Below are 61904 nucleotides of genomic sequence, written 5' to 3' on the forward strand. Positions count from 1 at the left end.
AGAGGATCCGAAAAGTTATAAGGAATATTTATCCCTATGTGTTCTAAATTTTGTTTCACCTATAATGTTCTATGAATACAAATCCTGGAGAGAAGACGACAATAAATTCTTAATGATTTAGCCAATAATCAAAGGTAATTATACACTATTTGGAATGATAAAGCGAACAACTAGATGTGACGATTTTTTTTAAAACTCCTGGATATCCAAAAATCATGGAAAGATGTAACCAAAGATCATTTGGCTTACAGCAAGTTTTCGAATCAGGAGGATAAAATAAGGAATTCGTAAAAACAGAGCTCACTGAAGTGCGTTTACAAAGATTTTGTTTTTTAAGAAAAGGCTAAGAGGAAACCCACTGCTAAGCAGGAAACTTGGATGCGATTGTTAAATAAAATTATAAGTATTGAGGAGTGGTCTACGATTTATAGCCGTACGAAACTTTGTAATAATGATACAAAGCTGGTCTCTTTTAAAGCAATTGTCACTAATAAATTTGGAAATGAATTAACATGTTAGACACCGAAAGTGTATTGGATGCCCGTTCTATGAACACACTATTTCCTCAACGTTTTGATACCGTTTTACTAAACTTTGTTCTCCGAATATTATACATTTGTCCAAAAAGAAAAATATTTTAGGAAGTGAATAATTGGACATATTACACAATTTCTTGCACATTTTGCCTAATTATTATATTTACACTTGCAGATCCAATATGCAAAATTCTTCAATTTAATTTTAAAGCAATTAGTTGAAAATACACTGCCAAGTAAAACAAAAAGAGGACAACTTTCTTCAAAAATGGGCCTCAGTCATGAACATGTAGCTTGTGCAATTCATTTTATTTTTTTGGGGTCAGATTTTGATGGTAAACAGGAACAAATCTTGTAATATCCAAAAGTTTTTGTCAACTAGACACTTGTGTCAGTCTATCTAATTGTATAATTGTGTCAGTCTATATAAAGAGAATGTGTGCTATATGCACGTGTGTACACGTTTACATTTCTTTTTCTGTTGATTATGTTTATTGTTCTTTGATTATCTGAAAACCAGAAATTTTTAACTATAAGGTGACCATGGGATGGTGTTCTTTAACCCAGTGGTCAGCCTATTACGGAGATAATGAAAAAGGAAATTAAAAAAGGAAGCCAAGAGGAGAAAGTCAAATCAATATCAGTCTAAGTGGTTTCTATGGCAACTAGTCCTGTTCGTTTTTATGGGAACCAGTCCTAATCTGTCACGTAACTAAGCAACAAAGGATATGAATTATGGACCAACATCCTTTATTAGCAACATAATAAAGTAATTAATATATATATATATATATATATATATATATATATATATATATATATATATATATATATATATAATGTGTGTATACCATATACGTTAAAAATAACATGGCTTTTAAAGTGTTCGTATAAAGCAATATGATATACCATTACTACTGGTATATCGAATTGTGATCCACCTATGACGCAATAATACGCATCTATGTAAACCTTGTTGTGTACTGTCGATTCTAGGCCTATAGATAAATAAAGAATTTCCACTCATTATTGATTAGTGACGCATAAAAATAACAATAAAATGTATTAATAATTTAATATGGTACACAATTTCATCGCAATCCTTTCTGCTTTCCGTTCCCCCTTCCCCTCTTATGCACAAGGGACAAACTGCGCAGAAATCTGGGATGAGAGAGAAAGATAATTTTCGGCTGGGTGAAAACCTTGAAATTGGATTTACAGGACACACGGTACTAATCATATGTAAAAATGGAAACCAGCCTGGAAATGGGTGAACATAAAATAAAGTGTATATGGGTTTCACTGACCAGGATTGTTTAATAACACTGGACAACAAATTTTTACAAAAGTCATGTTACTGAAATAAAATTAGTCAATTCTAATCAATTTTTATGTGCTGAACACGAATATGACAGTCAAATTGCAAAATTGGCTCTAGTTTTTTTGTAATCTGCAAGAAATTAATGTTTACATAACGAAATGCATTCCAATAGTAAAAGGTCAACTGTAATAGCCTACCTATAAAAAATCAAGTCATTGACTACATCTTAGATTTCTTCGCCTGTCTCTTGTACAGCTGTTCGGGAGCATCTCTGAGGAGTGTCCAGCAGTAGTCAGCCAGCATTGTAGTGGACCATTTTCCCTGGTATCTTTGTTCCATTGTTGCGATATCTTGATGAAAACGTTCGCCGTGTTCATCACTAACAATACCACAGTTGCTAGGAAAGAAATCCAAATGGGAATGAAGGAAGTGAATCTTTAGAGACATATTGCAGCCAAGTTTCTTATACTTCATCAACATGTCTTCTACTAGTTCCTTATAGTTTTCTGCCTTAACATTTCCGAGGAAGTTTGTAGAAACTAGGCGAAAAGCATTCCATGCTTGTTTCGCGTCACCTTCCAGCAAGTTGTTGAACCGGTCATCTTTGAAAAGCTCTCGAATCTGAGGACCCACAAAAACTCCCTCTTTAATCTTTGCTTCGCTGAGTCGAGGGAATTTTTCATGCAGGTATCGGAATGCTGGCAAAGTCCGGTCAATGGCTTTCACGAAGTTCTTCATCAAACCTAGTTTGATGTGAAGGGGTGGTAGCAAGATTTTCTGAGCCTCAACCAGAGCTGGGTGTTGGATATTCTTCTCTCCAATGGCTACATTCTGCCTGTGAGTCCATTCCTTCCTCATGTAGTGCATTTCCCTTGCTCGGCTATCCCACTCGCATAAGAAACACATGTATTTTGTATATCCTTGCTGCAGTCCCATTAAAAGGGCAACTACCTTCAAATCACCACAGAGGTGCCAGCTGTACTTGTTATACTCAATGGAATTCAGTAGCTGCCTTAAGTTATCGTATGTCTCTTTCATGTGGACAGCATACGCTACTGGAATAGATGGAAGAATGTTTCCATTGTGCAAAAGCACAGCTTTGAGACTCAGTTTCGAAGAGTCCACAAATAGTCTCCATTCTTGTGGGTCATGAGTGATTTTTAAAGTATTCATGAGGCCCTCAATATCGGAACAGAATATCAGATTACTTTCCTTTCTGAAGAAAGGCTCCAATTGCTGGTGGCGCTTTCGATATGCAATAATTGTGACATCTTCTTCTAGAAGATTCCATTGTTGGAGTCTTGATCCTAGCAATTCTGCCTTGTTCTTTGATAAGTCCAAATCACGAATCAAGTCATTTAGTTCTTCCTGTGTTATTCTGTGTGGGGTTGATGATGCACCACAGTGAAAATCTGGATCACTGCATGCTGATGGACCAGGAGAAGAACAGGTCGACTCACCTTTGTCTTCGTCAGATGAATCAAGAGAATATTCTGCTGGAGGTTCTGGAATAGGAAGTCCCTCACCATGTGGAACTGGTCTCAATGCAGACGGAATGTTTGGGTAGACTATTCTCGACTTCTTTCGCTTCGTTATTCCGCCGGAAAGAGGAGGAACCAAGCAGAAGTAACAGTCATTTAGGTGGTTGCTTGGCTCTCTCCACACCATTGGGACTGCAAACGGCATTGATGACCTTTTGCAATTCAACCACTGTGAAAGCTGTGTTGTACATGTAGCACAGCATATATGCGGAGCCCAAGGCTTGTCTTGGTCACCAACCTTGCATCCGAAGTAAAGATGATATGCCTTCTTCACTTGAGAATTGATACTTTTCTTCTGGTTGGCAAATGTCACTTCCCCACAAATATAGCAAAAATTGTCCGTGGTATTAACACACTTTCGAGGCATTACTGTTCTTTATTGTACGTAAATGGATAAAATAATAAGTTTTATGTAACAGTAGCTTGAACTGTCTCGCACAACGTCTAAAATATTTTAAATGCTGAACCTATCTGATTGGGCTTTATATAGTACACTGCTTACGTCAGCTTCAGCAGCCGCCTGGCATTAGTATAATAGGCCTACACATGTATAGTACACTGCTGACGTCAACTTACTTCAGCAGCCGCATGGCATTAGTATTGCATTGCATCAGAAAATGATGCAATCAACTGTGGATGATGTGAGCATGATGGTATTATGCAATGTTACATCATTATTCCGGATGTTGCTGCAGTCCTACTGGAGAAATTTACACAGTGAAACATAGAAAATGAGGTATATGAATATCTTCAAAACGAGAGCCAATACAAATTTTTCACGGTTATATTCGTGTTCGGCACACCAAAATACTACAGATTAGGGCCTTTTCAAGTCAGTAATGATTTCACTGTTGACCAGTGTAATGTAAGTTATGTTTCAGGAAAATGAATTTCTTGAGAGCTTGTCCTAGTTGTACATGAAAAAATAGTGACATTGTTTTATTAATGGAATTTCAATCCTTTAACAGTCTTGAGTTTGGAACACTCGTTACTAAAATTATCACCTGACTCTTTGGTGCAGAATTGAAAGCACATGGCTCAAAGACATGCAGTGCTAGAAACTGTCGTGGCTCATATCCTTTCCTATGCACAGAAGCTGACATCCAGGTTTCATCTATACTGACTAATATAGGTTTAATCCTGAGCACTCAAAAATTTGAAGTTATTGAATTTTTAATAACATGGTGTTTGTATAGGTTTACTATGGGAACTGAATTAGTACCGTGAGTCCTACACCAAGTAACCTACAACATTATAATTTGTCATAACGATATGTGTAAACTTTAAACGGGATTTATCTATAGTATTTATATAATTAATGATACAAAGTTTTAATAGCCTGTCGAAACTATACGGTAAATTTATCGGTTACGAGGCACAAATACTATAATTTATTGCTTCGTCGTTGTCGTCGTTATTGTTGCTGTTTCTTAAACCTATTATAATGTTCTAAACATCGATCTAAACATCGATTATTATTAATTGAATATTACAATTTCCAATCTCTCTCTATCTCTCTCTCTCTCTCTCTCTCTGGACCATCGTAGCAAGATACGGGTGAAAATCTATGAAAAGACGAGCGTAGAGGATTTCGCGTGCGTCATATGACGATGTCTCTGGACCTTTGAATGATGGTAAAGTTAGGTCAAACCGACCAAAGGAAGAGAGAGAGAGAGAGAGTTACTTCGACAGACAATATCCAACATTTTTTCAGGTGCATTGAAATTTAAATTTGCGAGAAAGACATACAAAAAAATCTATGGCCGGTGTTAATGTTAATTAATGTAGAATAGTGACTTAAATCAACTGTAAATATATTACAGTATTTTAATTAACTCTTGTTGGTTCGTCATTTTGCTTCGTTTCTATTCCACACTAATTTCCATGCACAGGTACGTGAATGGCTGAGTGTTCAGTGTTCAGAAAGCTAATCGTGTGTTTTGTAGTGCTCTGTATCATTAAAACCACCTTTCATGTTTAAATCAAAAGTGTGCCTTATATCGATTTAATTAATGTGAATAAAATTAGAAACTCAAAAATAAAACTATCAGCTTGTCAATATGCAAAATGGTGATTGTGAGTAGCTACAAGAGGCAGAGAACCACATTTTGTAGCGTACACACTCGGCAGGGATGCGAGGAGTTCATTCACTCGGTCAATACACAGTTGCCTGTAGTCAGTCTTAACTCCATTCGAATGACAAATGAATGTATTTGTATGTTATATAAATAAAATATATGTATTGTGTATCAATGATATACCACTCGTTGTATAAATGTATGCATCTCGTGGTATATCATTGATACAGCATACATACATACTATATATATATATATATATATATATATATATATATATATATATATATATATATATATATATATATATATATAATTTTCTTTAAATGTATACGATTCTGAACTTGACATTAAAGACAAACAGATATGCACGGTTTTAAACCAATTAAAAACCAAAACTTAATCAAGCTTATTTAATATTAATAATACTACCTGACTGTTGCATATAGAAATCATATTTATCTAAGACTATTTTTGGAGACCAATGCCCTCATTCACTGAGTGACAAATACTTAGAAGACATTTATGCTGTGATGAGGTCAAGTGAAACTGCGCAATATCAGCCGGCAACTAATATATAATCACCGCCATATAGGCTTGACCGTAACAGCTTGAAAGCGAACACTTAAAAACAAAGCCAGAAATGAAGGTTCTAAATAGGCTGCGGGGGACGGAGGAGGCACTCGTGTTAGAAATAATTACTCCCCGTGGGTACGTTTTATCCGTTGCTGAAACATCCTTTATTCTTGCAGTTGTCAGTTTATCCACCCTACACTGTCAGATGACTTGTAACACTACCTCTTCCCTAATAGTATATGCTATCATTATGGTAACTTGTATCAAAGACTTTAATGAAATGCTTTAGAAAGAAAAATGTCCATGAATCATTGATTTTTGTCTCGAATCTTATAGAAAAGTCAATATTTAGGCATTCGTTTTAGATGTTGCAGTTGATTTTTTAATAAACAAAATTCTGTACAATCACATGTTCCATGGCTGTAAACGGATAGTTTTGTGGTAGGATTGTATAATTTTCAAACACTGGTCAACGGAAGGGTTCTTAAACGCGCAGAATACTACAAATACTTTTCTATAATCATCTAATGACAGCACATCAAGAAATCTAAGTTTTTACTTGCACGGTTTTTTCTTATTTCACGTTTGTAACACTTATCAGTAGGCATTTCCAGGCCAAATGTTAGTACTTCACGCCATGCAATAAAAAGCACGACCCAAATACCCAATACAAAAAGTTATTCCTATCTCAGATTACTAAACGCGTATACCCCATAGAATGACGTACGTTAAGAAATTAAGGAAGGTCCATTTTACGGACCTAATCCATGGTGTCATAAGTCTCGTGAATTCTGTACATTATGACTTCTGCTTCTAGAAATTGACTAATTACTCATGTTGAGAAATATCTACCCAACAAAGACTCCCCGTCAAATAATTACAAGAATGTAACAAACCTAAAGGAGAAGTACTTACACGTAGCGCATATACTAGATTTATAACATTACCCTCGCTTCCTAACATCACACTTCCCCGAGTGATCACAAAGGTTATATTTGTGATCATGAATCACAAATGAATATCCGCCTAGAATCAGCTGCTTACTAGATTCAGAATTTCAAAATATGATTACAAATATATAAACAATGAAAAAGCTACATAAAGTTCGATCAAGCATCACACTACTTCGACGGGGTATCAATGCTTCAAACAGGTTTCTGACAGGTCAAAAACGCTTTCTCACACTGCTTACTACGGCAAAATCTCGGGTAGAGAGATTGCGCTTCCTAAAGAAAAGGCATCTCTCCCAAAACCACAAGTTCTTAACACCTCAGCGCCCATTCTAAACGGTGCATAATCTATTGACGCCACTAGACCATACTACCTGACTCTGCGTCTCACATGTACGTAACCTCTACGACACGATGTCGTCTTACAGCGACAGAAAACCGTTAACTAGCATCTAACCAATCACAGCTTAAAATGTCAGATTTCACTCTTACAGCTAACTTCAAAGGTGGAATTTTACGCCAAAAGTAATCCATGCGAATAATTCGAACTGGCTCTTTGAATACCCACGGTGTTATTTAGGGCTGCTTTTTTTAAGTCACATAAACCAGTTGTAATTGAGATTAATCATGCTCAACGCAGTAAAGATACGATTTCCAAGCAATGCTTCTGAAAGTTAATATTGAACATGATGAATCCCAAACAATTCCCCCTCCCCAAAAAAGTAAGATTTCGATCACGTCTTTTCTAAATCAAAAGCAATACAACTGATCTTGTGTTTGGTCCAGAGAGAAACAAGATTTCTCAATGACCCATGTTTAGGTAGAAGAATCGTCCTCTATTAGCAACATACCCAATTAACAACTTAACAACATACCCAATTAACAACTTAACAACATAGCCAATTAACAACTTAACAACATACCCAATTAACAACTTAACAACATACCCAATTAACAACTTAACAACATACCCAATTAACAACTTAACAATATACCCAATTAACAGCTTAACAACATACCCAATTAACAACTTAACAACATACCCAATTAACAACTTAACAACATACCCAATTAACAACTTAACAACATACCCAATTAACAACTTAACAACATACCCAATTAACAACTTAACAACATACCCAATTAACAGCTTAACAACATACCCAATTATCAACTTAACAATATACCCAATTAACAACTTAACAACATACCCAGTTAACAACTTAACAACATACCCAATTAACAACTTAACAACATACCCAATTAACAACTTGACAACATACCAAATTAACAACTTAATAATATACCCAATTAACAATTTAACAACATACCCAATTAACAACTTAACAACATACCCAATTAACAACTTAACAATATACCCAATTAACAACTTAACAACATACCCAATTAACAACTTAACAATATACCCAATTAACAACTTAACAACATACCCAATTAACAACTTAACAACATACTCAATTAACAACTTAACAATATACCCAATTAACATCTTAACATCATACCCAATTAACAACTTAACAACATACCCAATTAACAACTTAACAACATACCCAATTAACAACATACCCAATACTACCGCAAAGTTATATTCTACAGGTAACATCATCGATTCGTAAAGCAACTATATCCACTCACTTTCAAATGAAAATTAAAATGAATAAAATGATCCTCTCTCGTGCGATAAATGTTGCAATACGCGAAGCGAACTTCCAGTGAAGCTTTTATCTTCCTAGAATATATTTTTTCATTCCAGTTGCCATCTCGAATAGCCTGTCTCTAGTTTTTTATATAAAAATAAAACAGCATAATCTAAATATAGATATCACAAAATGATCAAAAATAGTGTCGGTTGCATCGGAAATTATTTCTTGCAACACGTAAGTGGACATATACCCAACGAATCAAACACCTGAGTGAGCGTAGCTTAATAATCCACGTTCCTTTATTTCTAGGGACCTTATTATAAAGTTGTTTGTCCACTAAAGGGTTCTTAAATGCGCAAATAATACAAATATTTCTTCTAATCATCTAATGTCCGTACATCAGGAAAATCCAATTTCACACTTAGTAAACTTTTCCAATCCTGGCAAGAACAACCGACACACGAAAAGCTACTGTCAAGCTTCCAACATAATTATGTTGAATGAACCTGAGACTCGAAGCCACGCGGACATGGGTGAGATATCAGTTATCTGTAAAGACCACTCGGGTACCCGGGACTACCAGCACTTGGTTTGAGGTAAGTTATTAAATGTATATTTACAAAGACAGTATGGAGCTAAGCCCATAGTATGGTCATATTTAATAATATTAATTCAATAACGTACTAGTCTGTCTATTGATCTCAATACCGATTTTACACAAATGACACCACACCGCCGGACACCTGTGGAAAGCATTTTCATTTTTCCAATCTTGGAAACCTTGTTATTACCGAAATCACAAGTCAAAAGATTTTGTTCCGAAATGGTTCCCGGTTTCGAAGCACACACACACACACACACACACACACACACACACACATATATATATTGAAGATCACGTACATACATACATACATACATACATACATACATACATACATACTAAATTACTTAATTACTTACTTACTTACATTCAGAGATACTCTTGAAAAACAATATAGATCTTGCCTTACGTGTGTGAACATTTTCAATATTTATCCTTGTGTTTGAAGAAGTTGTATTGCAAAAGGAAAAACCGGCTTTTTTATTTTTTTGTCGGCAATTACAATTCTCCGGAGTCAAGTTTTCTATAACAGAGCGCTATTGTATCCAGTGCATATCACATGTATTGTGTTGCACGTGCAACATGCACCTATCGGTTCACAAAGGACTACACGATGTTTAGTGCACGTACAAGGTGTTTCTAACGATTAAGAAAGTGGAGGTCTCAGCCGCTTGACTGATGGTGAGTAGTTTGGGCTGTGTTATTGATTTTATATGAATATAATTGACGATTCTTACTTTGAAATATTCTATATTGTATTGTTGAGACGTTATAATCACCTTTCAGATTTGAGTAGGCTCATAATTAACGGTACATAGCTCAGCGACGGATACGTTCGTATACATGCAGCTGTTCAGATAACTAAACTACAAGCGGGAAAGAGTGTATGGTTTATCACGCCCAAATAATTAGTACTGTTTATTTAACTGCAATATGAGAGATGGGATTTTTGTGCAAATTTTAATATTTAAACTTCTCAATTTTACCATTAGATGGTACCAAAAAAACCACTATTATGCTGGGGTGTTTTTAAATGCATTCGCGCCCTCATGATCCGAAGACAGATGCAACCATTAAAAAACTTGCAACTGCTATAAAACAGCGGATCAACACCATTCCTGGGGAAATACACACTGTGAATTAAAACTCTATCATCCCATCATGGTACTTAAAACTAGTTTTTATTACTGCATAAATCAGCAAGACTCTATCTCTTTTATGCATCACATGACCATAGCTCTATTTCATTTTTATAAACGGATAAGCCACTACGTACCTTTCACAACTTCAAGGTCAATTCTACAAATTATTTTTTTTAAATTCGCAAACGTCTAGATCAATCCTACGGCCATTAGTATCGTACAAATAGAATAAGCTGAGTTTTCGTGTTTTTGCAAACAAATTTCCGGCGAACCATTTGTATGGTTTTTCTTCAAATGCGACATACATCCGAAGCATATTTAAGTCTAGCAGAAATAGCAGAGGTGCAGAGGTGCTCCGAATACCCGACATACGTCTTTACTTGACTTTTACTATACGAGATATTTAGCATTCTTGCATTAAACACAATCTACACAATTTTCTACATTTTAATTAAACATAAAAACAAATTTAACTGTAATTTAAGCAAATTTCAAGAATAGCTGCTAACAATAATAATGAAACTGAACACAAATCTGTTTTGAGACAACTCTTTTACGTCCAATGTATTTGCACAGACTTTTAAAATCTATGCCCGACTTGAGATAGATGTCTAGGGGGCAAATTGATCAAGTTATCTGAAGCAGTTTATTAGTCTTAGTTTCCCTTTCGGAGAATGCATTTTGCTGTAAAACGGGTGCTTTTTTTACACACACCCTTCTTCTCATTGAGTTTGCACATCAAGCGGAAATGACGTGTGATATCGTTGATAAAAATATGTTCTTGCTGTGTATATTGCTTATTTCTCTTTTACATCATGCCAGCCAGGTACACCATTATCCTACTACAATATAGTTTTGTCTTGCATCGAACTGGGAGCGACTGTCTAATATTGTCGATCATGCCATCGTATGTACATCGAATAACATTTTGCTCTTAAGGTAAACTGTTCTCTGTGACGTAGAGAAAGACAGTCTAACAAAGAAGCATTATTCTATTTCAAGAAATAAAAACACCTGTAAAGACCAGTATGTTTAAAACCAACTTAATACGAAGGGCGCTTTAGCATTTGAAATGTTTTCAGTTTGGGAAAAAAATTGTATTATTTATTTTCTAGAAATTACGGTATTTCAATTTTCTTACCCTAAAACAGAATGCCAGCAAGATTATACCCACATGAATAAACTCTTGTAGCGAATATTGTACAATAGGATTTACTTGACTTGGCCTAACCAGTCATACACTTATTTAACATGTTTCCAATTCTTCTCAGCCAGAAACCTTTCAGACCGGTACAAATGCTATCACCTTTGAATGACGTAATTAACGATTATTTACAGATACAAATGCTAACAAATATAAACGATATAATCAACGATTCCTGACATGTAAAAATGCTAACAATTATAAACGATATAATCAACGATTCCTGACAGGTACAAATGCTAACAAATATTAGCGATATAATCAACAATTCCTAACAAGTACGCATGCTAACAAATATAAACCCAAATAATCAGTAATTCTTGATGGGTACAAATAATAAAATAAACCCAACCACTCTATTCTTCTTGACAAATGCAAATGATAACAAATACAAATCTAAATAATCCATGATTCTATTTTGAAGATATGCAGTCATAATCTGAGTCCAGAGTCAGTTAACGTAAAGCCATTTGTTGGAAACGTAAATATATGGTCTACAAACGATGTACATTCTCTGCATCATTTGTTATCTAGAGGAAAAAGAAAAAAACATACAAACAAAATACAAACTTTGTGCATTAAATGCATTTCACTTCTGTATGAATTAGATTTAATTACTGTAAAATGCATGCAAACTATATATAAAAAATTGAACTCTTTAGGTATTCTCGATTTCAAACATAAATTAGTAGAGTCAAGTAGATGAAATTTAAATTAGGAAGGTCAATTAAAACAATGGGTGGGTGGTCAGCTTTAGATAACGACGGTGTATGAATAATAGAGCTAATACTACCGAATGAACCTAATAAAGATTTTGAGCTACATGTTGCCGTTATGTTTTATACTGCAGGTTTTCAAATAATTTGAGACGAACCTCCTACCCTACGAATTTAAAATGGAAAAATCACGCCAATTAATATTCAACAAACAATTCTTGATACACGTTTGTATTTCTGTACGCATCTCCACTCAAGATGATGTTTGGTTTAGCTGCAAAATCTGGTAGTTGATTAGTCAGTTAATGTCGTGTATTGGAAAATGTTTATAATGATGTCGAAACATACATCATTTATAGTAATTCATTCTAATGTGTATATACAAACAATGCTTTTTAACGTATCTAGATATCAGTGGTGTTTACATCATATTTGTATATGTTACCTCAGTTTAAAGCGAGTGAAGGAAAGAACGCAGATGATTTATTTGTTTACACTTTTGCTTATATACGTCTTAATTTTCTTTCTGAAAGGTTATTCTAGGTTTTTTCTAATCTTGTTCTCGACTGTTACACTAATAGTGCTTTAAGTATTGAATGACACATTTGGACTATTTAACCTAAACCATTTTAATATATATTTAACTATTTTGCATGTGTTTTACGTCAACCCTGTATGTGTGAAACGATGTCATTGTATGTGTACAACCAGGTCGCTTCGTCACTTGGGCGTTATATCCGTCTTTAGTGATATAGGGAGCAAATAAAGATCATTGTCTGATTTGAACTTTTACATTACAGCACGCTTTCTGGGTACTGTGATGAGTCAAATGTAAGCATTCAGCAAAGGGCCATGTTTTTTTCGGTTTTATTTTCTTCGCCAGAGTGACATTGGCAATACAACACAACTTCCTAATGTGTAGAAACTTTCACGCTGAAAGTTACAGAATTATTCCTTTCGATGTAAAACTACAATTCCAAACTGCGTTCATGCTTAAGTCCAGATACGTTTTCCTCCAGTCCATTCTATTCGTGTACAGATGATAACCTAATAATCAATATTCAAAGTTTTTTGCCTCACCAGTCCATTCTGTCATACAGCCTCATTATCAACATTAAAAGTTACTTGTCCCACAAGTCCATTCTTGTAAATATGACAACCACATTGTGGATGTTAAAGGTATTAGTCCCAACAGTCCATTCTTATATATATGACAACCTCATTGTGGATATTAAAAATTACTTGTCCCACAAGTCCATTCTTGTAAAGATGATAACCAAATTATCCACATTTAAAAGTATTTGTTACACCAGTCCATTCGTGTAAATATGACAACCTCATTGTGGATGTTAAAAGGTATTAGTCCCAACAGTCCATTCTTGTAAAGATGATAACCAAATTATCCACATTAAAAAGTATTTGTTGCACCAGTCCATTCTTATATATATGACAACCTCATTGTGGATATTAAAAGTTACTTGTCCCACAAGTCCATTCTTGTAAAGATGATAACCAAATTATCCACATTAAAAAGTATTTGTTACACCAGTCCATTCTTATATATATGACAACCTCATTGTGGATATTAAAAGTTACTTGTCCCACAAGTCCATTCTTGTAAAGATGATAACCAAATTATCCACATTTAAAAGTATTTGTTACACCAGTCCATTCGTGTAAATATGACAACCGCATTGTGGATGTTAAAAGGTATTAGTCCCAACAGTCCATTCTTGTAAAGATGATAACCAAATTATCCACATTAAAAAGTATTTGTTACACCAGTCCATTCTTATATATATGACAACCTCATTGTGGATATTAAAAGTTACTTGTCCCACAAGTCCATTCTTGTAAAGATGATAACCAAATTATCCACATTAAAAAGTATTCGTCCCACCAGTCCATTCTTATATATATGACAACCTCATTGTGGATATTAAAAGTTACTTGTCCCACAAGTCCATTCTTGTAAAGATGATAACCAAATTATCCACATTAGAAAGTATTTGTTACACCAGTCCATTCTTATATATATGACAACCTCATTGTGGATATTAAAAGTTACTTGTCCCACAAGTCCATTCTTGTAAAGATGATAACCAAATGATCCACATTAAAAAGTATTTGTTACACCAGTCCATTCGTGTAAAGATTAAAACCTCATTGTGGATGTTAAAAGGTATTAGTCCCAACAGTTGTAAAGATGATAACCAAATTATCCACATTCAAAAGTATTTGTTACACCAGTCCATTCTTATATATATATGACAACCTCATTGTGGATATTAAAAGTTACTTGTCCCACAAGTCCATTCTTGTAAAGATGATAACCTCACTGTGGATGTTAAAAGGCATTAGTCCCAACAGTCCATTCTTGTAAAGATTAAAACCTCATTGTGGATGTTAAAAGGTATTAGTCCCAACAGTCCATTCTTGTAAATATGACAACCACATTGTAGATGTTAAAGGTATTAGTCCCAACAGTCCATTCTTATATATATGACAACCTCATTGTGGATATTAAAAATTACTTGTCCCACAAGTCCATTCTTGTAAAGATGATAACCAAATTATCCACATTTAAAAGTATTTGTTACACCAGTCCATTCGTGTAAATATGACAACCTCATTGTGGATGTTAAAAAGTATTAGTCCCAACAGTCCATTCTTGTAAAGATGATAACCTCATTGTGGATGTTAAAAGGTATTAGTCCCAACAGTCCATTCTTGTAAATATGACAACCACATTGTGGATGTTAAAGGTATTAGTCCCAACAGTCCATTCTTGTAAAGATGATAACCTCATTGTGGATGTTAAAAGGTATTAGTCCCAACAGTCCATCCTTGTAAAGATGACAACCTCATTGTGGATGTTAAAAGGTATTAGTCCCAACAGTCCATTATTGTAAATATGACAAACTCCTTATCCACATTGACGGTTACTTGTCACACCAGTCCATTTTTCAAAAGATGATGACTTTTTTTTATCCACATTCAAAGTAACTTGCCTCACAAGTCCATTCTTGTAAAGATGATGCACATCATTATCCACAAAGTTGCTTGCGCCAGTAGTCCATGTTTAATTCAATGCATGAAGTCTTCAACTTTATATTATTGAATTAATAATCCAGCTTTGTAGAATCATTATTGTGCGTCTGTTCAGGACACACATATGTATAATGCCATTTTGAAAGTAAAAACCAAACATCATAGACATTTCATTTTTTTATCAATTATTAGCGTGAAGGAGGATGAAATTCTTTAATCTTTGATTTCGTGGATGTGAAATACAGTACAATATGTCATGCAATTTTACTAACGTCCTCTCTTGGTAACCTCCTAAAGTACAAATGTTATTCGTTATTTGTAATTTTCGACCGGTTTAGTTGTATTTCTTTTTTCTTCAAGACACTACCATCTTTTCCTATATTTCTCAAGTCCGTAATTGTGATTACTGAATACTTATTTTGAATTAAATATGGGCTCTGTAGTAAAAAGTTTATTCCGTCCCTTCGCATGCATTTCTAAGTGTACTGATCAGCACTCCGTTATTGCTGACTGTGTACTGAAGAGATAAACAGGTGAACATCGTTTATCGCTTTCTTCCAAAAATCGTCTGTATTCGCTATGATTATTATTACTATTATTATTATTATTATTATTTCGTACGAAACTAGTCGAAACGAAACGATTAAAAAATAGACAAATAAAACTTCATACTAAATGTTCATAAGTTTGTGATGTTTCTACGTAACTTTCAAATGTCAGTGCTCGTTTCGAAAAAACGCATAAAACACTAAAACTTGATCATGCATTAGATATCGTTGCATATTTTATCGTCATGGATGGGTATGTCGAACATCAAACAAATGATACGCCTGAGTTGCAGGTATGCGTTAGGAGTCGGTAAATTCGAGAGTATAAGCACAAGACGTACAACTTCCAGTGGCAGAGGAGGTGAACAGACCTTTTGCTGCAACGTCATTTTTGAAAAAAGGAAACCTCGGGCGAAAAAAAAAAAAATAGGTCAATGACGCCAAACAGAAGCCTCTAACATACCGAGAATTTCTCTAATTGGGTTAGTTTTTTTGTTACTTTATCTTTGTCGTTCGTGTTTTTCTAAATTTGTATGTGCGTTCGTTTATTCACCTGACGTTTTATTAAGGTCGCATCTCCTCTGCTGCTATAATTAAATGAAAATTGTATTGATCCCTCACTCAAATATTTTATCGAGACTTATACGATATCGTGATCGAAGATCGTGTAAATTTATTGTTATAAATCCGCGTGGAGCAGATTGTGCTTTTGAAAAGAAGTTTTTGAACTTAATCATGTCCATATCCCCTGAACACCAGGTCAGACGAATATTTGGCAGAGTATGTGTATCAACTCCATTAAACACAACTAAAATATTAGTTATCTCTGATCAATTTAGGTATTTGTGTATATCGCTGAGCAACATAAATCAAGTCTGTGTCTTTTGTGTCTGCCTCGAGAAAATATTCTTCCTGGATTTGATTGATTGTCCAGCATTATGTCGTCATATACTACTAAATTATTAATAAACCCATCAAGGTCATCTACATATGAGGCTTCATTAATATCGGTGATAAAATCAATAATATCATTGCCATCTTCGTCAAACAATTTTGCATTTTCATTAAAAAGCACGTCATCACATTTCTGATCATCAACTGACGGAGCTACTAAATATAACTTATCCCACTTGAGCCATCTCATTATCAAATTAAGCAGAAATTGTATTTTACCCGATCCGGATGGACCTACTATTATCATTCTGATGAAATTCGGTAATGCTGAAATATGTTTGACTTGTTCTTGTTTTCGTGTCGCTGAGAAATCAATGACATTCATGTTATACAAATATGATAACTAATATGGATTCATATTGTGTTGATGTAGAGCATCCACCCCACAAATGAACTAACAACAATAATGACAAAAAGTAAAAGGCGTGCTGGTGATGTCATTATTAGTGTTGATACTCATGTTTGAAAATTTCAGACCTACGAAAATAACTATCAGATGCAACACGAGAAAAATATTCTCTTTACTGTTTTATTTAAGTTCTTCAATAACACTTTCTTTGAATTTTTTAATCAATTCAACATTTTCTTTTCTTACTTTAGGTTTAGGTGCAAGATCTTTTTTCACATCGGCCATTTCAGAACGAACTTTGCTAATACCTTCAAGTATTTCTTCCTCCATGGGGGGGGGGGGTAGGTTGAGCAGAAGCTATTTCAGTTGGAAGATCTTTTAAAATCTTTCTTGTTTGTTTAGTTCTTTCGCTATTTTTTCAGTTTGCTCAGCAGATTGTTTTAACGTTTGAAGAAGATCTTCAGTAGCTTTTACAACTAGTTAAGTAACCTTTGTAACAGGTTTAAATAATTATTCTGTACCTTCTGCATATTCAACTTGTGCTTCCTGGTGTTCTTGCAGTTTTTGTTTGACAGCATTACGAAGAAGAATATATTTTCTAATTGCTTCTAATCTTTCTCTAGCTAATCTACTAGTGTAATATTCCATTATTGATATAATAATGATTTAATTACTCATATTTATAGCAGCAGAGGAGGTACGACCTCAAAAAAACGTGCAGTGAGTAAACGAACGCACATCCAAATTTAGAAAAACACGAACAACAAAGATAGAGTAACAAAAATAACTAACACAATTAGAGAAACTCTCGGTAAGTTAGAGGCTTCGGTTTGTCGTTATTTAAGTATGTTTTTGTTGCTTTTTTTCGTATGAGGTTTTATTTTTTAAAAAAAATGACGTTTTAGCAAAAGGTCTGGTCACCTTGTCTGCTGCTCTTCCATCCTCCCTCCCATCCCTCACGTTTTCGAATTAGAACCTTCGCTGACCTTAAACTATACCATTTATCAGTGCCATATTGGTCATGCTTGCTACGTGTACTTCTCTGCAACGTTTTTGCCATCGAAAAATCTAGGTAGGTCAACTGGAATTATTTCCAGCTGATAGTCCTCTCACTTGAACCTACTGCTATTTAGAGACGGAAATTTCTGTTGTCATCAGTGTTCAACGATTACATGAAAGTGATACCTATATTTAATATTAACATAAAAACAGTGTATGACTGCTAGCAGTTTTGTTTTACCTATATTCTATGTTTTACACACAACCTCGAATTGATTCTTGGAGTCATGTGAAGGCGCACATAAAATCCAGGAAAAATCAACGGATTGATAATTCAATGATTGCAAGCACAGTTGAAGAAAAGAACTGTTTTATAATGGAATGTAAACCTCGCCCAATATGCGACAACTATGGAACAAACGAGAATGGGGATGTGAAGCATATTAAAAAACAAACTGTTGACAAGCAGCCTAGCAATGGCTATATTTTTATTAACGTTTCACGTCATGGCGTTTCAATGAAGACAACGAATCGGTTCTTTCTGGATGCTACTGCAGAATTATTTCAGATGCCCAGTATACAGACCCGCGTAATGGCCACAATACCGATGACAGAATTGTCAACCTAAATAGCAAACAGGACATGTTTGTGATGCTAGTAGTTACTGCAACAAAATAACACGAGAACAAGAGATATTGCCATCAGTATAAAAACCCGGAAAACGCTTTGCATAAAAAGGACTATATTGCTGTTGATGTACTGGTCAAATAAAAACATCGCATTTACCAGTGTATAACGTTGGGTAGCCGATGAAGTACACTTTTGCTCTAAGACTATCCGATTCCGCTCTAAGAGCAAAGAAAGTCTCGTCTTTAAACTTACCAATAGATCGTTTTTAATTTAGTCATTATATAATTTGATATATTCAGGATAGTCAGAAAATAATCTAAACGCTATTTTACGGCAAATATGTTTTCGTCAAAGTCATCTGTCTGGTAACTTGGTGAATCTGTATCGGTAAACTGTAACTTTTATTGTCACCTTATTTATGATTGACTGTTGTGACCAGTACTGAAGTTTTGAGTTTTTGAGTTCTATGTTAATTTTTCTTCAGATAATTTGGACTCTAAAAAATTAATTCGTTTTTCTGGAAATATTATTGTATTCATACGAAAGTCTTGAACAAGTACATTTCTTGAAAATTGTATTTGGATTCCAAGCCCAAAGGATTAATTATTGTGTTACTACAAGGAACTGTAGACTTCAACACACTACATGCTACAGCATACGTCATCGCCTTCCATCTTGGATTCTTCCTCTGGACTCGAACTTGAAATCATTGAAAGATTTCAATATTAGGACTTTTAAAAAAATTATTCATTTATTCTTCGATTCTTTTTGGATTTGATTCTTAAAACCGTAAGTTTATATTTTTGTATTGTTACAATATTTTTCCAGGGAAATAGTTTTATTTTTCAAAGCTTGTTGTTTTCACTCTTTCTTGTGTTACTGTTTATTCAAGCCTAAATACTTAACATAAGATATTAATGCAAGTTGAACCTGGCTACATGGATGAATTTTATCACGCGTTGAATTATCAGATGAAAATAGTGTTTCAAATTATTGCAGTGAAACACTTACTTGGACATGTCCATTAGATTTTTAAATCTAGCCTGCTCTGTTTTTCTTTTAACATCAGTGTGTGTAGACATCACTGTCCGCTGTCATATTTTCTGGCGTGAGTAGGTAGTTATGCGAGTCATGAATTCCGTCAGGATACTAAAGAATAACTCTAAAGTATAACTGGTATAGTCCTCGCTCAGTAACATTTTTCCATAAACAGTTTTGGCCGCATCTAAGAAAAAACTATCCACCGGTAAATTGTAAGACGTTACCCAACCATAACGTATTATTAAAGTCTAAGTAGACAATGTCCTTTGATGACTGCTTGGACTCGTAATTGCACATTCATTTATTGTTGGCAACACAAGCCAATCACCGAAATTCCGCCGCGGAGTCCTTCATCGATAGAATGATGCATATAGATGTCTGTAATCAATTCCTGTTGTACCTTACACGTTATTACTCAGTCTCATATAATACCGAACATAATCTAGCTAGTAGATGGATATGGAGACATCACCAAAATCTTCCATAACTTCAGCGAGCAACAATAGCTTGATTTCTGATTCAGAGCCTTGATATTCAGCAAGTATTTTTAAGTTCAGTTTGTTCCAGACGGTGCAGACGTGTTGTTAGTCGGCGTCAGAAACATCTGATCTGCGTTGTTAAGCCGACTAAAGAATTTTTTTTTTCTGTGGCAGACTGTTTCAATCAAATCTGTCCCAGCACGACATATAGTCATGCGGATTAATTCCTTTGGAAGTCACCAAGTCACATGGTATCTAAGTGCCTTTGCGGTGTGTCGAAACGCTTTTGTGTTTTTGACTAGTTCATGTAGTGAGGCTTCCCAAAAACTAAAAACTGTTTATAAAACGCAGACAACAAGTGAACATGACATGTAGCGTTCCAAGATTTTGGAACGCGAGTGATTTCCTGGTTACATTTCTTTGGCAATTTGTAAACATTCTGGAGCTTGGAGAATGTTGAGTACTCTGTTGTGGTCATTCTTTAAATAAAATTTCGCCTGGTCTGTGTGCCCAAAGCAAAAAGAAAATCCCTTCTGGTAGATTTCCTGATTGTTAAGACTATCTACTAGCAATGTTGGTATGCAGCCTAAATTAGGTTTCAACCGATTGGTGTCTAAGTACAGTTTTAGTTTGGAACATCATCACTGCTTATTACTGCTGACCATTTTTTGATGCCTTTAGTAGCTTGGCTAGTTAACCTTTAATTAAAACGACATCGAAATAGATCCTTTTAACCCAACCAAGTTTCGGTACATAGATTTTATTGCACATAGGCACATCTTCCTTATCCCGAATTATCGCGTTTTTCAAATTTTCGTACTTGATCATATTTAGCTTATTTATATATGTTTGAGATTGTTAAAATAACCAAGGAACTTGACAAACTTAGATGGAAAGTATGACGATACATATCAGAAAGAGCATATTATAAAAACTTTGCTTCAATGAAATAGTTAGGATTGGATTTTAAGGCTGTCCACTTGATGAAACGACGAAAGATTAGTATTCAGTTGCTGCCAATATGCCAGCCGAATAGATAAAATCAGAAAATGACAAGTATAAAGCAGTCAAAACGTTTTGCAACGATAAGGCTCAGATGCACTTTACAACAAAACATACAGGCATTACTAAACAATATCATCTATAAATTGCATTCGTCTACTGTCGCTGCAATTATAAGAACAAGAAAAGTCGAACGAAGACAATTTAAGACATCCGAAGAAAGTATGGACCACAAAACTGAAAAAAGAAACGAGCGGACACTGAAAGAAAAGATCGATAAACATGATTACCACAGATCAGTTTTGCCAACATTTTGACGACGTAGACACGATATTGCAGTTGATTGCACTTCCTGAATCCTATTAATGGGTCACCGCAACTGCAACCAGAGAAGCCACGAGCTCAAGCTCAGCCACAGCAGCGTAACCTCAGCCACAACAGCGCAAAAGCAACCAGTGGAGCTCGAAGCAGATGAAATAACATACATGATTAACTGAGGCATATTATCGTATATACAAATAGGAGGATCACAAGCTGTATCTTAAAAAACAAGCTTGCAGCTGCTCTTGCACACTTTGAGACGATGGGAGACAAAGAAAAATATCTTTGCTGAGTTTATCGTTAAGCTAGATAAAATGCTTGATGACTGCTATGATAATGCAACAATTAAAGATAATACGGCTAGTCATATTAGCAACCGCCATTTTTATATGACGCCTTATGTGGACAATGCATAATAATGCAAACTTGCTGGATAACCTGATTTTAAAAAATATTTCAGGAAATGCCAACTGAGGCATTTTACCATACTGTTAAGCGTGTTAAGACATAAATTTTTTTTACGCCAGTGTTATTTTGGCAGATATCGTTTCTAAAGAAAAGGTTGTAGATGATAAAGTAGAACTTTTAACAATTGACGTTTCAGAAATACCGGACTTCTACTTTGCTTACGCACCAGGGCTTGTGAAAGAGCAGCTGGGAGAACTTAGAAAAATTACATTATATGAGGTATTTAACCACAGCTTTTTCTGCAGACACTCCGCAGCTGTGTAAGAAATAATCGATGAAATTGCAGAGGATGAAGCAGAGCATCCAAAGGAAGAGGACGTAGATCATGTCTAAATCATGCCTAAATCATGTCAATGTATACAATGTAAGAAAGTCAACGATGACAATGACATTAACCAAGACCTGCATCCAAAAGAGCCTGGAAAGCTCTTTTCATTTTACGTGCATTATCATAAACCAGCCTATTATTTCAAGGCTTATAGATCGCTTATTGTCGCCGAGTGTTATTGTTTTCTGGCATTAGTTCCATTTTTGCTGAAAACAACTGATGCAAATTCTTTCGGCGTCATGTTCAATCCGTCTTTTGCTAATTACTTCTGGCGTTGAAATTGCAGTGCAAGCCTGTTTGCAAACCATAACCACAAATTCGAAACAAAGAGGCGACGAACCACGCCTTACATTGGCGACCTAGTTAAGGATCTGTACGTGATAGAAATACTAAACGGATCTTAGCCCGATGTTGGATTCCCTACATAACAAAATTTATGCAGAAAACATCGGATGAAAACTATGAAGATATCCGATGTTGCTCATCTTAATGTATAGTTCAGTTAAAATAAGCCTCGCCACCAAGTCTGTCACTCTTCTTCGATAAAAATAGAGCTCGCTTTTCTCGATATATATTTCAGCTTAACAGTTAAGTGCTACTAATCAGCTTCTGAAAGCACATCAGGTCATCAAATATACCGGTACGTTACATAATTCAGGTTACGACGCACCAGACAAAGCTGCCATTGAATCTGGTTTTGACGAAATCGAAGAGGGATTTCTTGTGAAAACGTTTCTTGTATTCTACTCATAGCATGTGGTGGCTGAGTTTTATGGCGATATCTGCATAAAAATCAGTGGTCAGGATTTTCTTGAACAACGGGTCAACGGCAATGCGGCGTGTTCTCAGTACAAACTCCATCAGATGCCCTTCGTGGCCGAAATAATCTACAATCAAAAGCACAACAGAAAACAACACGACGAAAGATTATACAATGATTTTATAATTCGTCAGCAATTTACGTCTAAGTTGACTAACGTCCCCTATTTAAACATAAGCATCTCCTCTCATGTTTCCATAGAATTATCATCCAGAGAGCATATTTCCCACATAATAAACGATATATTGTGTCTAAGCTCCAATGAATATTAATGTTTAAATACATTCGTATATGCATGTAAAATTAGCATTGTTTCGTAATCTGTTTGTTGTATTTTGTGTGATTGTTCCTGTGTTATTTTTTGCTTTTTGTTGCTTTGATTGCTTTACTTTTGTTGCAAGGATGATTTTGATATACAGAAGTATTTGTCTGTTGATAAGACTAGTATAAAAGTTTACCACTCAAAATCGTGATCCCATCAATAAAGATTTATGTTCAGAGATGCTGTTGATGCTGTTGTAGTGTTTAACGCCATTTATGTTCAGAGATAATGCCTCTATTAATAATTAATGTGGTATAAAAAATGTCTTTCTTCTATGTCAGAACTGTCCTTAAATCCAAGATGAGGCGTGTTCTAGTGTTCCTGCTGCTTTTCCAGGCTGTTTCGTCTACATTTGGCCAGATGAAAAGTTAGTAGACATTTCTTGTCTGCCTGTCCGTCTGTCTATCTAATCTGTCTATACATGGTCATTAATTGCAATTTTTCGCAATGTGTTAAATTGACGGAATAAATGCTAAAATAATCCAGACGTGGGGCTTGTGCATTGTTTTAAATTTGAAACAAACACTTAACTTTCAGTCATTGTAATTTTTTAAAACATAATACACAACAAAAAAAGGCGTGCAAGATAATACTTTCTGAAAATTATGTAAGAGAAAACAATGTGACATCACTTTAAATCTATTGACACATAGGACCAGAAGTGTGCACCAATTTAAGTTGCAATGAAGATCGAAGTTCTAAAGAGAAGAACAACTAAACCGTGAGAAAAACTAATATCTCCTAATAGCTATTATATCACTATTGCTTACTTTGAAGATTACACCGTTCTCAAAGATCCTTAGCACAAACATAAGATACCGTCACACTCACTTATTAGCCTATTAAAACTGCACACAACAAACATACTGTCTGGCGTAGCATAATGCGCCTATAGATCAGTGTATGTGGTCTGTTCTATTTATGACTTCTAACGAACTACACAGGCCCAGATCTGAGCTGTCAGTGCTTTTATGAGACGACATATATGGGTCTATCCACTGTGTGGTTGCATTCGGCTTATAATTGAGTATATACGGTATATTACTATACCCATCTACAACCACCTTTAAAATAGCATACTAAATTAATTTCGACCGACCATATTTTATTCTCAGTCCGTGTAGTAATAAACCTTTTATGCTATTAATATGATTTATAACGATTAACTGGTCATACAAGTTCAGCTTATTTGTTCCGCCATGTAATGATATGCATTTTCAATTGTATATGCTATGAAGAGACGATACTCATCGAAGGTCAGTTGTGTGCGGTTTTCTTTGTTATTTACAGGTATATTTTGTTGGTCACCGTACCTTGTGTAATGTCGAGGCATTCTCTGTAATTCGTGCGATGTTGAAGTTTGCACAGACGTTCGAACGATTATTTGCCAGTGCTTTTTTCGGTGTTTACTCCAACTTGCAGATATTTTGACACAAAGTGCGCAAGGATTTTCTATTTTTCAGAATGCCTGGGAACTGGAGATGTCGCTTTTGCAATAGACGGTTCTGAAAGTGTCGGCGAAAACAATTTCGAGCTAGTGAAAAACTTCACAATTGAAACGATAGACAATATGGTTATTGGCCCTGATGGCTTTAACATTGCTGCGATGATTTTTAGCAGTTCACTGACACTCGAGGACCAGTTTGATTTCCACGAATATCAAGAGAAGCAGCATCTCGAAGAGCTGATCAGAAACTTCTTTTATATTCGAGAGGGAACTCGAACAGACCTTGCCATCAAACGAATGCAAGAAATGCTGGATGCAGCGCCTCGGCAGACCGTACCCAAAATTATGATCTTGATAACTGATGGAAAATCAGCCAGTCCAGTAAAGACGATAGCTGAGGCGAAGTTGTCAAAGTCTAAATTAACCCACATCATCGTCCTTGGTGTTAACATTGACAGTAGTGACATATCTGCCATCTATGAAATACATGCAGTCGCATCAGATCCTGACATGATTCTCTGGATCTCCTTCGACCGTTTGAGGTTCAATTCACCAGAACATTTGCTGGATATTGTCTGCCAAAGTAAGTTTCTCTCTGTCTCTCTCTGTCTGTCTCTCTCTCTGTCTCTCTCTCTCTCTATCTCTCTCTCGTTTGATGTTGCTTTTTACACCAGCTTTATGTGAGAACTCATTGTAAAACATTCTGTTCAAGATATTGCTGTCCACTTCACTTATACATTTTCTGCCTAGATACTGTGAAATGTACATTAATTGCATGTCGTTGTCTACAGTACTTCCCAATTATCCCCAATGCAAAAGAGTCCATTTTTACCAAATATGGCTGCATTTCTTAAAATTACAAACGTCTTTTTGCATTGTTTTAAATAATTTAAAATGTATTGAAATAAATCACTCTGGATATTTTATAAGTTGACTAAAATTTAACATTTCAACTTCTTAAAATAGTTCCAGATAGTGTATGCGAAATGGAAATTTTAGGTGAGCGTAACGGAATGTGCCATACAAAATTAGATTGAACAACAGTAACGAACACCAGATCAGACATGTATGATTAAACGGATATGTAAATAATAGATGTTTAGTGACTGCAAATTTACAAGACAAAGAAAAAAAGCAAAAATTAAAAAAACATTTATTATCATTGTAATCGTCATTATTATTATTATTATTATTATTATTATTATTATTTCCACATACTGCTGATTGTTCGACACTAAATGCATTTTTTTCTTTCTATTATGATCCGTGTATATGTTTTTAGTAAGAGCTGTCTAAAACTTTGCCATGTTTGATGATGCGAAAATGCTTTAAAAAATTCTAAAGTGTGCAAATGGTCTTGTGGTACATATAACCTTGGAACGAATATTACATTATGGAAGAGATTTTAAAAGAAAAAACGAAAGATGATTCTTGTTTCCTTATAAAATGTTACTCGGGCTCTTCTCATAGCTTTTTACAAATGACCTTTTCTCCCCAAAGTAACAAAATGGAGTTGCAGAGAAAAGTAGCTCACGTAATTGATCTCAATTACTTCCGAATTTGGTTTATTCAATTCAAACACTGCATGTCAAATTAATGGAATAATTGATTTTTGATTGAACCCATTAGGAAATCACAATGTTAGTCCTTATAGAATCCCTAGATTCTTAAAGAAAAGTGATTTTCGACGAAACTATCCTTAAATTTTTTTACTATGGTCTGGTTGCCTAACAATGACTCGTTTTTGTCACGAAATGAATAGTAATGGTCCAAAAATGACGAGTACTAGTCGAATACATGAACTGTAATAGTCCAAACAATAAGCACTAGTCATAAGCATGAATGTTAATAGTCCAAACAATGATAAGCAATAGCCAAATACATGAACTGTAATAGTCCACGTACTAGTCAAATACATGAACTGTAATAGTCCAAACATTGATAAGCACTAGTCATAAGCATGCATGTTAATAGTCTAAACAATAAGTAATAGCCAAATACATGAACTGTAATAGTCCACGTACTAGTCAAATACATGAACTGTAATAGTCTACGTACTAGTCAAATACATGAACTGTAATAGTCCACACAATGGATACGTACTAGTCAAATACATGAAATTTAATTGTCCAAACAATAAGTAATAATCAAATACATGAAGTTTAATGGCTTAAAAAACTGATGAGTAACATAACAGATATACGAAGTATAATAGTCTGGCAAATGGAAAGTAATAGTCATATATATATATATATATATATATATATATATATATATATATATATATATATATATATATATATATATATATAACGTTTAATAGTCCAACTAATGACTAGTAATAGTCGTATAACTGAAGTTTAATAGTCCAACCAATGATGAGTAATAGTCGTATACATGATGTTTAATAGTCCAACCAATGACGAGTAATAGTCATATACATGACGTTTAATAGTCCAACCAGTGACGAATAATAGTAAATTAATGAACTCTGATAAACTAAACAATGAGCAATACTTAAATACCTGAAGATTAATAGTCCAGTAAATTAAGAGCAATAGTCAAATACGTAAGTTTTAATTGTCCAAACAGTTATGAATAGTAGTGAAATACATGAACTGTAATAGTCCAAACGATGAAGAGTAATAATGAAATACATGAAGTTTTATAGTCAAAGAAATGAACTTTAATAGTACAAATAATGTTGATTAATAATTAAATCCATGAAGTTTAATAGTCCAAACAATGCTGAGTAATGGTTCAAACAATGCTGAGTAATAGTTAAATACATGAACTGGAACGGTAAGAGTCCAAACAATAATTAGTAATGGTCAAATACATGACGTTTAATAGTCAAATAAATAATGAGTAATAGTTAAATACATGAACATTAAATTAATAGGCCAAACAATGAGTGATCGTCAAATGCATGAACTTGTATGGTCCAAACAATGAGGAATAATAGTCAAATACGTGAAATTTAATAGTACAAACAATGATGAGCAATAATCAAACGCATGAGGTTCAATAGTCCAAACAATTCTGAGTAATAGTCAAATACATAAACTGGGTGGCCGGACAAAATGGTACGGACAAAATGGTATGGACAAAATGTTAAGTGGACATAATAGTATTGGACAAATTTGTATGGATAAAATGGTGCGGACAAAATGGTTTGGGACAAAATGGTCCTAGGATTAAATGGTACAGACAAAATGGTACGACTACAATTTTATTAATACGAAATGTAATAAAAACAGAAGTTTTTACTAAATAACATCAATAGGCTGCTATTGTGAACTGACCATGGATGATTTATAATAATAACCTATACAAACAATTTTAAAATAAAATAACAATTTAAGAAAAATAAAGCGCAAACTATAAAGCTACATGACAAAACACAAGTACAAAACCTCTGACTACTATAAAATATTTTTGAAATAGAAAAAAATAACTAAAAAATGTCACACATCCAAGGCATACTCAAATCAAATTTATCATATGAGGTCAAACTTTTTAACCTAGTCGCAGTCAGACACGGATGAATGGGTAGTTGCTCTGTGTCTGAGAATAAACCATAATGTCTTGTTGATCCTTCGGTCCAGCCATTTGACGATGGCTTCGTACATCTCGTGATAAGGTTGCTCGTTTTGGAAGTAGATGAGCGGCTGCAACTGCAACATTCAGCAATTCATTGTGAACAATCGATCGTGTTGCTTGTTCGGTTTGTTCTGCTCTCCTTTTCATGTTGGCACGAACTGTTTTAACCTCAATTTGACCATGCGTTGCCACGTGATTATGAACTCCAAGAACGATTACATTCGCTTGTGTATGAATTTGTGCCTTGCACGTTCTTCTTTCACAACGCCAGAGCTCCTTGCTATCACTGCCACCGGTGTTCTTGGTAAATAAATAACCTTAAAATACAAGCTTGCGAGTCCCTTTTTGCGAAGTAGCATATTCTAACATGATTAATATTTTTTGCAAGTTAAAAAATTAAATAATCAGGACAATAAAGTCCTCTTCAAATGATATGCAACTGTTTTCAGTTTTAAATTTAAACTACAAAAAATAAGGCACCCTAGACGTTAGCGCGCAGTTTACTTTGATACTTTGATCGATAAACTATATATGCCGTACAATACTGTTGTAACTCAGACCGCAATTTATTTTATTCTACTCTAAACTGTCAGCTTTGTTTTACCCCAGATTGGCTATATTTTCGGTTCAACTCGTGCAGTTCGGAAAGTGTTAATCGTACGACGAGACACCAAAAATTAAGTGTATGTACAAGAAAAACAGTGATTGAAATTGCATTGAATTACTATTTGGTATCGTTGGAAATTGTAGATTCGGCATAAGTTATTTGCAGTTTCACTATATTTTTAAAAAATAAAATACAATTAATATTTCCGAAGTTACACGAATTTAATATACATCATTTGTATTATATCTTTTTCAGTTAGTTTATGGATGCGTAAATATTTTAATATGTGTATAAAAATTAAATTTAATTATGATTTTAGGTAATTATTATTTTCATTAGCAATTGAAATTCTATTATATGTACCATTTTATCCCGTTTTGTCCCATACCATTTTGTCTGCAACATTTTAACCATACCATTTTGTCTATACCAATTAATCCTAGTACCATTTTGTTCCATACCATTTTATCCGTACCATTTTGTCCGCACCATTTTATCCATACCAATTTGTCCAATACCATTATGTCCGCTTAACATTTTGTCCATACCATTTTGTCCGTACAATTTTGACCGCTACCATTTTGTCCTAGTACCCATAAACTGTCATAATCCAGGCACTGATGAGTAATAGTCAAATACAGAAGGTTTAACTGTCAAAGCAATGATGAATAATATTTAAATACATGAACATTAATAGTCTAAATAGTGTCGAGTTATAGTCCAAAACATAATGAGTAAAAGACAAACACACTAAGTTACAATAAAGGAGGAATAATAGTCAAATACATGACGTGTGATAATCTAAAGAATCATGAGTAATAGTCAAATGCAAGAACTGTAATAGTACACATAATGTCGAGTAATAATCAAATACAGGAAGTTTAATAGCCAAAACAATGCTAAATAATGGTTATAACAATGCTGAGTTATAGTTAAATACATGAACTGGAACAGTAAGAGCCCAAACAATGCTGAGTAATAGTCAAATACATGAACTGGAACAGTAAGAGCCCAAACAATGATGAGTAATAGTCAAATACATGAACTTTAGTAGTCCAAAATAATGGTTAGTAATATTCAAATAAATGAACTGTAATAGTCCAAACAACTATAAGAAATAATCAAATAAATGAAGTTTAATAGTTCAAACACTGAGTAATATACAAATACATGAGAGTAAGTGTCGAATAAATGAAGAGTAATTTTCAAATACATGTTTTTTGTAGTCCAAACACTGAGAAGTAATAATCAAAGACATGAAGTTTGATAGTCCAAACACTGACAAGTAATAATCAAAGACATGAAGTTTGATAGTCCAAACACTGACAAGTAATAATCAAAGACATGAAGTTTGATAGTCTAAACAATGATGAGTTACAGTCAAACACATGAAATTCAGTAGTCTAAACAATGATGAGTAACAGTCAAATACGTGAACTTTAGTAGTCCAAACAATGATGAGTCAAATATATGAAATTCAGTAGTCTAAACAATGAGTAATATTCAAATACATGACGTTTAGTACTACAAACATACATGAGTAATGGTTAATTAAATGAAGTGTAATAATCAAAACAATGATGCGTAATATCTGAGTAATAGTCGAATCAATGAACTTTAATAGTCCAAACAATGAGTAATAGTCAAATAAATATACTATAACAGTCCAAACAATGATGAGAAATAGTGAAATAAATGAACTATAATAGTCCAAACAATGATGAGTAATAGTCAAATAAATACACTATAATAGTCCAAACAATGAGGAGTAATAGTCAAATAAATACACTATAATAGTCCAAACAATGATGAGTAATAGTCAAATAAAAGAACTTAAATAGTCCAAACAATGAGTAATATTAAATTACATGAAATTTAATAGTCCAAACAATGATGAGTAATTGTCAAATGCATGAAATTTAATAGTCCAAACAATGAGTAATAGTCAAATAAAAGAACTTTAATAGTCCAAACAATGAGAGGTAATAGTCAAATAAATATACTATAATAGTCCAAACAATGAGGAGTAATAGTCAAATAAATGAACTATAACAGTCCAAAGAATGATGAGTAATAGTCAAATAAATGAAATATAACAGCCCACACTATGATGAGTAATAGTCAAACAAATGAACTATAAAAATCCAAAAACTGAGGAGCAATAAATAGTCAAATACATGAACTTTAATAGTCCAAACAATGAGGAGTAATAGTCAAATAATACACTATAATAGTCCAAACAATGATGAGTAATAGTCAAATAAAAGAACTTAAATAGTCCAAACAATGAGTAATATTAAATTACATGAAATTTAATAGTCCAAACAATGATGAGTAATTGTCAAATGCATGAAATTTAATAGTCCAAACAATGAGTAATAGTCAAATAAAAGAACTTTAATAGTCCAAACAATGAGAGGTAATAGTCAAATAAATATACTATAATAGTCCAAACAATGAGGAGTAATAGTCAAATAAATGAACTATAACAGTCCAAAGAATGATGAGTAATAGTCAAATAAATGAAATATAACAGCCCACACTATGATGAGTAATAGTCAAACAAATGAACTATAAAAATCCAAAAACTGAGGAGCAATAAATAGTCAAATACATGAACTTTAATAGTCCAAACAATGAGGAGTAATAGTCAAATAAAAGATCTTTAATAGTCCAAACAATGAGTAATAGCCAAATAAATGAACTTTAATAGTCCAAACAATGAGGAGTAATAGTCAAATAAAAGATCTTTAATAGTCCAAACAATGAGTAATAGTCAAATAAATATACTATAATAGCCCAAAGAATGATGAGTAATAGTCAAACAAAAAACTTTAATAGTCCAAGCAATGAGGAGTAATAGTCAAATAAATGAACTTTAATAGTCCAAACAATGAGTAATAGCCAAATAAATGAACTTTAATAGTCCAAACAATGAGGAGTAATAGTCAAATAAAAGATCTTTAATAGTCCAAACAATGAGTAATAGTCAAATAAATATACTATAATAGCCCAAAGAATGATGAGTAATAGTCAAACAAAAAACTTTAATAGTCCAAACAATGAGGAGTAATAGTCAAATAAATGAACTTTAATAGTCCAAACAATGAGGAGTAATAGCCAAATAAATGAACTTTAATAGTCCAAACAATGAGGAGTAATAGCCAAATAAATGAACTTTAATAGTCCAAACAATGAGGAGTAATAGTCAAATAAAAGAACTTAAATAGTCCAAACAATGATGAGTAATAGTCAAATAATACACTATAATAGTCCAAACAATGATGAGTAAAGGTCAAATAAAAGAACTTAAATAGTCCAAACAATGAGTAATATTAAAATACATGAAATTTAATAATCCAAACAATGATGAGCAATTGTCAAATAAATTTAAGTTGAATATTCCAATAAATTTTGTTTACGTACGTATCTTTCTAATTTTCTGTTGGGGGTTTGATGTAAGACGTCGACCTTTGCAGAACATGCTCGTTATTTAAGAAGTATTTCTTATTGATTTGATAATTCTACTTATTGAAAACCCTAAATCCCAGATGCACGGGTGTAGTTATGATGCAAGAAAAAGTTGTCCATGAAATTTCAACTATAATAATTCAAATTTTTCTAGCAAGGAAAACAAGAATTAAAATTGTGTGATCTTCCAAACAAGTTACTTTTCTCCATTAACACATAGCCTATCATTCAGCACATATTGTGATTATATATATCGAATCCGGAATTTATCTGCTAATCTCGATCGATCGATGGATCGATCAACCGATCGATTTAGACCACAAGATAATCAAAAATGGGTGTATATATTGTATCTATTATCCATAGATGACATAGATTCTGCATCTTTTTTCTTGTTAGTTGCCACAACAACAAGTACTTCATCTACTACCACAACGACGATGAAGTCCACTAGTATCACAACACCACGTACGACTACAACTAGCAAATTAACTATGACAACAACAGAACCACCGCTTCCAGATGCTGCAATGGGTGAGTCGCTTTTACGGAATTTAAAAAGCCGTGAGTTTTTATTTCTTTTTTCAGAGAGAAATGCTTGGAAGAACTATGCTGATGTGCTCCTTAGTTATGGTTGCGTTAGTTCAAAGTCAACTATTTGTGAAAGCCAGTGTTATAATATTTCGGCCTGTTTACTTAGAATATTGTTCAATAGGTTTTTTTCTCTCTCCATTTCTTGTTAATACGACCTCCTGACAGTATCTTTCAGATAAATTACTAATATGTATACACGTTCCGTGTGTAGTCCTGTTAACATTTTGACTGCAAATCGTAAATCATCTCCTAGATTTAGATTCGCAGATATCGTTATTGCTCGCTGTATAGCACTGAACTTAAAGCTGAAGACTTAGTAGGTATCAGCGATTCAGGTTGTTGCTTTTTTCGTTAAAAGATTTTTTTCTACTTCAAGGCTTTCCTCAAATTATAAGAATTCCTCAACTCGATATCTTTTGAAAACATTAAACTGAAACGCAATTATTTTTCATCCTTCCTACTACTTTATCTTGCCTGAAACTACCACTATTGTTACAAGTATGATAATTCGAACAAATTAAAATCTTTATGAGGAGAAACTTGGTAACACCGTGGCGTGGTGACTTCTCTAGCTTAGGGTTGCCGATCCACGTCGATTCACATCAATCTGAAAACCGTGGATACATGGCATTTAGCTTTCGCAATGTCCATCTATCCGCCATTTAGCATACATTGTGCGGCGCTAGTCTTCCACTGGCAACTTAAACGGATTTTGTAGGGAGCAACAAATAATCACTAGTAATAGTTTACTGTTTTGGTGTCAGCTGGAATTCTTTATTATATAAAGATGTTCTATCTTAGAAGATGCGCCTCGGTGGGTTCAAAATAAGTGTTTACTACAAGGGTGAATTCAGCATTAACTGTTCGTTGACTTCCAAACCAAAACTAGAACATATAAATATGAATCTGAAAAATCATATTCTTTATACGAGTTTTTGATAACAACTTATGCCCCTGTCTAAGAATTACATTCACGTACTATTTTTAGTGGTTAAAACATGTCTCATTAGTTTCGTTGAATCGTGACGTGCGATAACAAACGTTTCGTGGTTTACTTAACAGGAACAATATATTATTTACCGTCAAGGAAAAAAAGGAGTAAAGTGCCTTGCCCAAAGACTCACTATGGTACCAGACCCAGATGTATCCGATGGTAAGATTCGAACACCCTTTCGGTCGCGCGTTTTACATGCTAATCAATGGATGCAATATTTCTCCGGAGAAAGGACAAGAATATCTTCGTAAAACTTAAAACTTGCATTGAGGGCTAATCTTAAGATAAAACCTTCACAAATTAAAACTGGGTCACTGTGACCTCTCGTATAGGATATTGAACATCACTTAAAATAATCTATTTATTTTTTCTTTCTACACTTCACGATCTATTGGCACCAAACATGCACTTTATGTATCTCTTGGAATTAGGTTGTGTCAAACACCAAAATTGGGTTGCTTTGATTAACTGTCTTCTGTGTGTTGAACACTTTACTTTAGAAAGATACTGACTTGTGCCACAAAAGCGGAGTTATCGTGTGAGCCCCTGCTCTCTGACAAGTCTTGTGATAATTCGATATATTTCATGTTAATGAAATTAATTAATCTTTAACAATGCATCAAGTTATTAAATTTGTGAATGTTAACGTTCCAGAAAATTATTTTTCTTTTGTTTTTCATCTCATTAGGTCGATCTCTTCCAGAAGAATGCGTGGGTTGTTTCATTCATGACGGAATCGGATATAACCCTCACCTGCAGATATGTTACAAGTTTTACCAATGCATTAATGAAAACTACGATGTCGTAAAATACACCCATACGTGTCCTTTCGGTCTGTTTTGGTCTCAGAAAGCACTCTCATGTGTGGATCCGAAAGATGCCGGGTGTGAAAAAGGTAAGCCATCTCGACGATTTTGTTAATAAATATAATGAAGATGGAAACAGAGCATCTGGTTCGGACAAAACTATCCAGGAATTCATATTTTTGGAGATCAAATTGCCTTGAAAGGAGTGCATGAATGAGTAATTTGCCGGATGAATAAAATGCCTGCCATAAATATCAACTATCTAGTTTAGTCTGCGTTGTAACTTCTTAGGTATTGGAGATATTTTCAGACGGTAAAAGCTCCCATATGAAGCGTTACTGTATCTGTAACAGGGTTCCTTATAAAGTATCAAAAAAAAAAAAAAAAAAGTCTAAGTAAAATATTATTTGTTTTTTAAAAAAAGATTCTGACTTGAATTGGTAATTTTTACAGCTGGGAGATGGTTTGTTTTAATGAAACTTCAACTATGCAGCTGTGCAAATGGCAACACCGAGCATTATCGAATACACTCTAAATTGTCTACAGGAAAGTTAAATGTTACAAGAAGGCCCGATATGATTGTGTGAAACAATGTATTTATTATTGTTGTTATGTATATTTAGTTTGTATTTTGTATTTCATTTTTCTGTTCATGATTATAGATTGTAAGGGCCTACCTTAATAGTGATATTTATATTGTAAGCAACATAATACATGAATAATATTTCTCTATCATTGTAGGTCATTATTAAGATCATTGTTAATTGTAAACATGTATTCAGTTTGAGTTCTATATACAGCCTTGATTCTGACCTTGGAAGATTCGAAAAAGGAATCTTGTTTACAGTTGGGAGTAATTTTCTATTAAGATGAAGTATTTTTAGAAAATGGTAATGGCGACATCGGTAAAGAGGACAGGTAGGCGAAGTTGTTTACTTCAGGATTATTCATTCCTATCTTAACATCCAAACTGGAGCCAGTCTGATAGTTGTGTTTCGTTGAGGAGAGGACTTTTAACAACAAATATTTACTGGAATTACAATGTGCCCATATTCAATTTCGGACGAAATCACTTTTTGAATATTATTGTGAATTCATTCACGAACATTTTGGACGATATCATTGTGATGCATAAAAACTGTTGGCACATCAGCACACTCGAGATTGCTGGCACATTAGCAGATTCAAAATTGGAATTCATTCGGAATACCACTGGAATTTATTTCGGAACTCTATACATGTAGAGTTATGATAGAACTTTTAGGAATATTTTGGATGTATTTCACAATACTGCTTTTTAATTACACTTCGTAATATCGGGAATGAATTACCTGTTGAACTTTACAAAACTTGCTAGCTTTCACTCTTGTCTGTTTCATAGTTTAAGACTATACAGATTTAGCACAATGCCTAATATTTTATTTGCATGTGCATTTTAATGAACGTCATCCTAGCAAACGTGATTAGTAGTTGAAGCGCCACGATGCCCATTTATGATCAAAGTTGTTTCTTGTTTTAATATCTTGAGCATTTTCCACCTGTTTTGACTGTACATGAGATGAAAGTCTAATTAAAGCAGTTTAGATTGTGTGTCTCGTACTAGCCGAGTCTTTCTAGTTACAGTCGATGGTCAAAACGAGGCAAACATATTTTGGGGGTTTGAAGTATGGGTGGATGATTGTTATCTGACGACAGAGTATCGTATATAGTAAACAATGTTTTGATAATGAAAACGGAAACCCTGTGTCAGATTCCTTTCATAAAAGATGTTAAACGTTTACGATTAAACTAAAGATTCTATTGATTTTACCACAGACCCATGCAAGAAAATGGACCATGTTGGAATTCGCTATGAGATGGAGGGCGTTTGTAACGGTTACTGGGAGTGTGTGAATGAAGAGGAAAAGATCTTCTCCAAAGCCTTGTGTTGCTCAAATGGTTTTGTGTACGAACCAATCTCTGCGATCTGCGTTCGTGACACCATTGGGAGCTGTGAGAATACCGTGTGTAATGTCCCAGAACCAACAGATCAGTCGTTTGGTAAGTAATTTCATTGCTTTTATCTAGCTTGTGTATCAAATTTTAATAAATAAAAGATTACTATTAAAAATTTACTTTTTCCGAAACTCAAACCGGCGTTCATAATTTCGTTATCTCAGGCTAATTTTCACACAGGCTAATTTTTATGGAGTTGTAAGTTGCAGAAGTTCGGGTGTATAATGGTAAAGTACGGATCTTTTCAAGTTCGAAAAGTACGAGTAAGCGGGCAATGTTTTAGAGACCACTGCTTAGTTTGTCTTTTACAGATATCTAAAATAAATTAAAACAGAACTCTGGAGGTTGAATTCAACAAAAACAGCAGGGACCTCGGCTGTCCGTGTGGTCTAAGGCGTTCGCTTTTACAGATCACTGACATCTCAACTTTGTCCGCGTGGGACGAATCTAGTGTTCAGCCAACGTGGGTATGTGAGAAAGTTTGCCACTGGCTTTCGTGGGTCGGTTGTTCTTCCAGGGGTACTGCCTCCATCAAATATGATAGCGACAATGTACAATGTGATGAACATGGCGTTAAAGCATAAAAACAACAAATAATTTATACCTCGATTTGATATAGTATTTGCGTCTGTTTCATTTGTAACTTTTTTCAAATGCGGATTGTATTCATCCAATGCAAAGCAAAGTTGGGATTAAAAAACAAAGTTTACCTCTCGCATTAAAGGTTACTCTGAACATGTCACTTGATTTAGTGGTGTCATAAACAGAATACAATAGTTTCGAAATCGATTTAGGAAAATGAAATAACCGTTGGTTTAAATTATTTCATTTTACAAAGTAAAAACACCTACAACCTCGATGCTAAGGAGATAATGCATTAGTTACGAAAATTATATAGGCATGGAACACCTCATAATTTCTTATTTATGTCTTCACTGTCACGTTGTATTTGTCCATGAAGCTCATTTCAGATTTTCTTGGCTGTATATATGCTACATATGAATTACAGTGTGCCCATACGAACCCGTTCCAGGAGATGCGAGGATGTTCCGTTTCAGTATATGGTTAGGACTGGCGATTATTGATTTACCTTGTTCCCTAGGAACCATCTTTGATCCTAACAGATGCACATGCGTCATTGTGAATGTTAAACCAGTTCTAGCTTCAGAAGGTAACGTGATATTCCAAACATTTCTCTCGTATTCATTTAATAATATAAAAACACTTGCAATAGAATTACCATCTATAAATCTCTCCAGGAAGTTTGAATGCACATATTGTCTAATACAGCTCAGATTCTTCACACAGCATGATTTGTAATAACCTTTTCACAAACCATACGTGGTATATCAGAGTTTAGGAATCTATAAACGTGGGTTTTCTACATTTTTATCAAAGATACTCTGTACATAACTTTAATCCGTTAGGTCAGTTCAGCTAGACTGAACTTAAAGTATACAGTACATCTTGTCACCTAATCATACATTTTGTTTAAAACATAACAATCTTTATGTTAAGTCTATTAAATTGATATTATACCCACAATATTAAAATTGGTAAAAAAATTATTTGAAATTAACATCATGAAAATTCTTATGTTTTACAAAGAATGCGAGCCAGAAATCCACATGAAATTTGATGGTAACTTTATGGATGAAGCTGGCGTCAACAACGAAAAGGCTGTCTCGAGAGTGACCCTGATGAATTCTAATCCAAGTCCTGCAGGCGGGCCTTATGCTCATTTCAACGGCAGCTCCTTTATCAACCTTTACAGTTTGGCCAACACCTACTACGGCCGGGAAGTTGTCATCCACTTCTGGATGAGACCAGTTCCGGGAATCTCAGACGGACCGGAAACAATCATTACTAATTGCCTGCTAAGCACTAGATCCGAGTCCAACCAGTGCCTACACTTAGATTGTAACCCATCAATTCAGATTGAATTGAACAAAGTGACCAGCAGGTTGAACCATAAATTGGTGATGGAGAACGGAGAAACTCGTATCCTGAAATCAGATATTAGTGTAAGTAAAACTTGACATCTTCGCTAAGTCGCGTGATACGTCAATTCACTATTACGCTATAATGAATCGCTATCCATTCTTTTCACCCGTACAGGCGTCTGTTTACCTAACTTTGGACTAATTTTGGACAGTGCTCTAAGAGATTGGATCGTCTTCCGAGTGGATCGTCTTGTCACCTTTAGCTACATAACATGTACAATTTCAAATTTAACTTATATGGGTTATCTCAATCGCTCTGATCTTTCTTTCAGGGACAGTAATCCCCCAAACTTAAATGGATATACTAAAATGCGGGTGGACCATTCAAATATGAAAGAATAACTGTGATTACAACACACATGGATTTCAAAATCAGGTCTTTACTGCACATCGAACGACTTTTGTTTTTGTGCACGAAAATATACATGCATGGATTTAATTTTATTTCAAAACTCGTGGTCAGTAATCTTTAGATCCGTAAAATAAACTATCTCACCGTTATTATTTCCAATGATTATCGAACACGACACATGAGTCCAAAGGAATGTGTTCAGCTATACGAGTGAAAAGAATCACCCAATGGTAATCCTGAAGAATGCACAAATAAATAAATCCTAAAGCAAAGCAGTGTTTACGCTACTGAATCTAATGCAATGAAAATAAAACACATACATACTGAATTTACATAGAAAATTGATAAGAAACAAAGGTTTTACGGCATAGTATATAGCTATTTTATTTTCTGACTTGTAAAAACCTTTTCATAAATATTTCCAATCACTATGCTACCTTTATCGATTGTATAAATATACTAGCTAATATACCGGAAAAACCGTGCTACCGAACCCAGATCCCTTTTACCAAATCCAGGTTCCTTGATATTTAATGCAGGTCCCTTGATATCGAATCCAGGTTCCTTGATACCGAATCCAGGTTCCTTGTTACCAAATCCAGGTTCCTTGATATCGAATCCAGATCCCTTGTTACCAAATCCAGGTTCCTTGATATCGAATCCAGATCCCTTGTTACCAAATCCAGGTTCCTTGAGATTTAATGCAGGTTGATTGATACCGAATCCAGGTTCCAATATACAGAATTCATGTTCATTTATATCGATTAAAGCACCTTTCGTAATTGTCACAGTTAAATGTTTCAAATATCTGTCCGATTCGTTTCCAAATATTGATTTTTGCTTTCTTTTACAGAATGGGGAATGGGTAGAAGTATGGTATGTATATGACGGAAGTAAAAATCGGCGGTTTGTAACTGACACCAGTTCATCTCAGGAAGATCACGTGATGACAACAGGTTAAAACTTTGAAACAACATACACGTCGTTAAATGTTGAAAATAAACTCATTTTCTCCCAAAAGAATGTCACAAAAACAGCGTGGAATGTAGAACAAAATAATGTATCGATACACATTTTTCATATTGATTTTGGCTAACAAAACTGGCACCAAAAATGGATTTATGTTCTAAATCATCTTCTATGTAACATGTCCTCGCGTTTTTCTCACAAACTTAGTACAAGAACTGTTTCAATAAACACACATCCTGTGCCTGGCCCTCAAGTATATATCCAAATTCTTTTGCCTATAAACACCTCTCATCCCGCTGTTTGACATTTCTAAATGATGTACGAATAGTTTTTACAACTTTCGAACAGACGAGCAAAATCACGGCCTCTAATATTTTATTGAAATGATTTGACGAAACACGTACTATAGTTCGTTATATTATCTGCTCTTTGGGTGATCAAAAAAAGCCCTATATAATCACGGAGAGAATGCTTAGGACAGCAATAATTTGTAAATTTAAAGTAGAAGTTCAGTACAGTTACAAAAAGTTATTCGATCGGTAGTCTTAAGGTCCTTCAATCCTAAATACACGTATGTGCCTCTTAGGACCAAGCTTGTTAAAACAAATTGGATGGTTTGTATTATAAAAAATGAACATAGATTTTATGGAGTTAATTTATTGATTGTGACTATATTTAAAATTTTAGTGGGAATAATGAAATCAACTGAACATGAGTAAACGCTATAGTCTCTAGGAATTATATACTTACTACTTGATTGGAAACAATGCTTTGCCTGTTGTAGAAGAATACGCCACACAGCTATTTCGATATAATTACTGAATGAAAAGACCCCCAAAAATTAAGTTGATTTCAGTTAGCAGAACAAATTACATTGGAAACGTGTAAAACAAATATCCGCGATCGTTCCGTCATTAAACTGTGCACAACATTTGGAGTTAAGGACGCTCTACAGATAGGATGCACTTTTGAGAGTGTGACAGTTGTAAGGTGAAGTTGTTAGCATTTGCAACATTCACAGTCGAGAGAAGATTATAATACCGCTATGTTACTTTCATCTACTGTAATTAAATATCTCTGGATATTGTGCTTGTGAAAAATGTACATGATCTAAATACGCAGCTAACCAAAAACAGCTTACCCGAATCTTCTCGAAAAATCAACCTGAATTAGTCTAAAGTACACTAGCAGTTATTAGAATAGTGTTACTAGATAGTGCTGACCGATAATTTGGTGACGATTCAATGACTCACTATGCTTTCTGTGGCCGATAAACTCTCCTTAGAAAGGTTTGTGATTTTCTGATGAAGTGGGGAATCCTTACGATAAGAATGGGACAAGGGATGAAAGGCTGACTCAGATTTAAGTTCCATATGATTTATTAAGTCACAAAATCTTAAAGGAGTAAAATTTCAGGATTCACATATCAGGGTTATCACTTCTAAACATGAACGCATTGATTTAATATCACATTGGTAGTTGGACAAACATAATTTAGTTAATAGTTTATTATGATAAAGTTGACATAAACGTTTACAAATATCAAAGCTTATAATGTTCAGATTTTATATCAACTATTGCTTAGTGTTAGACTTAGAAACACTGGGCAACAGTTAATTAAATTCATAAGGATTAACTTCAAACCGATCCTCGAGAAGCACTCAATGGCTATAACGATGATAACGAAAAGCATTTGTACAAAACCATGAGAAACACTCAATAGCTTTACAACATAATAAATAAATATTGGAAAAAGCTTTGAGAAATACTAATTTGCTCCATACTCAAAATTGCACTGATGATGATGACGATGATGATGACGAAGATGATGATGATGATGATGATGATGATATTCAACTGTATTATTATTTTACTAAGGTCTGCAAGAAACACTTGATTAGACCTCACAAGATCGTGAAAATACTTTCTGAACACAAATTTACTGCTTAAGCAAATATTTAAGTTAAAAACGCTGTTTTAGTCCACATAACATAAATACCCAGAAAGGTTTTTATTTATACAGATATATATTTCACAATTTAGCTTCTAGTCCTGTCCAATATTTACTAAGAAATGCTTAAGTTCTGTACAATGTTTACTAAGAAAGGCTTTAGTCCTATCCAATATTTACAAAGAAAAGTTTTATTTTTTTACTGGCAATCATTTACAAAGACATCGTGGAATAACTGTAAATTTTTGATTCGCGGAAAAATGATAAACAATAAGTTACATTTTCTTTACACAATGCTTATATGGACTTCGTAGTAAAATAGTAAGATGATTTTCCCACACACTCTCACACAGAACTCTTAAGGCGACTCTCGGAAACCCGAATAGGTCCCAGAACAGACCTTTCATACTTCCTGCGGAATATTGTGCTTTTTAGGGAAAATTATGACTTTCGCTCGGAAGCAGCCACTGGGAAAATTCTGCGAGCACACGCTTACAGGAGCAACCTTACTTCATCATCGTCATCTTTATTTCCTTCCACAGAAGATTACATGATATAAGAATAAATCATCTGAATAAACCACAGTTTCATTGCTAATTGTGATTAAAAATCCTTTTTACCTAGAACATTAGCTCAGTGTGCATACAATTGGTACTTTTTTAAATAGACAAAGTTTGCGGTATAAAATGATTCTGCGTAAAATAGATGATACTGTAAGCGACCAATAACTATTGGCGATATAACCACAGGAGTATTCCAAATGTGTTAAAGCTGGAAACGAGGCTGATACCCAGGTAAGTTTTAAATATATTCCCGGCATAATAACATCATGACATTAAAGAGCTTAAAATACGATCTTTCATCAATTTATATGCGAACATGAACGATCTTTCATCAATTTATATGCGAACATGAAATAAACATGGGAAGCATACCAATCATCGTTTGTAATGGATAACTGTAGATTACTATTGTCCGTACATTTCGACAACACCCATCCACCTAGCTACGATGTCATAACCCCATTCATAAATATAGGTACTAGTAGTATTAGTACTACCGTTCACCCTGTTTTACCACATAGAGGTTTACGATTAATTAACGTAATTCGAAGCAAACAAATCATAGGCTCAATTTCCTGCACATTAATATAGGGAAAACGAATTTTGCCCTACTAGGCAACAGCAGCTACTAAAGGTGAAATGAATGAATTACAGAATATATCAAATGTAAAAACGTTTGGGCTCTGTTTTGCAATTTTCGCTGGAAGTCCAGAAAGCAAAAGTGATCGAGCGGGACTGGCAATTTTTTGACAGGTGCACATCTGAATTTAAGATCAAGTTATATACTCTATAACCCAAATTACACCCATCAGTCAGGTAGCCAAAAAAGGGACTTAAAAGTTCTTTTAACAACACATAGGACATACAAGGTAGTTTAAATGGTCAGTATAACGTGTGAGGAAAACCTGTAAAATTATTTTTCTTTAAAAATATAACCCTATGCAAGATACGAAAATGTAGTGTGTCACCAAATGGAATCGTATCCCAGTCAAATAAATAGTATTTCAAACTGGCGCGTGCATCTTTTTCTTTTGATTCTTCAGAATTGTTTCGAGCAATATTTAGAGTAAAGTATGGTTTATGGCCGAGTAGCCTAGTTTATCAATGCCAAAAATTGGAGGAATACAGTCAGACAACTCGTTTATCCTTGCATATTGGTAAATAGGTAAAGTTATGGCATAATCTGATTCCTTGTTAATGAAAGGTGCATGCAACGCATCAGTCACATTTATACAAGTCTACAAAAACTACCTTTAAAAAGATTCTGGGATTAATTCATTATTCTGTTTCTATTTTAAAAAAGATCCTTATCCATGATTACAGAGGAGTCTCTTCATCGAAAGTGAGAACTGCCTTTCATCTGAATTCTCTCCCTCTTGAAATTACTTACATGCCTTTTATAAATGAAAACTCTTCTCAGACCGAGACCTAGTACTTTGTAACAAAAACAAACGTGTGGCACTTACTCTTATAAGTATTAGTTCGTTTCCGTACAAAGGTCCAGTTCATATAATCGATTCGCGTTTAAAGTCTCTTTGGACTGCGTTTACTCGGATCACGAATATTTTGCCAATATAGTTTCTATATTTATTCCTCTGTACTTAATTTTACAGTGTCCAAATCCTTATAATTCACATGTTTCGATAAAGTACCTTAAAAGATGAACCTGTGGTGAAGTTCTTGTCATAAGTTATGAAGCATTTGTTGAGAGCTGGACTGTAAACAAAGCAACTTGCAACGGGTCACATATTTGACACCCAGATCAGCATCAAGGATTTATTAATTGCTGTTCACGGTAGCCAAAATACACAGCCAGCCAAACCGTAATGATCATATTCTAAAGAACAAACAACTACCCTTAAATAAATATCTAGATTGTTTAAAATTCCTATATCATCAAACTTAGAGAGGAAAGTATGTTCTACCAATTAGACCGGAACTACATTAGCGTGTACTGAACCGGAAGTAATAACTGTGACCTGTGTCCGCAAAGTCAGCTTTTGTACTGTTCAAGTTCATTTAAGTCAAAATCTCACCATAAAAGTGGACCGTATATAACCATGTAACGAGTATTTAGCGGCGACTACCAAATATATATATATATATATATATATATATATATATATATATATATATATATATATATATATATATATATATATATATATATATATATATATATATCTTTAAAATTATCTTCAACATAGTGTTACGTATATCTGATTTAATTCATAGTTATTTTAAATGAATTTGTTTGTCAGTTTTAAATTTTTTATTCTATTATATGCTATTATAATGTACATTTATTCACTGGAGATGATATTTTGCCAGAAAAGTGGTTGACTTGAATCATTCTTTTCGTAAACACCAGGTGTTGGCCTGGATGCTGACCTTGATTCAAAATTAGTAAACATAGTTCTATTTTTATTTTGAAATGATTGGTTGTTGTCAAGGTCATGATGGGGCTTTGGGTTTAAGCGCAAACAATGTTCTTATTTTTTTATTTCTTAGAGAAAATTATTGGTCTAATCAAGGTCATATTCTGTGTACGTGATATAACATAATCACGTGACCCCCCCCCCCTTTCTGATTTCGCAACTTGGGGGAATTTCAAAACTGCGTTTTATAATACAATATAACCTTTGTTTTAGAGAGATCTCTCTGTTTGGGGCTTTTTATACTGATGTCAAGTTATTTTGTTGCAGCCAGATTTTGAGATATAATTTTCTTCAGAACAATTGGATTTCAAAAGGATCAATCCTTTTTTCTCTGGAAATATTTTGAGGAGTGCTCACTCAGAAATTTTGGAAAGACATTGTTTACAAATTGAATTTGGATTTCCAACACCGGAGTGCCATTATTTGTATTTCCACAAGGAACCGTAGATAAGCATAGTACTGACTACAGCATACGTCATCGTCATCCATCTTGGATTTTCCATCAGGATTCGAACTTGAAATTATTAGAACATTTGTTACTAGGACTTTTGCAAAATAATTCGTGGATCATTCTTAGATTATTTTTGGATTTGATTCTTGAAATCGTAAGTTCTCTTTTTTTTTTCTTTTCATTTTTCAGAATTTTCCCACGAAAATATTTGTTAAATTTTATAAAACTTGTTGTTGTCCCTCTTTCTATGTTGCTGTTTATTCGAGCCTAAACACGTAACAATAGGCATATGTTACAGTGTAATCCGTCGTTGCAGCTAGCTCAATACAGCAAATGCTCGAAAATTTCACTTCGAGTTGTAAATGTTAAGTTGGACAGAGAAGGCCGCTGCTTCCTTCTAATCTATAATGATAACGACTGTCTGTATGATATTGCGTACTCGTTAAAACGTTTTTAATCTACTAAGATTATCCATGCTTTCTTACAATATGTCCTTGTTGATCGCCACACTGATGCTGACTTGTATTTGCTTCAGGAATCGTAGGACAGCGTCAGTCCGGTATCATCATTGGGCGACCAGTGACCAACGCTTATAAAAACTACTACAAAGGAGATATCGATGAGGTAATATGTATAATATGTAGTGTGCGCATTTTACTCGCCTTTTTGTCTTCACCATTTTATGCCAGTGCGCTTTTCACAAGTGTTTGTATTTCTTTCTAAAGTAGAGCGAGTGTCGAAGGGTTATCGAAAGTAGCTAGACAATGGTTGGTTAAATGGATACAAGTGGAACATCTCGGACATTTCCGCGTACATTTTAACATTTACGCATTCCTCGGAAGTCCGACCATCTACACAAGGATCACCATTTTGTTATATATCAAGCCTTCCTCGCCAAGAAATGCAACGATAGTGCGACTGTATGTGATACACAGCCACTATTTATTCATGTAATTTATGTATATAAAATATTTCCATTTACTAAAACTTCTCGCGATGTTGTTTATTCGCACAGTTGTGGCCGGTATCGACTACTTCAACGATGAATAATAATCCGTTTTCAGTATTCGATCTGTTGCGTATTATGTTATTGATGTTCCGCACTTAAAATTAAGACAGAGGAGGTTTCCTGATCCTTATAGTTATTTACAGTCTTCTAAATATGCAGAATTGGGAGGTTAGCGTATCCTTGCACGAATCTGGTCCAGGTAAAGGTAACGTTTTATACAGGTTATATCAGTTAAATACATGGCAAATATATGTAAATTTTTATGTTTCATTATTAAGATCTCGATGGATAATTTAATTTTTTCATGAATTTTCATCGGACCGAGAAAAATTGCAGAAAGAAGAATATATCCACCTTAAGAAATATAAAATAAAATTAATCATTTCTTTTTTTATTGTAAATCATGCTCTTCATTTTCGTGTAAATTCCTTCTAACACTAATAACTTTTACACTAAACCAATATTTAACCCCAAATCCCTCCTTTTAGGGTCCATTTGTGACAGTAAAGAGCTGTTTTGAATATTTTCACGTGACAAGGCGGTCCAGACAATCGTTATGGACCTCGCGAATGTTTAAATTTCAATGGCTTTATAACAAATTGGCATGCTTAAATCGCCCCTTAGCCATCTCAATTTTGTAATATTTACCGCTGTAATATACATAAATACGTAAATCCAGTCGGCTGGTAATTTGAAGCCAAAGTGAGGCATTGGAGCTACAGTGCTAGTCTAAATGTGAGTCAGTCAGTCACCAAACAAACCAACCCATTTTCAAACATAACTCTAAAGTAAATGTAAACTAAACTTCAGATTTATGTTCTGTGCGAATTTTTAAAAACAAGGCTTATGCCCTCTACCTTATATATTGGGGTCAAAATACAAAACTATCAGTGCCAACTTAGAGCTGCATCAAGAATTGCTTGTTGTGCGCCATTTTGACTGAGATTTTAAATTGTACATTTCGTAATCAGTTACATGAATACGAAATTAGAATACCCTCTTAATTTCACAAAGATCGTAAGGCTAAAATATTTATCAGTTAAAGATAAAGACTGGACAGCTAGCGGACTCGAGACTGAGTTAATACAATATTTTCATATGAAAAAAAGACTAGATGTAATTTACCTGTAAAAAACCATGAGGAACTTACTATAAGATTGATAATTCAAACGGCATATATTTTGACACTACTTGTTCAAATTTATTAAATCGTTTTATGATATTGCTTCATTGAGAATTTTGCCATGTCATATTCTTTTATTCCTTGGTTCGTTTTAGTTTGAATTTTACCGTTGTATCCCAAAGAAGGCAAAGGATGCGTTGAAAAATGTCAAGTAGAGCATGGGTTCCAACAAACAGGTTCGAAGAATTCAGACCAGGTGCCATTTTGAGAAACGAGATGAAGAACAATTCATGACCCTTCATTGTCAAAATGAAAATATTCCATGAACATTAATTGGCTGTCAGCATGCTGATTAGTCTATACTCACATACTACGAATACTGTATAAGTGTGGCATGTGTATTGTGTGTGTTTGTGCCTCTGTGCGTGCGTGTGTGTGTGCGTGTGTGTGTGTGTGTGTGTGTGTGTGCTATCATTATTTGATGAATAAACTTAGATGTACTACGACCTTCTAATTTTTCATCTTAAATAACATCCCACCGTAAAGTACGTCACTACGCTTGAGTGGTTTCATAGTTTCTCTATAAACAATTGTTGTTTGGGGGCTTAACACCATTTCCAAACCAAAGATAGGCTATATATGGTGGTCAGTATAGCTGGTGGAGGAAGAACCCGGGAAAACTCTGGCAACAATCTCCCACCCAATGGATGCTACTGACAGCTTTTTCGCATACTCACATTGGCCGAGCCCTAGACTCGAGCACACAAGGACAGAGATGAGATGGTCATTTGGCCACGCAAAGTCCGGATAAACTGAGTATTATATTGTACTTTTTGTCTTTGTAGAAGAACTGAATAATTCTATCGGCAAATGACTCCTTTTCTGCTTCAATTTAATTGTTGGTTTCTCCCTAATTTTCGTTTGTTCTTTTCCTATCCGAATTCTGTACCAATCTTGAAGTAAATGAATACCTATTATCTTAGACGTTCTCTTTTTAGATCGTTAGGCTGCATAATTTCTGTAGATGCGTATGATACGAAAAGCAGATTGTTGGGTTCTTTGAGGGAAAATAGATACACACAAGACGAAAATGTTATTAAACAATTTGGAAGTTTAGGACGGGTACAAAAAGAGTCGCATTGCTGGTTATGCCAGTCATTTTAGATACCTGAGCTTGTTATTTGTGTTTGTCAATTTCGAATTTGTGTATTTGTGAAACAGCAGAGATGGTGAACAGACCTTTTGCTAGAACGTTATTTTTTGAAAAAATACATTCTTACGAAAATGAAAATATAAGGTCAATAACGCCAAACCTAAGCCTCTAACTAAAACCGAGAGTTTCTCTAATTGGGTTAGTTTGTTTTGTTACTTTATCTTTGTCGTTAGTGGGTTTTTTTTAAATTTGCATGCGCGTTTTTGTTTACCCGCTGGGCGTTTCATTGAGGTCGCACACTCTCTACTGCTATAAAGGTATGAGTAATTAAATCATTAATATATCAATATTGGAATATTACACTAGTAGATTAGCTCGAGAAAGATTAGAAGCAATTAAAAGATATCTTCCTGTTCGTGATGCTCTTAAAGAAAATCTGCAGGAACAACAAGAACAACAAGTTGAAGATGCAGAAGATAAAGAACGATTTTTTAAACCTGTTACAAAGGTTACGGAAAGAGTTTCAGAAGCTAATGAATGTCTTCTTCCAGCAGTAAGACAAACTGCTGAGCAAACTGCAAAGATAGCAAAAAGAACTAACCAAACAAAAAAAGATTTCAAAAGATCTTCCAACTGAAATAGCAGCTGCCCATCCTCCCCCGTAGATGAAGAAATACTTAAAGGTGTTAGTGAAATAAAACAAGATATTGCACCCAAACCTAGTAAAGGAAAGAAAATGTTGAAGAAGCTTTTACTGAACAACTTAAAAATATTAAAGAAAAAGATTTGCCGATGGAGATATTTAAAGCCATTTTTGAAAAGACTAAATTTTTTAAACATAATTATGCTTCTGTAATTTCGTTAAGTGTGTATATCGTATATCTTACAACAAAAAACAAGCCAGAGATAATGACCTAAAATAAAGAAGTTTTGTTAATGAAATAAGACTTTATGATAAGACACTGGAGCAAATTTCTCAACCAAAACCTTCCCACCGCAACCTCCTAAGCAAGAACCTTCATATAAACTTCCTCCACCGTAGCAACAAATAGAACGACAAAAACAAAAATCACAAAAACCACGATCTCCTTCACAAATTCCTCAAACACAAAAACATAAATCACAAACTCCTATAAAACCTCCAGAACTAATTAATATTAAAAATAGATTTACAACTAAAGGTTTTGATCTTGCATATAAAAAATGATAATGCAGTAAAAATTGCCGCATGGGGATATAATGACACTGCAAAATATGCAAAACCTAATTTTGTTGGATCTTGGCAAAATGAAGATGATTGGATTAAAGATATATATTCTATACTTAAAAATATGACCGTGATTATCATGAATTTTTCCGTCATGTAAAAAGATGAAAAGGAGAAAATGGACTTGAATTATTATGAACTAAAAAACTGTTAAAGAAAAAGATGTTCTTGGTTCATTATTAATTCCATATACTTCTGAAGAAGAATTTTGTGATATAAAATCTAATACGTCTCCCTGTGCTACTGGAAGTGGTTTTTCTACTGAAGGAAGTGGTCTTATTACTTGTCCTGACAGTGTTCTTGCAGATGTTGACCGACTAGAAATTCTGATCGGTGGAAAACGTGCATGAAATAATTCTCCAGAAATTATTATTGAAATACTGAGATTTGCCGAATATTGTTTACAGATGGTGTTATGGATCGCAACATTTATCATTCTCTCAAGCGACTGAAAACAATTATTCAGCATGTAATTTAAAAATGATTATACACACTGCTCAACGTGGGCATGTAATAGTTGGGGTAGTAAACTCATGATTGCCAACTTACAAAGCGATTTAGGGGCCCCGAGTGGCCGAGTGGTCTAAAGCGTTCGCCGTTACGGATCACTGCCATCTCACCTCTGTCTGCGCCGGTTCGAGTCTCAGATTCAGCCAATGTAGACATGTGAGAAAGCATGCCAGTAGCTTCTCGTGGGTCGGTGGTTCTTTCCGGGGTTTTCCCGGTTTCTTCCTCCACCATTAATACTGGCCGCCATATATGGCCTATCGTGTGCTGAAAAATGGCGTTAAACCCCACAACAACAACAAAGCGATTTACGGAGATGGACTAGGTGATGTTGTTCAGAGTTTATTTAAGAGAATGGCTCCAAAAGAAACACCGATTGCAAAACAATTAGGGATGAAAGCTATTGAAACTATTCGCGATAAAGATATTGGTGCTGTTGGTAATGTTGCTGGTAAAGCATTTTCATCAATCAAAGAAAGGTAAACTCGACTAGTACAAAAAAGCCACATCCAGTAAAATTACCCAGTACTGAAATTATGCATGCAAATATCAGTAAAATAATAAATCAAGCTGCAAATAAAAGCTAAGAGTTGGCAAATATACCCCAGTCAGAAAAAGAAACAAATATACCGGCAAGTTTAATAGCAATGAAGTGGTCTTCGTGTTAGACGATAACGATTATAATAAAATATCCAAACGTGTATCCGATCCAGCGTTCGGTATAGACGCACCAATTCTCAAAGATGAATCTATACGCGATTATCAATATGATTCTTATGACGCACGACAACCAGATCAGCGTGGTCGAATTGAATTACAAGTTCAAGATACAAGCAGATATTTTTTACCTGCTGAAGCGTTTATTGAAGTAGGTGAAATTTTAAGAACACCTTATACTGAATATGGAGCCGATGTTAGAGTTGGTTAGGTTAACGATGGTATTATGGTGTTGTTTGATTGCGCTACGTACATGATTGAGGGAAGAAATATTGAAACAATTAAAAAAAATGTTGATGTTGCTGTAACAATTCTTGACCTTGCAAGATACAGCGATGATTACTCGAGTTCAGCCGGCCCATCCACGGTGTTTGCTAAAGATACATCTAATCATCCTGAACACGTCAGGGAAGATGAGAGTAATGTAAGAGCCGCTACAGGAGCAGCTGATGGGCCAGCAATTGTATCAATCAATGCAAATTACACAATTCTTTGCTACACATAAATCAATGTCGTGTGGTAATCGTAGATTTTCATGCGCATTTCCATAATCGCATGTTTTGATTTTGTAGAAATGTCAGAAAAGTTATCTTTGGAGCGAAATTGTACTTGTAAGAAAAATTACCGACGATGGTGCACTCTGGCACCCTATTGGTGATGCCGGTAATGTTAACAAAACTTTCACTGTGGATGCCAGTAATGACTCCTGCAGATGCTGAAGAACAAAAGTGAGTGAGTTTTATGAATTGAGGCGATAAAGCATTGTTATCATGGTTGACAGTAACGACAGTTAGCATTCAGATTAATATTGCTGGGTTATTTGCATGGCATATTGCATCACAACAAAGTTTCTGCAATGAGGCATATATGTATTGCTTTACAAGATGCTGAACGACTGCATTCACAAACACGGAGTCCTATGATATTTGACAAATTTAATGTTAGTGAAGTTTCCTTACGAATAAATGGACATCAAGAACCATCTGAAGATGTTATGTAAATTTTGAAAATAACATTTCACGTGCATATCATCGATTAATGACGTTTATGGAACATGATCAAAATATAGATACTGGTTTACAAACATCAATTAGATTTTACGAATCTGTATCCGTTCTATTACTTTTCATTGGAGCATATATAATTATTTAAACAATATGTCGTTGATATTCATTTTAAAGCTCGAGTAAACCCAGGTGCTGGTGGTAATTACAGAGGAATTGCAGTTATAATCAGCGATAAAGCAATGTTACTTGAATGTACTGGTGGACGAATGAGTTATTGATGCTGAAGTAGAAAACACGTAATTAAATCACTCAAGATAATTATAATGTGAAATCAACATGCTAGTGTCAGTTTGACTCCTGGTCAGATTCCAAAGCTTCAATAAAGTTCAGCGAAGAACTGCGGAATAAAAATATCACTAAAGAAGATCGGATCACAGGTGGTCAAAATAAACTTTCCTTGTCAGAACGTCAACACAGCGATTTCAATAGCGCCAAATAATCAAAAACAGGCGTCAAACTCCATCTTTCTGCTGGTGCGGTTAAAGACTCAATTACAACAGGTGGTATATTTCCACTTCTTGCAGCTATGCCAGGGTTAATAGTCGCTGCAGCTCCATCTGTAGCAAAAGCAGCTGCACTTGGTGCTGTTGGAACTGCTGCTCGAATGGCTTTAAAGAAAGTAACAGGACAAGGATTTAAAAAAGGGAAGGGGTCTAAGATTGCCAGGAACTCATTATCGATACGGAGAAGGTCTGAGACTTCCAGGAACAGCTCGTTAGTCCGTTCAATGTCAAATTTTGATCTACTTGATGCTGTTAAAAAATAAATATTAAAAATTTTAGAGTTTTTTTTTGCGTGATCAATTACCAAAACAACCAAACAATATTGAAACAGGCATTATTAATCTCGATAATAGTTCTGGTCTTGGCACTCATTGGGTGGCACATGCGAATGATCCATGTAGAATTATTTGTTTTGATTCGTATGGACTGGCTCCACCAAAAGAATTTATAAGTTACGTGAAATCAATAAAAACACCAGTCTGGTATTCAACATTACCAACACATACCATAACAGATCCGCCAATATGCGGACGTGAAGCAATTGCTGTACTCCAGACTATATCTTCATCAACATTACCGCCTCTTAAACTCGTGCACGAAAATACAAGTAGCCGTTAATCGTTTTAAACAGATCTTAAAATATAATGGTATATATTTACTGAAGATCTTCTTCTAAACAAAAACAAAAAACCGACGGAATAACTCGTGAAAATATAAGTAAACAGATTACTGATGAAATATCTGAATTATTTAATCTTGCAAATGTCGTATTTCAAGATAAGCAAGGAAAATTAAAAGCAAGCAATCTTTGATTAAAAGATATTATCGATAGAATAAATGGAGCAACTGAAAATAGCGAAGCTGTTTTTGATAGTAATCGAAAAATTAAGCCACGTGTTATTATGTCATCGATATCAGATAATATTCGTGGTTGAGTAAAAAAAATTCGGCTATACAATGACTGGTTCTCACAATATATCTAATAATAAAATTACTGGTCTTGAAGAACCATAATCCGACAATGACGCTGTAACGAAGAAATATATCGATAATAAAATCCTTCCAATGATGAACTGGTTAGTTTTGGTTAGTAATGACATAACCTCATTTAGAACTGATTATTGTAATCATGTACAATTTTTATGAGTTTTCGTAGAAACAAACAAAGATCCATTAATGTATTTTTTGGAAGTCCACCAGCTATTGATGTTAAACCCGTTGACATAAAAATAAAATTATACCGACAATGTAGCAGATACACTAGCGCCTAGACAAGCATTATGGTCACCACTTAATAAAACCATTAAATATCGCGCTGAGTTTATCGGTATATGCAGCCTCTCAGTACTTGGTGTTATAACATTTATGATATCTACCACAATTTCACAGCGCTATCCACTAACTGGATCCTCTGGATTTATGTTAGTGATGTTGGAGCAAAACGACGAGGAAACATTTACTGTGGAACCCGAGAAAAAACAAACTCGGCTTGATTTATTACTGGTGTCTTGAATTATTAGCTAAATTCCCACCTACTTCAAATATAATGAGCATTCCGATCAATGTTCAACGTTTTAGATGTAATCAAGGACGTGAATGAGAAACAAAACTAAAAAATATCGTTGACGACTATACAGTTAATGTAAAAAAATATCCCAGACGTGTAGTTGTCGTTTACATAATTGTTTATTAAGCGTCTGCTGTTATTGCTAGAAACGGTGTATTATTAACAACAATAACACCATCGCTAGTGATGACACCAGCAGTTGCAACAATTTGTGTTTCAGCTGCAACAATTGCAGGTATTTTTAATATCATCGCAACAAAAAAAATATGTACGTGTACGAACACAAATTTGCATGGTTATATAATAAAATTACACGCATCAACGCTAACATACTCCAAATTATTCTCGTTATTATGAAGAAGCCTTAGTCATGGAGAAATATCAGATTGTGAATTTGCGGAGATGATTAAAATCTACAAAGAAGCAATGACTGTGATAGAATCCACGTCTGATTTAAATAATACTACTACTAATACTGTCAACTCCGAACGAATTACTACAACAGATCGTCGTTAATACAATTCCTTCAAAAACTACGATGATATCGGTAAGACGAAATAATCCTGAATTTAATGTTAACTTTCCAACTGCAATTTTAGCGATAGAAATAGCTCAAACAATTACGAGTATATCAAAGTTTGCCAAATATCAGATCAAAATGAATCACTAGCAAATAATTCACTTGTATTTGCAAATACAAATAAAGGTGATGGAACTCCTGATTGACAAGTTGTCAGAATTCCAACAGGTAATTATCGAATTAAACAAATCAATGATGAATTGCAACGAATCATCACATTTTATGGAAGAGAATCTAAAATAGCTATAACAGTTCACGAACCGACTTTATCAGCTGCGATAGAAATATATTCGCAAGATTATGTTGTAAATATATATCAATCGTCAATCAGATCTGTTTTAGGTTGGCCTGAGATAGTACCTAAATATCAAGGACAGTCAGAACCAAAACTTGCAGATTTCAATACAGACAAGAAAGGATTTCTAAAATATCCAGATTATCGAAAAGAATATCCGTGAAAACATTATGATGATGAATATTTTACTTCATCTCATGGTACAAAACATCCATGGATAGGTTTTAGAATATATACTGCTGATGCTAGTGGTTGGATCGTCGACGAAAAAAGGATTAAAAATATTCTGACCCGATCAAATGTAATCATAAACAAACATTTTAATGAATTGCAAAATTTATTTTCTAGTATTATACTTTATTACAATGATAATGTAAAACAACAGATTATTGAAACGATGCAACATTTGAACCAGCTTGTATCAGATCTCGACTATCTTAATAAATTAATTATTGGAAGTGTCGTCGGTCATGACATAAGTTTAAGTTAAATACAACAAAACCAAGTATTTACTAGACATTATAAAATAACTGAAGCAGAATTACCAACCTTTGTAATACCACAATATAAAATCGACGAACTAATAATATTACTCGACGATCTCATCAACGAAAACTTTCCTAAAATCATCAGGTGATGGAGAAAAATAAATCCACCGGCAGGCATTCTCAAACGTAACAATGATCCATACAATGGCGGCAGACATATTTCACCAGGAATTGTAAATACAACGTCAACAATCGCAGCCAATCTTGCATGTGATGCAACTGAAGGCAGCTATCAAATAGATCTTGAAAAACATAGTCAAGCTCAACAAGGATATATTTTATATACATTTACACCGCAAGTACCTCCTGGATAATTGATTGTGCAAGAACCTATTAATCATGTTTATATGCGGTCTCCTAATCCGTTACTATCAAGGATACATTTCAAACTTACTGACCAATCCGGACACTTAATTGATTTAACAAATCAAAAAGTGAATATAAATCTCTACGGAAGATCTTAACGTTTTTTAATCATAAAGATATTTTTGTAGAGTGTTTTACAAATTATTTATTCAATCATATGTGTTATATAATGTACCAACATGTTAGTTTTTATACACGACCAAAAGAGGTACTTGAAAACGCCATGCAGAATAATTTATTGCTAATATTATAATTGACGAATACGGCAATAAAACATTTTTGTTGACAAAGAAATAATTAAATGAACTGCAGCGAGAATATATTATTATAATTACATGTGATAGAGTTCGGATTATGAATTATGCATATTCTTGTATTGAATTAGATCAGCTTAAAAATATTGTCTAATTCCTCACGTTGATGGGTATATTACCATAATTTAACAATTTAATTAAAGGTACTAAGATAAAAATTTCATAATATTTTTTCCTGATCTAACTTTCATCACTACTTTTACAAGTTATGATGTTACTACAGTCACTGAGAGCACTTTCGTTTTCACTTTCACTAATGACAGAGCTTTCGTTTTCACGATCTGACATCATCTTTCTCAACTGCCTCACACGCGTGTTTATAAAAACTTTTTTCTCATATTCGTGAGTCATTTCTGATCTAGTTTCCTCCATCGCGCTTGAAAGTGAGACGAAATTATCAACTTCCGTTTCCTTCGCCGCAGCCGAAGATTGGATCATTGAATCTGCCTAATGAATTTGTACTTGTAATTTGAATTTGAATAGTGTCTATCTATCTTCGAATTTACGTTCTTGTGATGATTTAAAATCACAAATAATTTTCTCAGGATGTAGTCCATCAGGTATTTGTATACCTTTATGTTTTAATTTTTAATCTCAGAAATAACAGCATTCTTATTTTTAAAGTTCATTAAATATTGTTTAGCATGATTAGCGAGGTCACTTCTTTGTACTTTGTGCCTTCTATAAGGCCCTTTTGTGAGATCTTTCTTTTGGTCTTCTCGTCACCACATAAGGCTTTTCTTTTTGGCTGATATTCTTTCTGAATGTTTTTGTGTGGGGTACCTTTCAGTGAAAATGAGACCTCACATCACGCTACAGTTTTTTTTTAATAGGTTCCACAAATTCTTTCACAGACATACCCCACAGCTAACCTTCTAAACGAAACAAAATTTTAGAATATTCAGAATGTTGTATATGCCTTTAAATTTCATACACACACACACACACACAGTGTCAAACCCTAGGAGAGTGCATCTGTGAGGAGGTGTATATGAAATCCCTTTGGGATGGAGCCCCCATCTTCCTATAGATAAACTGCCATTTTCGCCACCGTCGACAATATGTCAGTCACGCGATTCAACCCAGACCCCCATGTATGAGAATCAGCCGCGCTAGCATGCGCTATGTTATAATCTTATAGATATATGTTTTAGAAATTATTCTAAAGTTATCTATGCTGGATTCTTACAGATGATTATTATACAGTACTGACTACAATTACAGCGTGGATTTGTTTCTGTTTCTAAACACACTGTATAAAATAATCGTATATATCTATCTATCTATCTATCTATCTCTCTCTCTCTCTCTCTCTCTCTCTCTCTCCCTCTCTCTGTCTGTCTCTCTCTCTCTCTCTCTCTCTCTCTCTCTCTCTCTCTCTCTCTCTATATATATATATATATATATATATATATATATATATATATATATATATATATATATATATATATATATATATATATATATATATATATATATATATATATATCTGCTTTGACAAAGTCAGGGTTGAAATACAGCTATTTACCAAGAGATCTAAAAATAGCTTAGCTGTATTGTACACGTAACGGCGCTTGCGACCTGTTTTCTGGCTTGATAATGTCGATAAGTTACAAAGTACAAATATCCTTCTACTAATTTGAAATATTATAAAATTGTATTACTCCACTGGTATTAATTATCACATAGATGGTTAATAATTAATTAAGATAATAAAAAATAAGCTCTATCGGAGAAAGAAATGCTACAGAGTTATCTCCCTTCTTGAGCTCAATACGTAGTAACAAGCAAGGTAACTACGGAATTACTCTGCTGAAGAGCGTTTTAGCTTGACAGAGTTATATCCCTTCAACAACAGAAGTTTCAAAATGATAAAATAACTGTTGTATCTTGATATTTTACTTGAAATAAAAACACCTTACGTGTTTCATTACTGACAAAGTTTCTATAATTATATGTATCAAATGAAAATTGAAACTTCACCACCAATGAATAGAAGTCCCAGAAAGAATAAATAATTGATCTCACAATACTTGGTCTAACAATGAGTATAATGACTCAAAAAATTAAATAAAATAAATAGTAACATATTGTTAGTAACAACAAGCAAGGTAACTACTTAATTACACTACCGGAGATATCGTAGCTTGAGAGAATTATCTCCCTTCAACAATAAACAAAAATTATCTTTTGTTTATATTTCTTAGAGAAAGCAGATCTGGTAATATTATTTGCGACAGTCTGTATTGAAGACTTGTAAATATCGAAATATTTTCCAGCTGCGTTTATTAATTGAAATATCATTTCTTCACCAGACTCTGTATTTGTATATTTAAGCTCCCTTTTCTAAGGAATTATCGAGTTTACTGCCGTTGATATGATCGATCACATGACCATCATTGACAACACCCCGAAAACACTCGTATACAAATCTATGACTGAAATCATTTTTCTTCCCAACACTAAACATGAGATGACCAGCATTAGTGATAAAACCGACTGCTTTTTTAGTCGACAATTTCTAATTACACCATCACGGGATTATTCAAATCCTTGATGATAGGATGTTTCACAAATTCTTTTTGTTCCATTGATATGTACTATTATTTCTTTAAATGATTATTTGTCTAAATAATTATTTTGAAAATCTAGCTGGATAATCTTTTACATTTCTTATAGCTTTGTCATTATTATCAGTGTTATTTTTTAAATCATAATATGGTTTCGGTTCTCTGTATCTTTACCACAACATTGCACACACAACTGCGCGTTTCCTCTAACCACAACACCACATTTCAAACATGGATTAGGTCCTATACTCCCTCTACGTAAACTCTGTAAATGATATCCGCAGAATTTATTTACACAAGATTTGTCACAAGGATTTCTAAAGCCTATCATCAACCATTTGCATTTTTTCTTTGTTGAATCGTTATAATTATATGTAATATATTAATTTAAATATAAACTTTCTTAATTATAATATGGAAGAATTATTATCAGTTATTAAAATTAAGCCTTCTAGAGATAAATTTAATCTTCACAAAATATCTCCTGACTTACCGATGGGAGCTCTGTTTGATCCGACGAATAAAACTTTGATTAATACTATTCATGACGTCAAAAACAAATTTAACAATGATGGTGCATCTCATGTGTGGTCGACGTTCAAAATCATACGCAACACAGCTGATGTAAACAAAGTCGTTGATGCTACAATAAACGACCAAGGAGAGGTAACACTTATGAATTATTTCGACAATCGAAGATATTTTTCAGAGTAAAGTTTATTGTATTAGCAGAAACAAACAATAATACTTGGATTATCAGTGACAAACGTGACACTCTCCTTCATCCTTCATCATGAAAAATTTGCCTTATTAAGTAAAAATTCCAAACCAGGAATGTTGACTGGTAATGACAAACCGTATTAAGAAAGAGCGTGTCATGTAACCGCGTTCATTGATGGAATTTATCCGATAAATGATAAACCCAGCGTTAATAATCTAGAACCGATGAAATATTCAAAACTAAATTGTGTACCCAAAAGAGTAACGGAACATTTTACAAACGCGATATGTGGAAATGGTTTAACAGATGAACGATGTAAAATAATAAACGAGGGGAGAAATAGTTAAAGATACCGGAGCGTGTTTCAAAGACGTCGCCGAGCTCCGAAAGAAACTAAAATTTCCAATAACGGTAAAAACAAGAACCGGAGATTTTGTACGAATCGAAATATAAATGGAAAGGATCTTCGATTGAAATTATTGATCATAATGCGCATGCTGGACTAATGCAGTAACAATATTTCCACGAAATCTAGATGTTAAATTGTATCAAGGAGATATATTTGATTTTATTACCAAAATAAGTAAAAGTGATCCTGTATCAGCATGGTTGTTTCAAAGTTCCGATAATGGATATTATGATCACTTTGTACGGCCTAGCGGAGATATGTATCGACAGTATCTCTCCATGAAGAAATGAAATATCTTGCGCTGAAATATGCACATGATGCTGAACAATTACTGAGTAATTGTTTTACGGTTCCGTCAGTTGCTGCTCATTTTGCTAGAGAAAAACAAATTCGTGAAAACCAACACGACTGGATTTTCTTGAAGAAATACAACGCAGTTGTGTCGGATATGGACACGTTGGATTATGGAATGCTAAATACGACTAGAATCATGCTATTTCGGTTGATATGGTTGCATGTTATCCGGGAAGTTTTCTTGGAATGGGAGAGTGTTCTAAATATTTTGAGCAATTTGGACACCATAGACACAAGATAACCAGAGTATCGATAAATGGACCATTACCAGATTTTGATTTGAATGGATCGTCTGTATCGATTCATTTATGTTTGCTGAAAATCTTCATCTTATTTGTTATGTCTGGTTTGGCAAACTTTCTTCAGAAACAGTTTGGGCACCAACAGTATTATTACGGTATATGCTTGATGTAAAATATACTATTATTGTTAAAGTAAGTAAAACAATTATATCATATAGTTCGTAGAAGCAAGTTTGGTTACCACAACAAAAGAAATCTTATGATTACGAAAATCCTGGTATGACTTATTTTGAGAATAAAATGACGAAAGATCTTGGCAGAATAATAATCGATAAATTCATCCAAGGAGGATCATATGATTATAAATTACATTATACAAGATATATTATAGATGATGCTGAACTAAATATTATAATTGCTGATACAATTAATAGAAATGTGTTTAGAAGTAGAAGTAATATTAATTTATCAGACGGAACTAACTTAGGTACAATTGTGAGTTATATTGATGGTGAGTCACCACAATTTACTCATTTAAGATCTTCAATGCTCGCGTACGTGTCGATAAATCTATTATCGATGATAAATAAAGTTTCTGTGTTTGCTGTCAGAATCTCTAATGGATTCCGTTTTATATCAACAAGAATACAGGATTGCTAGTACAACTATATGTCGGAATTTATGCATCATAGGGTGAATGGAGA

General features: G+C 34.1%; 1 protein-coding gene across 1 annotated transcript; it reads left to right on the forward strand.

The window, feature by feature from the left end:
* Positions 1–9873: 9873 nt before the first annotated feature.
* Positions 9874–48526, forward strand: LOC149777207 (protein PIF-like). Its single transcript, XM_089942820.1, has 11 exons — positions 9874–9951; positions 23926–24011; positions 25108–25674; positions 33172–33306; positions 35049–35255; positions 36982–37206; positions 38171–38332; positions 38770–39185; positions 40370–40472; positions 46424–46512; positions 48176–48526. Exons 2-11 carry the CDS (start codon positions 23945–23947, stop codon positions 48233–48235), a joined length of 2031 nt encoding a protein of 676 aa, XP_089798946.1. The 5' UTR covers positions 9874–9951; positions 23926–23944; the 3' UTR covers positions 48236–48526.
* The last annotated feature ends 13378 nt before the right edge of the window (positions 48527–61904 follow it).

The sequence above is a fragment of the Sinohyriopsis cumingii genome, chromosome 18 (assembly GCF_028554795.1).
Source record: "Sinohyriopsis cumingii isolate HCF-2022 chromosome 18, ASM2855479v2, whole genome shotgun sequence".
In the NCBI taxonomy this organism is placed as follows: domain Eukaryota; kingdom Metazoa; phylum Mollusca; class Bivalvia; order Unionida; family Unionidae; genus Sinohyriopsis; species Sinohyriopsis cumingii.

What these genes read in the sequence shown, in the direction of transcription:
- LOC149777207 (XM_089942820.1), top strand. Translation starts at nt 23,945, where the DNA reads ATGAGGCGTGTTCTAGTGTTCCTGCTGCTTTTCCAGGCTGTTTCGTCT. An exon ending in AGATGCCGGGTGTGAAAAAG is followed by an intron (nt 35,256 to 36,981) that starts GTAAGCCATCTC and finishes ATTTTACCACAG; the next exon opens with ACCCATGCAAGAAAATGGAC. An exon ending in ACCAACAGATCAGTCGTTTG is followed by an intron (nt 37,207 to 38,170) that starts GTAAGTAATTTC and finishes TATGAATTACAG; the next exon opens with TGTGCCCATACGAACCCGTT.